Below are 71,783 nucleotides of genomic sequence, written 5' to 3'. Positions count from 1 at the left end.
CTGGTGGGAGAGCAAGGAAACTTTTGGGGGTGATGAATTGGTTCGCTACCTTGATTGTGATGACCATTTCACAGTTGTATATGTAGGTCAAAACTCATCAAATTGTACACTTTGAATATGTACAGTTATTGTATTTCAATATTTTAACAAGGCTATGAAAATCTTGAGTGTCAAAAAGTAAATATGAATGCTTTCTTCCTTTCTGCATTCCTTCTAGAACAATCTTCATCTCATCCATGTAAATGAATGCCTCAGGAAAATTAGAAAATATACATACTCAGAAAGGCAAAAGGGAAAAGCACATTAATATTTTTCCAAAATATCACCCCCAGTGAGTTACACGTTCAAATTGTGAGTATGCCCCCTACGCCACACCCTGCTCATCTCCCATCGCGCCCAAAAGGCCAGGTAAGCTGCACCACACTGAACCTTCGGCTCCCCAGATACACCAGCTGAGGTCACTGTGACTTGTCGAGGGGGCAAAGCTGAGACCAGCTGCGAAGTGTTCAGAGCAGGAGCTCACTGCCAGCCTTGAAGGCAGAAAGGAGGCCCAAGGGGCTGATGCCCCTCCTTGCTCTGAGCTGAGCTCTCCTTGCCTGGCTGCAAGCTGTAGGAGGAGAAAGATGAGTCAGTGCCCCATCGCAGCCTGGAAGAGACCAGCTGAACTGCTGGGGCACGCCTCATGCTTGGCAGCCTGTGCTGATGCCCTCCTGCCTGGCCCAGACAAGCCCTCAACAGCTGCCCCAGATATAGGGCGGGCTGCCGGCTGAGCAGTCGGAAGCTCCTGTTAGGAAGCAGCCAGTCCCTCCTGCGTGTCAGCACTGGCCAGAAGCAAGAAGAAAACGGATGCACCGAGTGAAGGAGGAAGAGCGGCATGCTCCGGGTTAGGGCTGAAAAGGTTCGACACTAGCTGTCCCTCCCTGCTTCAAGGCTGCACACCAGAGGGGGTCAGGAGCCTTTTCAAAGTCTTCTGCTCACTGTAGCTCAGCAACACTGAACCCCATGGCCTGGGATTGTCTGAGAGCAGAAGAAGATTCTGGGAAACTTGGCTTGTCTTCTATGTAATTTTCACTGACATCCACTGTTGTCGTAGGGACCCCGTCACTCCCCATCCCAGCCCACTCCTAGCCCCTCAGCCCCGAAAGAAGGATCTACTAGGTGCATTGTGTTTCTCTTGGACTTCAGAGGACAATATTCTCCATTTTATAAACTGTACAAAAAAAGGTCAACCTGTCCTGCTCACCCAACAGGGACAAACATTAATGGAATCTGCATTGTTTATTACTTTTAAAAATTATAGTTCAGGTATTTGGTAAGTTTGTATTTGTAGGATAAAGAGAGAGATGCTTAAAAGCTCAGATCTTGAAAACAAAAAGGCAAAGAACTCTGGGTTCTTTAGTTTCAATTGCCCAAGATCCCTTTCCAGCCCCTGATTCCATAGATTCTCCTAATTTGCAGGATTGTTTCAGCTCACAGACCCAGGATTCTTGTATTCCCTGGAGCCTCACATGCTTGGTTATGCTTGGCTGTTTGTCTTCATTTTAGATATTCAAGAATAGCTGTTAAATTGAGTAGTGAGGGTGGTAGAATATTCCATTCTCAGCAAGATATATTTAGAAGGTTCTACCATTAAAAGTAACAGCAGGGACTTCCCTTGTGGCGCAGTGGTTAAGAATCCGCCTGCCAATGCAGGGAACACGGATTCGATCCCTGCTCTGGGAAGATCCCACATACCGCGGAGCAGCTAAGCCCGTGCGCCACAACTACTGAGCCTGGACTCTAGAGCCCACGAGACACAACTACTGAGCCTGTGTGCCACAACTACTGAAGCCCGCGCACTCTGGGGCCTGCGTGCTGCAACTACTGAGCTCACATGCTGCAAGTACTGAAGCTCGCGCACCTAGAGCCCGTGCTCTGCAACAAGAGAAGCCACCGCTGGGCAAAACTGAAATCTATACAGAAGGTCATTAAGAAGGGCATGTGGAATTCAGGGGCATGGATGGAAGCTACTGTCTACAGGTAGAATTTCTTCTTCCCCAGGAAGCCTCAGCTCTGCATTTGAGGCTTTTCGAGCAATTGACTCAGGCCCACCCAGATTATCTAGGATAATCTATCGTACTTAAAGTCCACTGATTATGGACTTTAATCACATCTATAAAATGTCTTCACTGCAACACCTAGGTTAGTGTTTGATTGAATAAGTGGAGACTATAAATCAAGCTGACAGGTAAAAAGTAATCACAACAGAGTCTGCCTGTTGGCCTCAGTCTAAGACATGTCCATGGAGTCCTCCTGAGAAGTCTGGACCAGTAGGTAAGGTAGCAGCTGGGGCATCTGAGGGATGAGTCCTCCTGCGATGGGTGAATGGAGGGGCCCAGCACAGATTATCCAGCACCACCCCGGCTATGCACCAGATGGGACTTTACACCATGGGATCCCAGGATGACCAGAGCATCAGAGCTGGGTGCGCCTTTAGACACTCTTAGTCAAACTCTCATTGTCCACTGAGAAAACTGGGGCCCATATCAGTGAAACAGCCAAGACCAGCCAGAAAAAGAACCAAGATCTCCAGCAAGAATGGGGAAAGGAATTAGAAGACTGAGAGGATGGAGAAGCAAGGAAGAAAAAAGGCCTGATGGAGAAGGAAAGGCAAACAGATCCTCAAACCTCCGAGTCGAAAGAAACCCTGGGGCTCCCACAGTCCACCCCCTCATTGCACTGATGGGAAAACTGAGGCCCTAGGAGGGGAAGGAACTTCCTCAAGGTCACTCTGTGAGTTCAGGGTATAACTGGAACTCAAGCCAAGCCCATGTCTCCTGGGGTGGTGCTGGGTCCCCTGCTGCCCTCCCAGGCAGCTGGAGCCACTAAAGGCTGCCCTCTCACCCTGGGGCAATTGGAGACTGGCATTCTTAGAAAAGAAGAATCAATTTATTGGTCTTAATAATTAGTTTAGGAACCAGAGAGCTTGGGGACTGTGTCATGAGAACAATTCCAAACTCAGTCTCTGACCTGAAAAAACATAGCCACCTCTGTCCTGTGGCCAAAGGTGACATCCCCACCCCCAGTCATGCATGCCAAGGGCACCAGGGAAGGGCTAGGGGGCTTGGTGCTGGCCTGCCCCATCCCACCCTCCTACTTCTCACTCCCAGAGGGACACACGGCTCAGAACAGGTGTCCTGTGGATGGCAGGGGTGGGGCGCGCTCCTCTTGCTCCACCGTGCACATGGCAACACGGAGCACAGAGGAATCATCGGCTCAAGGCCAGGCAACAAGCTACTGACTAAAACACTGGCCCTCTCATTCTCAGTTCAGCATCTTTGCTTTTGTTTGTTTGTTTTTTTCCCATTGTTTTTCACCCACTTACAATTGATTCCAGCAGGGCAGCCCAGCATACAGGCAGTGCTGTGAAAGTGTCTGAAAGTGTTTTTACTGCGTGTTAGTTGCCCGATGGAAGGTGGGCAGGCTTGAAACGGCCCAATAAGGTACCATTTAGCTGCTCAAACTCTTACATTAGAGGACAAGTATTCAAGTATGGTTTTGAGGTCCCATACTTCAAAAAAATAAAGAAAAAAATCACAGAGAGAAATACCATGGGCCTCTGGGAGAAATGTGAGCCTGGGCCTGCTCCGAGGTTGCATAAACAGTGGTTATGACCATGACTAATCCAAACCCCACTCAGAGCTTTGCAGAGTACGTCAGCTCTCCCTGTGGCTCGTGAAATCCCTGCTCAAAACTGAACCCTTTTAGGGAAGAGGAAACTGACCTTAGCATGGGCAGAAAGCCGCTGTGCGTCAAGTCACACTCTTGCTCGGAGACACCCTGTGTCAGGAAAGGTCACATTGCTGAATGACTAATATCTGTACCAGATGCCAAAGCTGGGCCGAATCGGGTTTGCAGATTTATCAGGGTCAATGACCCCTTTTCTGGATTGCCCATCCATCAGCAAATATTTATCGGGCTGGGCTTAGCGCTAGGTGGTTTGGTGTATAAAAAGATTTACAAATCTGTCCTGGCCCACCAGGAGCTGTCTAGCCAAGGTGGTAAGACAAACTCGTACACAGATACTGAACAAAACCAGCCTGGGTCTGCAAGTGAGTGGCGCCCTCTGGAGTTGTGCATCATGGCAGCCCTGGCCACGGTGGTCAAGGCAAGGGAGCTCAGAGGAGGAGTAGATCCCAGTGGGCTGGGCCGGCCGGGGAGGATGGCTGTTCAATGCCCAAATCCCTCCTCTTCCTCTCTACTGCTGGCAGTCACTGGCTGGGCCTTTTGCCAGTGACAGAGGGTAGGAAGGCTGGTGACGGGCCTGGTGAAGCATCTGAAGAAGGAGGGCACCAGCATGACAGGAAAGCCACGTTCAGCATTCATGCGGATTTCCTTGGCATCTTCCGCTGCATCACTCCGTCATGGCCGGCTGGCCCCTTGGCAAGTGCCGTCCAGCAGGCTTACTGGAGCCAGCTCTCCACCATGCTTACCGGGGCCACTTGCCACTTCCCATTCCTCTAACCAATTATGTGATGTAAGGGACCAAAGTAGTGATAGCTTTTCCAAGTACCTCCCCTGATGCCTTTCCAGAGGGGAAGATTTATCTAAAAATTGTACTAAAATTTTACCATGGTAGCTCAATTCCAATGGAGTTAAGTAGCACCCACCCTGGCTCCCTTTTTTTGAAATGCCAACAAGGAGGCGGGGGTACTTAAGTTGCTATTACCTTGGTGTGAATTGTTTGTTCAGCTTTGCTGCATCAATAGAAACTGGGTCTCCAGGAAGGGCCGGTGGTCCCCTCCTTGGGTCTGCCTGCTCTGTGCTCTGCTGGAAAGTGTACCTCCTGAGAAGCCCACTGCCCTATGTCCAAAAGATCGCCAGCAATCACCAGCAACTAGGCAAGAGGCACGGAACGGATTCTCCCTCGTAGCCCTCGGAAGGAACCAGCCTTGCAGACACCTCGATTTCAGACTTCTGGCCACCAGACCCATGAGACAATAAATTTCTGTTGTTTAAGCCACTCGGTTTGTGGTACTTTGTTACGGCAGCCCTAGCAGACTAATGCCTATGGCTTCTCTGTTTAATTATTTGTGTAGACCCCTTCCTCTGCTACTCTGAAATAAATCAGGTGCCAGGAGGACTCCTACCTCCAGTCCTGCTACCCAAGTCCATGGATAAGAGGAGACACACACCTTCTCCTCAAGGTGACTCCCTCATCTTAGGAGGCTTATGTTTGCTGATGCTTTCTGGACTCTGCTGCTGCTGATTGGGCCTCCCACCGCATCACCACCTCCTTCTTTCTGGCTTCTGTCTGATTTCAGCTGCTGTTAGCAGCTCCGATTCATATTTTGAAGGCTGTGGATCTGCTCCCAACTTTGCTGAACAAAAAGTTCATTATTTGGCCATCGTTCTTGATGCTTTTGTATGACTTGAGGAAAACCAGACAGATGCTAAACCTATGTCACCGCGTTCATCCCAGAAGTCCTGAAAGTTCAGATTTAACTCCACAAGCCCAAGTAGTGATTTCAGCTAAGTGCATGGAAAGTCATTTTCCCACGGTGATAATTACATAGCATTTTTCATCTTCACGATACTTGGGCAACACTTAACAATTACTCCTTCTTATACCTGGAGAAATTACAAATAAAAATCACACATCTTTATTTGGCTAAAGGAGATAATTACCAATATTAGGAGACAAGGAATACCTTGAGGGACTGGAGGTGAATAATTAAATTGTGGTAGAAATATTTCAAGGCCTGATTGCCTTTTGTTTTCATGAGAGTAAAGAGATTGAAGCTTCATTAGGGGGACTTCCCTGGTGGCCCAGTGGTTGAGAATCCGCCTGCCAATGCAGGGGACAAGGGTTCAAGCCCTGGTACGGGAAGATCCCACATGCCACGGAGTAACAAAGCCCGGGCACCACAACTACTGAGCCTGCGCACCTAGAACCTGTGCTCCGCAACAAGAGAAGCCACTGCAGTGAGAAGCCAACTCAATGAGGAGCCCGTGCACCACAATGAAGAGTAGCTCCCGCTTGCCACAACTAGAGAAAGCCCGCGCGCAGCAACGAAAACCCAACGCAGCAAAAAATAAATAAATAAATTTATTTAAAAAATTAAAAAATAAAATATTTATAAATTGATTTAAAAATAACAATAATAAATCCATTAGATGTTAACATAGACAACATAATTTTATGAAAAATAACTATATTTTTCAAAATAAAAAATTATCAAGAAGATTGACATTGTTTTATATTTACTTATGAATTTCTGTTATTTTCCTTTTTTTGTGGGGGGTGGGGCATGCAGGGCATGCAGGGTCTTAGTTCCCCAACCAGAGATCGAACCAGTGTCCCCTGCAGTGGAAGCGCAGAGTCTTAACCACTGGACCGTCAGGGAAGTCCCTGAATTTCTGTGATATATTTTGATAGCAAAGATATCATTCAGTTTGTTATAGATTATTTCCCACTGTTGTTTGCCCTTAGTTCATTTTCTTTCATATTTTTCCTTATTCCAAAGCACAATTTTGGGGAGGAGGGAAAAGAAATTAATTTATAACATAGCTTAAATGTTCTACTGACTTTTACTAATAAACTACTCTATGAAGCAGAATTCAAATTTCCAGATTTCTGGGAATTCCCTGGCGGTCCAGTGGTTAGGACTTGGTGCTTTCACTGCCTGGGCCTGGGTTCAATCCCTGGTTGGGGAACTAAGATCCCACAAGCTGCACAGCATGACCAAAAAACAAAAACAAAAACAAATTTCCAGATTTCTTTATTTCTGTTAAACTTCTTTCAGGTATATAATAAATTCCTTAAGTACTATACATATTAACATAGAAGGGAATAACAATTCTATTGAACTGCAGGCTTTGGGCAGACCACTAATTATTTCTATAAAGTAGTTGTGTTGCTTTGAAGCCTCTATCCTGCGTGATTAAAAGGCAAACATTTCAACAAAACCACAAAATGTGCCAAGTGGGACTTTTTAAAGATTCACATGCCATCAAGAATTTATAAGAAAAAAAACATTTGAGGCGATGGTTATGGGAATGATTTGAGCAAATGAAATGAAGTTCTTTTTGAAATATTTCAATAGAATATTAAAGGAAAGCAGCTGGATTCTATTTTATTAAGGAGCATTTCCAGCCAAAACAATGTTTGCTTTATGAAGAGGATGTGTGGACAGACTATCTTGAATATTCCAGCTATATTTTCCAGATGTCTCAGAACTGATAAGATAGTCTAATGAGGAGTCTAGTAGGGATTTGAATTGATGTTTCACTAATCCTTTTATTTCTGGGAAGTAATGAATACATCATATTACAGGTTCATTCATCTGCTCTAAATGCTTTTATTGACAGTCAGATTTTCCTTGGTAGAAGTCTTTAAAAATTATTCCCTTCAAGAAGGCTATGGTTAAAGTTGATAAAGAAGTATAATATAGAAGAACACATTTTAACCATAAATTATGGTGTGAAAGGTCAAATTAAAATAACATGTAATGATTTTTAGGTTTATCTTAGTTCAGTTTTTAGCACTTGTTATCACTGGTGGATTTGTTTATTGGTTTGGTTGCTCCCTTCTTTTTTAATTTTATTTAATTTTTATTTTAATAATTTATTTTATTCTTTATATTTGATTAAAAATTTTTTTTCTTTCTTTTTTTCTCCTTTTTCTTCTGAGCTGTGTGGCTGACAGGGTCTTGGTGCTCCGGCCTGGTGTCAGGCATGAGCCTCAGAGGTGGGAGAGCCGAGTTCAGGACATCGGACCACCACAGACCTCCCAGCCCCATGTAATATCAATTAGCGAGAGCTCTCCCAGAGATCTCCATCTCAACACTGAGACCCAGCTCCACCCAACGGCCAGCAAGCTCCAGTGCTGGACACCCCATGCCAAACAACTAGCAAGACAGGAACACAACCCCACGCATTAGCAGAGAGGCTGCCTAAAATCATACTAAGTTCACAGACACCCCAAAACACACCACCAGATGTGGTCCTGCCCACCAGAAAGACAAGATCCAGCCCCACTTGCCAGAACACAGGCACCAGTCCCCTCCACCAGGAAGCCTACACAAGCCACTGAACCAACATCACCCACTGGGGGCAGACACCAAAAACAATGGGAACTATGAACCTGCAGCGGTCGAAAAGGAGACCCCAAACACAGTAAGTTAAACAAAATGAGAAGACAGAGAAATATGCAACAGATGAAGGAGCAAGGTAAAAATCCACCAGACCAAACAAATGAAGAGGAAATAGGCAGTCTACCTGAAAAAGAATTCAGAGTAATGATAGTAAAGATGATCCAAAATCTTGGAAATAGAATGGAGAAAATACAAGAAACTTTTAACAAGGACCTAGAAGAACTAAAGAGCAAACAAACAATGAGGAACAACACAATAAATGAAATTAAAAATCCTCTAGAAGGAATCAATAGCAGAATAACTGAGGCAGAAGAACGGATAAGTGACCTGAAAGATAAAATAGTGGAAATAAATGCTGCAGAGCAGAATAAAGAAAAAAGAATGAAAAAAATTGAGGACAGTCTCAGAGACCTCTGGGACAACATTAAACGTACCAACATTCGAATTATAGGGGTCCCAGAAGAAGAGAAAAAGAAAGGGTCTGAGAAAATATTTGAAGAGATTATAGTTGAAAACTTCCCTAACATGGGAAAGGAAATAGTCAAGTCCAGGAAGCGCAGAGAGTTCCATACAGGATAAATCCAAGGAGATACACGCCAAGACACATATTAATCAAACTGTCAAAAATTAAATACAAACAAAAAATATTAAAAGCAGCAAGGGAAAAGCAACAAAAAACATACAAGGGAATCCCCATAAGGTTAACAGCTGATCTTTCAGCAGAAACTCTGCAAGCCAGAAGGGAGTGGCAGGACATATTTAAAGGGATGAAAGGGAAAAACCTACAACCAAGATTACTCTACCCAGCAAGGATCTCATTCAGATTCGAGGGAGAAATTAAAACCATTACAGACAAGCAAGAGTTAAGAGAATTCAGCACCACCAAACCAGCTTTACAACAAATGCTAAAGGAACTCTCTAGGCAGGAAACACAGAGTAGGAAAAGACCTACAAAAACAAACCCAAAACAATTAAGAAAATGGTAATAGGAACTTACGTATCAATGATTACCTTAAATGTAAAAGGATTAAATGCTCCAACCAAAAGACATAGACTGGCTGAATGGATACAAAAACAAGACCCATATATATGCTGTCTACAAGAGACCCACGTCAGACCTAGGGACACATACAGACTAAAAGTGAGGGGATGGAAAAAGATATTCCACGCAAATGGAAATCAAAAGAAAGCTGAAGTAGCAATTCTCATACCAGACAAAATAGACTTTAAAATAAAGACTATTACAAGAGACAAAGAAGGACTCTACATAATGATCAAGGGATCAATCCAAGAAGAAGATATAACAATTGTAAATATTTATGCACCCAACATAGGAGCACCTCAATACATAAGGCAAATGCTAACAGCCATAAAAAGGGAACTCGACAGTAACACAATCATAGTAGGGGACTTTAACACCCCACTTTCACCAATGGACAGATCATCCAAAATGAAAATAAATAAGAAAACACAAGCTTTAAATGACACATTAGACAAGATGGACTTAATTGATATTTATAGGACATTCCACCCAAAACAACAGAATATACTTTCTTCTCAAGTGCTCATGGAATATTCTCCAGGATAGATCACATCTTGGGTCACAAATCAAGCCTTGGTAAATTTAAGAAAATTGAAATCATATCAAGTATCTTTTCCGACCACAATGCTAGGGGACTAGATATCAATTACAGGAAAAAACACTGTAAAAAATACAAACACATGGAGGTAAATAATACACTACTAAATAACCAAGAGATCACTGAAGAAAACAAAGAGGAAATCAAAAAATACCTAGAAACAATGAAAACATGATGACCCAAAACCTATGGGATGCAGCAAAAACAGTTCTAAGAGGGAAGTTTATAGCAATACAATTGTACCTCAAGAAACAAGAAAAATCTCAAATAAACAACCTAACCTTACACCTAAAGCAATTAGAGAAAGAAGAACAAAAATACCCCAAAGTTAGCATAAGGAAATAAATCATAAAGATCAGATCAGAAATGAAGGAAACAATAGCAAAGATCAATAAAACTAAAAGCTGGCTCTTTGAGAAGATAAACAAAATTGATAAACCATTAGCCAGACTTATCAAGAAAAAAAGGGAGAAGACTCAATCAACAGAACTAGAAATGAAAAAGGAGAAGTAATGACTGACACTGCAGAAATACAAAGGATTCTAAAAGACTACTACAAACAACTATATGCCAATAAAATGGACAACCTGGAAGACATGGACAAATTCTTAGAAAAGCACAACCTTCAAGACTGAACCAGGAAGAAATAGAAAATATAAACAGACCAATCACAAGCACTGAAATTGAAACTGTGATTAAAAATCTTCCAACAAACAAAAGCCCAGGACCAGATGGCTTCACAGGCAAATTCTATCAAACATTTAGAGAAGAGCTAAGACCTATCCTTCTCAAACTCTTCCAAAATATAGCAGAGGGAGCAGCACTCCCAAAATCATTCTACAAGGCCACCATCCCTCTGATACCAAAACCAGACAAAGATGTCACAAAAAAAGAAAACTACAGGCCAATATCACTGATGAACATAGATGAAAAAATCCTCAACAAAATACTAGCAAACAGAATCCAACAGCACATTAAAAGGATCATACACCATGATCAAGTGGGGTTTATCCCAGGAATGCAAGGATTCTTCGATATATGCAACTCAATCAATGTGATACACCATATTAACAAATAGAAGGATAAAAATCATATGATAATCTCAGTAGATGCAGAAAAAGCTTTCAACAATATTCAACACCCATTTATGATAAAAACTCTCCAGAAAGTGGGCATAGAACCTACCTCAACATAATAAAGACCATATATGACAAACCCACAGCCAACGCTGTTCTCAATGGTGAAAAACTGAAACCATTTCCTCTAAGATCAGGAACAAGACAAGGTTGCCCACTCTCATCACTATTATTCAACATAGTTTTGGAAGTTTTAGCCACAACAATCAGAGAAGAAAAAGAAATAAAAGGAATCCAAATTGGAAAAGAAGAAGTAAAACTGTCACTGTTTGCAGATGACATGATACTATACACAGAGAATCCTAAAGATGCTACCAGAAAACTACTAGAGCTAATCAGTGAATTTGGTAAAGTAGCAAGATACAAAATTAATGCACAGAAATCTTTGCATTTCTATATATTAAGGACAAAAAATCTGAAAGAGAAATTAAGGAAACACTCCCATTTACCACTGCAACAAAAGGAATAAAATACCTAGGAATAAACCTACCTAAGGAGACAAAAGACCTATATGCAGAAAACTAAGACACTGATGAAAGGAATTAAAGATGATACCAACAGATGGAGAGATATTCCATGTTCTTGGATTGGAAGAATCAACATTGTGAAAATGACTATACTACCCAAAGCAATCTACAGATTCAATGCAATCCCTATCAAACTACCAATGGCATTTTTCACAGAACTAGAACAAAAATTTTCACAATTTGTATGGAAACACAGAAGACCCCGAATAGCCAAAGCAATCTTGAGAAAGAAAAACAGAGCTGGAGGAATCAGGCTCCCTGACTTCAGACTATACTACAAAGCTACAGTAATCAAGATAGTATGGTACTGGCACAAAAACAGAAATATAGGTCAATGGAACATGATAGAAAGCCCAGAAGTAAACCCACACACATATGGTCACCTTATCTTTGATAAAGGAGGCAGGAATATACAATGGAGAAAAGACAGCCTCTTCAATAAGTTGTGCTGGGGAAACCGGACAGCTACATGTAAAAGAATGAAATTAGAACACTTCCTAACACCATACACAAAAATAAACTCAAAATCGATTAAAGACCTAAATGTAAGGCCAGACACTATAAAACTCTCAGAGGAAAACATAGGCAGAACACTCTGTGACGTAAATCACAGAAAGATCCTTTATGACCCACCTCCTAGAGAAATGGAAATAAAAACAAAAATAAACAAATGGGACCTAATGAAACTTAAAAGCCTTTGCACAGCAAAGGAAACTATAAACAAGACAAAAAGACAACCCTCAGAATGGGAGAAAATATTTGCAAACGAAGCAACTGACAAAGGATTAATCTCCAAAATATACAAGCAGCTCATGCAGCTCAACATCAAAACAACAAACAACCCAATCCAAAAATGGGCAGAAGACCTAAAAAGACATTTCTCCAAAGAAGATATACAGATGGCCAACAAACACATGAAAGGAGGCTCAACATCACTAATCATTAGAGAAATGCAAATCAAAACTACAACGAGGTATCACCTCACACTGGTCAGAATGGCCATCATCAAAATATCTACAAACAATAAATTCTGGAGAGGGTGTGTAGAAAGGGGAACCCTCTTGCACTGTTGATTGGAATGTAAATTGATACAGCCACTATGGAGAACAGTATGGAGGTCCATATGACCTAGCAATCCCACTACTGGGCATATATCCTGAGCAAGCCATAATTCAAAAACAGACATGTACCACAATGTTCATTGCAGCACTATTTACAATACTCAGGACATGGAAGCAACCTAAGTGTCCATTGACAGATGAATGGATAAAGAAGATGTGGCATATATATACAATGGAATATTACTCAGCCCTAAAAAGAAACGAAATTGAGTTATTTGTAGTGAGGTGGATGGACCTAGAGTCTGTCATACAGAGTGAAGTAAGTCAGAAAGAGAAAAACAAACACCGTATGCTAACACATATATACGGAATCTTAAAAAAGAAAAATGGTTCTGATGAACCTAGGGGCAGGACAGGAATAAAGACACAGACCTAGAGAATGGACTTGAGGACATGGGGAGGTGGAAGGGTAAGCTTGGACGAAGTGAGAGAGTAACATTGACATATATACACTGCCAAATGTAAAATAGATAGCTAGTGGGAAGCAGCTGCATAGCACAGGGAGATCAGCTCCGTGCTTTGTGACCACCTAGAGGGGTGGGATATGGAGGGTGGGAGGGAGATGCAAGAGGGAAGGGATGTGGGGATATATGTATGCATATAGCTGATTCACTTTGTTATACAGCAGAAACTAACACAACATTGTAAAGCAATTATACTCCAATAAAGATGTTAAAAAAAATAACATGTAATGAAATAATATCAGTTGGGTTGGGAGTAGGGATGAGGTAAAAATGGGATTATAAAAATCTGCAGGGAAATATTAAAACAAGAAAAAAAGATAAAAATCTGCAGGGAAGCTTAGAGCAGATGTAAGAAATCCTTTTCCGGGCACTAATATAATTTAAACAGTCTATATTAAAAATATCATTAGCTTTCTACCTCATACTACTTACACAAATAAATTTCAAATCAATTATAGCTAATATTTATTGAATGCTGACACTAGACCCTGTTGAAATCCTTAATGTGAATAAACTCATGAAATCCTCACAGTACCCACCAGAAAAGTATTATTATCATCTCCATTTTATAGTCCATTTTATAGGAATTGGAATCTGCTCCTATATCTTGTTAATCTGCCTTCCATGTCATCACTGCTTATTTTTTCCCTCTTTTGTGCTGGGCACTGCTTCAATTTATCATTGCAGTCTTCTAATTTGCCAATTTTCTCTTTAAAAGACTCAAGAGTTTATCAATTTTGATTTAATTTCTGTGTATGGTATGAGGCAGAAGTCCAAATTCATAGTTTTGCATGTAGATGTCCAGTTGTTCCTGTACTACTTGTTCAAAAAACTATTTTAACCCATTGAAATATCTTGGCTTCTTGGGAGTTCCCTGGCGGTCCAGTGGTTAGGACTCTGCGCTTCGCTTTCACAGCCGAGGGCGCAGGTTCAATCCCTGGTCGGGGTCCCCACAAGCTGCACGGCGTGGCCAAAAAAAACAAAAAAATAAAAAATCTTGGTTTATCAAAGATCAATTGACCATAAATATAAATATAAAGGTTTACTTCCGAACTCGCAATTCTATTCTATTGACCCACATGTCTAGCCTTATACCAGTGCCACACCCTCCTGACTATATAGCTTTGTAGTAAAATGTGAAAAGTGGAACTCCACTAACCCTGCTCTTTTGCAAGAATGTTTTGGCTATTCTGAGTCCCTTGCATTTTTTTTCTTTCTTTTTTTTTAAAATAATTTTTATTGGAGTATAGTTGATTTACAATATTGTGTTAGTTTCAGGTGTACAGCAAAGTGAATCAGTTATACATATACCTATATCCACTCTTTTTTAGATTCCTTTCCCATATAGGCCATTACAGAATACTGAGTAGATTTCCCTGTGCTATAGAGTAGGTCCTTATTGGTAATCTATTTTATATAGAGTAGTATGTATATGTCAATCCCAATCTCCCAATTTATCCTTCCCCCCTTGCATTTCTATATGCATTTTAGAATTAGCCTGCCAATTTCTCTAGAAAAACACAGGTGGGATTTAGATTGGAATGGCACTGAATCTGTACATCAATTTGGGGTGTATTTCCATTTCAACAATATCGTTTTCTAATCCACAAACAAGGATGTCTTCCCATTGATGTAGGTCTCCTTTAAACTCTTTCGACAGTATTCTCTCTCTTTTCTGTCTGTAATCTCTCCCTCTCTACTGGCACCTTCCCATCAGCATATACTGTAGTCAAGTTTCCATCATGTTAAAGGAAAAGAAAAATAAAACAAACTTTCTGGACTCGAATTCCCTCCAGCTCTCATCCTTTACCCCCTTCCTTGACAAAACGTCCTGAGAATGTGGTCTCTCCTCATTGTCTCCACTTTCTCTCTAACTTCTTACTCTTCAGTCAACTGCAGCTTGGCTTCAGTCCTTACCTCTCCACTAAAATTGCTCTTGACTAGATATCCAAGATCTTGTTCATTTCAACGAGCATTTTCAGTCTCCATCTCACCTCTTACAGCATTTTATACGTTAATTGTTCTTAGTGCTAGAAATTCTTTCCTGGCTTCCAATTAACAACCTCCTCTTGTTTTCTGTGTATTCTCTAGCAGCTCCGCCTCATTCTCCTCTGAAGTTCTCTCTGCCACTGTCCATCCCATAAATGTTGGTGTTTTTCAGGGTTCTGTGTCAGACCCTTTTCTTTTCTCATTTTACCTTCTCCCAATTGTGACATTTACAAAATGACTCTCCCATAAATATCACCAGCTCAGATCTCACTCTTGAGCTTTAAGCCCACTTATCCTGTTGCTAAGTTGACAAGTCTCTTGGAGAGCCTTTAACCATAACAAATTCAACATGCCCATTCCCTAGTCACACCTTGTCTTCCACTCCCAGACCCCAGCTAGTATGCATCTAATCAGTTGCTCAAGCCAGAACTCTAGAAGCCATTTTTGACTCCTCTCTCTGTTTCCCAGTCTCATCCCTTCTGTCACCAACTCTGTCAATCATATCTACTGAATAAAAATAACTAACAGTTATGTATAATTTATGAGTTTTAAATAGCTCCAAAGACAAAGAAAAGCACAGAGACTTTAGAATCAGATAATCCAGAAAGGTGAGTTAGACAGTGTACCCAGTTGGCTTTTGGGTCCATGCCAAAACCTTTCCCAACTTTCCCCTACACTTTTCAGGTCTTCTTGATCTGGTTCACACCTTCCTGTCTGATCTCAGCTCTTACCCTTCTCTTCCCATTCCTCTCCCAACCCCACATTTCTCTAATTGTACTAAATTTCTTTCAGATTGGGATATGCTAGCTGCTATAAAAAACAAACCCCCAAACAGTATTGATTTATCCCATTAACATTTATTTCTTATTTGTGTTACCATCCAGTGTCATCTTGTGGCTTCCCCTTATTTGGCGATTCAAGTGCGCAGGCTCTTATCTGGTGACTCTGCCGTGCCCCAGGGCCTCAGAGTTCTCTGAATTCAGCCAGCGGAGAAAGAGGGAAAAGGAGAGCAAAGGTATTATGGGGGGAACTATCCCACCCTTCTTAAAAGCCCTGGTCCTGTTTGACTCATGTCATTTCTGCTCATATTCCATTGGTAATAACTATTCAGACAGCCACCTTGATAGAAGGGATGCTGGAAAACGGACGCTTGGTAATGTAGCCCCTGGCAGGGCAGACACCATTTCTGCTACACAACCATCCCCTACTCTGTCCTCCCTCTCTCTCCACTACACTTTTTCCATAGTATTGCCTCTGACTTGGTTCAGGCTTTCTCTGTCCCCAGACTAGTTTCCTTCTACTATCAGCTTAGGTATCACTTCCCCTGGGAAACCTATCCTGATAGGTTAGATATTCCTGTTCCGTGCTCCCATAACACCCTTTATTACCCTGTGATAGCAGATAGCGTGTCTACCATAGTGACCATGATGGCCGACTATCTATCTTTTCCCCTCCAGACTGTAAAAAACTACGGGGGAAGGCACATTGTTTGTCTTGTTCATTCTCGTATCCCCATCACATGGTATATCAATAAAGATGTGCTAAAGTCACATCAGAGGAAAGAACTGTTGTTCTGAGGGGGAAAAATGGGCGGGGAGAGAAAATGGTTACCGGGGACCAGAGAGCTGCAGGAATCAGGCCGTGACAGGGTCGGAGACTAAGGAGCGCTCGCCGTCAGGATGCTGCGAGCCGGGACCAGATGGCTGACCACCCCCCACCCCCGCTCTCACCCTTCCCGGTACCACGCAAGGGGGACGAGATTTTTGGCGTTCATACAACATGGCAGACATCGACAACAAAGAACAGTCTGAACTTGGTCAAGATTTGGATGATTTTGAAGAAGTAGAAGAAGAAACTGGTGAAGAAACAAAAATCAAAGCGCCTCAGCTGACTGTTCAGATGATGCAAAATCCTCAGATTCTTGCAGCCCTTCCAGAAAGACCTGATGGTCTGGTAGAAACACCAACAGGATACATTGAAAGTTTGCCTAGGGTAGTCAAAAGACGCGTGAATGCTCTCAAAAACCTTCAAGTTAAATGGGCACAGATAGAAGCCAAGTTCTATGAGGAAGTTCATGATCTTTAAAGAAAGTATGCTGTTCTCATGGACATATATACACTGTCAAATGTAAAACAGATAGCTAGTGGGAAGCAGCCGCATAGCACAGGGAGATCAGCTCTGTGCTTTGTGTCCACCTAGAGGGGTGGGATAGGGGTGGGAGGGAGACGCAAGAGGGAGGAGATACGGGGATATATGTATATGCATAGCTGATTCACTTTGTTATAAAGCAGAAACTAACACACCATTGTAAAGCAATTATACTCCAATAAAGATGTTAAAAAAAAGTATGCTGTTCTCTATCAGCCTCTATTTGATAAGAGATTTGAGATCATTAATGCCATTTATGAACCTACAGAAGAAGAATGTGAATGGAAACCAGATGAGGAAGATGAAATTTCAGAGAAGCTTAAAGAAAAGGCCAAGATTGAAGATGAGAAAAAGGATAAAGAAGAAGAAGACCCCAAGGGAATTCCTGAATTTTGGTTGACCGTTTTTAAGAATGGTGACTTGCTCAGTGATATGGTTCAGGAACATGATGAACCTATTCTGAAGTACTTGAAAGATATTAAAGTGAAGTTCTCAGATGCTGGTCAGCCTATGAGTTTTGTCTTAGAATTTCACTTTGAACCCAATGAATATTTCACAAATGAAGTGTTGATAAAGACATATAGGATGAGGTCAGAATCAGATGATTCTGATCCTTTTTCTTTTGACGGACCAGAAATTATGGGTTGTACAGGGTGCCAGATAGATAGGAAAAAAGGGAAGAATGTCATTTTGAAAACCATTAAGAAGCAGCAGAAACACAAGGGACGTGCAACAGTTCGTACTGTGACCAAAACAGTTTCTAATGACTCTTCAATTTTTTTGCTCCTCCTGAAGTTCCTGAGAGTGGAGATCTGGATGCTGCTGCTGAAGCTATCCTTGCTGCAGAGTTTGAAATTGGTAACTTTTTACGTGAGTGTATAATCCTAAAATCAGTGTTATACTTTACTGGAGAAGCTATTGAAGATGTTGATGATGATGAAGAAGGTGAAGTGGATGAGGTAATGTTTACCAAATGAGCAAATAATTCTGTATAACACACTGAGAAGCAAATTGAGTGACTTATGTATTCCTTTGCTATAAATCATTACTCCGTGATATGGGATAAAAACGTTTTTGGAAAAAAATATGATTTTAGAATTCTACAGCCAAACAATGTATGTGTGAGGTTTCAATAAATAAATCGCAAAACTCAAAAAAAAAAATGTGCTAAAGGCATGTGAATAAGCTGAAGCCATTATTTAAAAGAGAAAAGTAGGTTAAACTTTGCTATTTGAAGAGCTCCAAATTTGCCCTAATTTCTTTTATTGTGGATGTTTCTACATGATTTTCTCCCAGAAATAACCTAAAAAAAAAAAAAAAGATAAGCTGCTAATAATACCTTAAAATTATTTTCTCCTCCAAAATGGTGTGCATATTAGATAAAAATTATTCAGACAAAACTTCCATAATCATATTTTTCCCCCTTAATCAACAGTATGTATGTTCTCTGGTGATTGACACTTAGCCACCATCTCATGGTCCAGAGTCCTAGCACAGGGAAAGCAGACCTTAAGAGCTGATGTGATGCCATGTTAAATATATTTAATTTGGAATATGGATTGATTTTGGCTCATCTAGACAAACCAGGTAACTTTCCCCCATCTTATCTTTCTATTCTATCTTATTATTTTTGTTTGATTGTACTGTATTTATTTTTGTCTGCCACATTTTATATCAAGACAGAATAACATAATGCTGGTCATTAGAATCACCTGGAGAGCTTTTGTGGTGACCTAAATGGGAAGGAAATCCAAAAAAGAGGGGATATATGTATACATATAACTGATTCACTTCACTGTACAGTAGAAACTAACACAACATTGTAAAACAACTATACCCCAATTTAAAAAAAAATTTAAAAAAAGAACTTTTAGCTGGTTCTGTCATCTTCTCTCTGAAAGGCAAGTCCATTCTTGTGCTGCCCCAAGGTAGGGCTGGTGACTGCAAACAAGGCACGGACAGGGAAGATGTTATTACCAATTGGCAGGTCCCAGAGGACACACAGACATACCTGGACAGACCCAGAGTTAGCCTCCAGAATGATTGGAGGCACACAGAGCTGTCTTCTGCCCCAAGGATAGCTGGTTGGGCAGAGAGAGCAGGGAGAGGCAACTGCACCTGGGCAGGGGGTCCACATCTGTCCAGTGTTGGTCATCACCCCCAGTCCTGTACATCCTGATGACTGTGTAGGAAAGCTCACGCTCAGTGAGCTAGGAAACCCCACATTGCTCTGTAAGCTCAGACTTCTCATATTCACAGGTCAAACAGCCCCAGTAAATTCTTCAGTGGAAAAAAGAAAAATCACCTGGAGAGTTTTAATGCCCAGGTCTGACCCCATAACAATTAAATCATAATGTCTGGGGGTAGTAGCTAGGTCGCAGTGGTTTCTAAAGATCCTTAGGTGATTCTAGTGTGCCACAAAGATTGGAAACCACCGGTGTGGTAGGTTTTAATCTAAGTTCTGACACATACTGGCCTTCTAACTTTGGACATGTAATTTAACTTCTTTGTGGAGTTAAATTATGTAAAAGTGGCTGCCTTATAGAGTTGTTTTAAGGATGAAATGATTCAAAATAAAGTGATGGGGTCCATGCATAGAACACAGTAAAGGCTATGGAAACTTTTTTTTTTTTTTGGTGTGTGTGTGGGTATTATTAGTCTTCTCCCTACCAAGTGCAGAAACATCATAATTCATTCTGAGTTAAACTTCTACCACCCCATTCCATTCTTCAGTGTAGCTTGGCTTAACTATGGCCTCCTAGATAGTCTGAGAGTATTATCCAAACCAGGATAATTGTCCACAGACAATTCCTTCAGTGTTGCAGAAGTAAACAAAGTCTCTGCTCGTCTAGAATTTATATTTTAGTGGGGGAGATAAATAATCAACAAATCAATATATAATTTCAGGCAGTGTTCATTGAAGCCATGCCAATGCAATAAACTTTACACTGAATTCACTGTGGTTTTCAGCTAAGAATGGCAGAGGGGAAGGCATTTCTGTTCCCTAAAAGGAAGAGTACTTTCCAAAGAGTGAAACGATATATTTTCTTAAAAAGGTAAAAGTCATGTCTCATACAAATACAAAATGAACATGTGCCAAAGATTTTGTTTACTCATTAATTAACGACGGGACCAGTAAAATCTTAGAACCGGTTTAAAACACATTGTAAAGTACCCACTTACATTGTTCAAATCAGGATTGGGAAATGAATTTACAGATAGCTGCAGAATGGCTTTTTCCAAGGAGGGGGATTCAATATGAAGTTCAATGGACACGAGTACTTCCTCTTGCTATCTGTTACCTACATTTAGAGTTGAACAGATGTTGACTGAAAAAAATACACACAAGCTGTAAGTTGAGAATTATGTTTTATTTGTCGTACTTACTGAGGATTTAAACCCAGGAGACATCCTCTCAGATAGCTCTGAAGGCCTGTTCCAAACAGGTAACAGAGGAGCCAGGAAATACAGGAGTTTTTGCAAAAAAAATTCCAGGTAGTCAGAACATCAAATGATTACTGTTAATTAAAGAAAACCAGATATCTCAGGTCAATGAATTTAGTGTTTTTCCATGTATGGGAAGACGCAAGAGTCTGGGCTTATTAAAATTATTCCTTTGATATGCACCATAACCATCTAGGGCCAGTAACCTATTTTTCTCCATCCTGAATCCCCTCAGGATGCACCACTTGTGGTGGCTGCAGAGGCTGATTGGCTCCACCGCCACACAGCCTTTGTTTACTGAAATAGCAGGTTACATTCTTTGTCCACACCTAGCTCCACAAAGAAAGATGGAGAGCTCCTATAGATTCAGAATACCCTGAAAGGTGAGCCAGACTATGGCTGGTTTTTCATTGAAAACACCCGGGAATCTTTTAGTACATTGCATCGTGTTTCACAATTTTTCCCTATAAAAATCACTCTACCTGTAAACACTCTGCAGCTAAGCAGTTCTTCCGCTTTACTTTGCTTTCATTTTCGTCAATCCTTTTGCTTCACACTTGCCTTTGGCAGGGCTGGATGGTACTTCTTTGCTCCCACCAAAGAGGCGTCAGAGTGAGTGAGAGTGAAAAGCTAACCCTTTCCCCCTCCAGTAAATCCCCAATTCCCTTAGCCTGGAAGGCCCCAGAGCAGGGATTAGCCCCGCCCCCTTTCCCTCGGGCGCCGCCCCTGGCCGGCCCCATAATTGAGCTACGCGCAAAACTCACGTGAGCAGTCGTGGTCCCGTGTCGCCTCCGAAGCAGTACGTGGCAGATGTCACTCAGGAAAGTCCTTCGTTCCCGGTTTCTGCCACCTACTCCATCTCGACCCTCTTTTTTTCCCATTAAATGCGTCTCTTCTTGACGCTCTCATCTCGGGGATGCTGACCACCCGACTCCCCTCAACCCGAACTACCCTAGGCCTACGAGCCACCCCTCGCCCTCAAGTAAGAGGCAGGGATCCATTAGCGCTAAGGCGAGTTGCGGTTCTGATTGGGCGTGAGATCTTGTCAATCTCCAAGTTTTTCCAATCAAGGGCCGGGTCCACCTAGCTTTCCGCTCTTCCATTGGCCTGTGTGCGGGGAAGGTGGAGGAAAAGGGTAAACCGAGCTCGCGCGAGAGCAGCGCTGGGCCTTCAGTGCGCAGGTGCGAAGGGTCTGGCTGGGGCCCGGGCCGGGGGCGGGCTAGAAAACGCGTCGTTTGATTTTGGACAGTGACGGAGTTATCTGGGTTCAACCGCTGGGCGGAAGGCGTTTGTCAGGGCACCGGCCAAGAACGAGGCCCGCCAGATTCCCAATGGTGTCCATGACTTTCAAGCGAAGCCGCAGCGACCGGTTCTACAGCACCCGGTGCTGCGGCTGTTGCCATGTCCGCACCGGGACAATCATCCTGGGGACCTGGTACATGGTAAGGGCTGGCGAGGCGGGAGGGTAGGGGCGCTGGGGGGAATGCGCCAGGAGCGGGAAGGGGGGGGGGTGGTCCGAAAGGGAGGATCCACTGGGAAGGGGTGGGGCGGGAAGGCGTGGGGGACCTTCTTTTTAGGGGCCTCTAACTTTGAGGGGGCAGACTTGTGTCCCGGAATCGGAGTGGTGGTGGGTGGGAATAGGGAGGTGGTTTTTGGGCGAGAGTAAGAGGAGGAAAGCGGGACTGGGAAAAGCAGAGGCGCTGCAGGGGGGCGTGGGGGGTGGGCGGCGGGATGAGGGTGCTAGGTTTTGGTTTGGGAAGTTCTGGAAATGACCAGGTTTCGGGATCTTTTTGTGTGCTTCCGTGATCTTTTTGTGTGCTTCCGTGATCTGAAAGAACTCTCCCTTCCCGCAGTGCTTTCTGGATTTTTTTTTTTTTTTTCCCCAGCGAAACGATTAGGAATGCACCTTGATAGATGCAGCCTAGTTTTAACATTACTTCTTGCTTGAAGGGAAGGCGCCATATCCATTTTTAATGCAGTTGTCTGTGGTTCCTGGACCTTATTTGTTACAGTGTGTTTGTGATGTAGGCAGAAAGGCCTCTGTTGTGAGTCTGGAAGTACGCTTGGAGGTAATACCATTTGCCAGGATTTACATACACTCGATTTGCCTTTTCCTAATGCAGTAGATCCCCTCACTCCCCCATCCCATGCTCATGAGACGCTTTTCATAACAGACCTATTCCGCTTTTTGAGACCTTTGTTGAGGGCTTACTCCATTTTGGTCACATATGCTAGCATTCCCTGGGGGCCAAAATCTATGTAATTCTATGTCATAACCAAGTTGACAGTGTTATTGATTGGTGGTTCACTAGTAATACCTTTGTGATTTCTTATCACCATCTCCAGTATCCATATACATTGAATCTAATTTGTGACTTGTAAATATGTGCTTCTGTTTAAGAAGTTTTAGGTTATGATGACTTTACAGAAGTTTTGACAAAGTTCTCATATTGTCGACTTGGTCATGTTCGCTAATGACTTCATGATTTTTAAAATTTTTGTTTTTGGTTTGGGAGGTTGTGGCATTAGTGATACTGCAGTTTCTGATAACGTCTGTGAACTGCGAAAAAGGAAAAGCTTTATCACAGACGTATCTTTTTGCCTTTCTCTGTTCTCATTTCTTCCCACCCCAGAGGTTTGATCGAAATCATCACCATTTGGCAAACACCAGATGAGAGTCATCTTCAGTTAGGCAGATACAGTTTCATGCCCCACCCCCAGAGGACTACTGGAACTCCACTTTATTCCTAATTGCCGTGTTGTTACTTACAGTCTTGCTTCATTAATGTACATTAAAAACAACAAAACTGGAATGTGTAGGCTTATTGGGTTGTTTCTAAGCTTATTTTAATATTTCCATTGTTTTTATATTCAGAAACATCATCTTATTGCTATAATTATATCACATTTCCCCACGAAGACCACCCCCCCCTCTGTATTTTAACTGATTTGTAAAACTGGACGTTGATCAGTTCAGGGCAACAGCAGCATTGTATTTCTAACTTTTTATTTCTTCATTCTGCTGAGGGTCTGGGTCTTCAGTTTCTTTGTTTGTCCTTAGCTCTGCCTTCCCTAAATGAATAATTCAAATGTTCAGGGTCCTCAGGCCTCTTAGTCAACCCTGCTTCCCTCATCCCTAGAAGATGACCTTCCCTCCTACTTAATTGAGAAAGAGCTCAGCAGCCTGGGACTCAACCTGCAAACTTACTCTTCCTGTTTCTTCTCATATCCTTCCCTCCATTCACAGAACAAAGGAGTTCTAACTCCTCAAGAAGAAAATAAGCACCATCTCTGTTTCAACCATCTGAATGTAATTGGCTGTATTTCTTTCCAAGGCAGATTTTTTTTTGATGCTATGGGCTCAGCTCATAAAAATTAAGGGAATAGCAAGGAAAAGTAGGAGTTCTAAACCATGAAACTCAAAATGCAGAGAGAAGAACTTTAGTAAGGGCATTTATTCTCCCAAAATAGGGAACAGGGAGTTGTAAATCTGTTTGCCACTGGAAGGACTTGATGTGAAAACATTTTGCATAGCATCCTTTTTGCGTGCTTTAGTTTTACAAAAAGATGCCGTAGCTGTTCTTTCTTTGCATGGATTTCTCTGATTAGTAGAATATTATAAGCTGCTTACATCAGTTAATCTGTTTTAAGAGATATATTGATTATCTACAATGTAAATGGCTGTGGTGCACATACAAAAAGAATAAATCACAGAGACGTGTTATTCGTCTTTTGTGTTCCTATTAGCTGCCACACAGAGGCTCTCAAGTGTTTTCTTGTCTTGGCCATGGCATCTGCCATTAAGATACTGATGGTATTGCAAAGAACTTTGGAGCAAAGATACAGAAGTGAAACTTAATGGTACAGTGTCAAGGGAGAAGGAGAAGGTGATCAGTAATATCAGATTCAAATTACGTTAAGAACTGGAAAAGGCCGTTGGTTTTGTGGATTACAGTATTGTAATTGTATTGGTGACTTTAAAAAAGTGTGGGGGCTTCCCTGGTGGCGCAGTGGTTAGGAGTCCGCCTGCCAGTGTAGGGGACACAAGTTCGTGCCCCTTTCCGGGAGGATCCCACATGCCGCGGAGCGGCTGGGCCCGTGAGCCACAACTGCTGAGCCTGCGCGTCTGGAGCCTGTGCTCCGCAACGGGAGACGCCGCGACGGTGAGAGGACCGCGCACCGCGATGAAGAGTGGCCCCCGCTCGCCGCAACTGGAGAAAGCCCTTGCACAGAAACGAAGACCCAGCATAGCCAAAAATAAATAAATAAATTTATTTTTTTAAAAAAAAGTGTGGCTTCAGGATCCTGGCACTATAAAGACACAATATCTGTCTAGTTGGGGAGACATGTAATATTCAGAAAACAAGATCACCAAGACACAAGCAAAGAGGAGTTGTCTGAACAGTGCATTTTTTTGCCAGAAGCTTCTTTACTAAGAGAAATAATATGGGAGTGGGTGAACTGGAATGTCACTTCCCTCTCCAAGTACCTTGTCAGGATACTCTTCCTCCTCTGTTCCAGGTGGGAGAATATGATTCTCTTTAGATTGCCCTGTGCTGTTTGGAACCTAGGGGTGCAGTCCTCCCTCCTGCTGGGTGCAGACACTGTAGCAACGACTTTGTATCTGATACAGTGTCAGTGCCTTCTAGAACTGCCTCTACTGGTCTCATGTTAGGCGATTGCACACTGTGGCGTAAAGGATTAATTGTATGATATTAAATAGTGCAGTAGGACACAGAGAAGCCAGAGCCAGTTGAAAGAAGCATGCCTGGCTTAATACCTGGTTTAAGTAATATGAAATTTCAGAATGAGCTCCAGTTTAAACTCTGACGTTCATAAGTTGTTTTTTCTATCATTTATTGAAAAATTTGAAGGCACGTGATTTTAAACAACAGTTTCTTATGTGGTATAAATTCAGATGCTTATTGAACGATTGAAAACGAGCTTAAAAGTCTGCTGCAGGGGTGTCCTCTCTCATGGTTAATGGTGTACTACAAGAAGACATTTTGAGCATTTGTTATAATTTTAGGTCTTGGAAAGATTTAATATATGGCTAATTTTTCATGAGTGTCTTCACCATAAACAGTCTAAAAGTTAGGTAGCTGGGGTAGAAGTGAAGACAGGCTCCCTCAAGCTGTGTTCCTTTCCAGTCCTCACCCCCGACTCCTTTAAATAAGTATAGCTTGTGTATATTTCAAAGTTAGTATCTTTCCTCAAGTACCTTTTTTCTTTTTTTGCCTCAGTGCCTTTGAATATGCTATTCCTGCTCTCCAAAATGCTCTCCCCCAAGTCACTTTTTAAAAACTTTATTGAGAAAAATCTCAAATACACAAAAATAATGAAATAGTATAAAAACCTTTCATTTACTTATCATACAGCTTCAACCATTAACAACCATTTTGCCAATTCCAGTTATTTATTATTTTTTTTATTGGGGTATAGTTGTTTTACAATGTTGTGTTAGTTTCTACTGTACAGTGGAGTTCCCTGTGCTATACAGCAGGTTCTTATTACTTATCTGTTTTATACATATTAGTGTATACATGTCAATCCCAATCTCCCGATTCATCCCACCCCCAGCCAGTGTCCATATATTTGTTTCCCCCCTTGGTGTCCATATATTTGTTTTCTACACCTGTGTCTCCATTTCTGCCTTGTAGACGGGTTCATCTGTGCCATTTTTCTAGATTCCACATATATGCGTTAATATATGATATTTGTTTTTCTCTTTCTGACTTACTTCACTCTGTATGACAGTCTCTAGGTCCATCCCTGTCTCCACAAATGACCCAATTTCAGTCCTTTTTATGGCTGAGTAGTATTCCACTGTGTATATGTACCACATCTTCTTTACCCATTTGTCTGTCGATGGGCATTTAGGTTGCTTCCATGACCTGGCTATTGTAAATAGTACTGCAGTGAACATTGGGGTGCATGTGTCTTTTTGAATTATGGTTTTCTCAGGGTATATGCCCAGTAGTGGGATTGCTGGGTCATATGATAATTATAGTTTTAGTTTTTTGAGGAACCTCCATACTGTTCTCCATAGTGGCTGTATCAATTTACATTCCCACCAACAGTGCAAGAGGGTTCCCTTTTCTCCACACCCTCTCCAGCATTTATTGTTTGTAGATTTTCTGATGATGCCCATTCTAACCAGTGTGAGGTGATACCTCATTGTAGTTTTGATTGCATTTCTCTAATAATTAGTGATGTTGAGCATCTTTTCATGTGTCTCTTGGCCATCTGTATGTCTTCTTTGGAGAAATATCTGTTTAGGTCTTCTCATTTTTGGATTGGGTTGTTTGTGTTTTTTTGATATTTAGCTGCCTGAGCTGTTTATATATTTTGGAGATTAATCCTTTGTTGATTCGTTTGCAAATATTTTCTCCCATTCTGAGGGTTGTCTTTTCGTTTTGTTTTTAGTTTCCTTTGCTCTGCAAAACCTTTTAAGTTTCATTAGGTCCCATTTGTTTGTTTTTATTTCCATTACTCTAGGAGGTGGGTCAGAAAAGATCTTGCTGTGATTTATGTCAAAGAGTGTTCTCCCTACATTTTCCTCTATGCAGTTAGTTTTTTAATAGTTCAGTTGTTTTCTTGATGAAGCTTCCTCGACTCCCAGCCAGAGGGATCTGGTTTCCTCACTGTGTACCTGGAAAAGTTACTGCATACCTCTTGTATGTACTTATTAAATAGTACTAATTACACATTAGTATGATTATCTTTTTAAAAATTTTTACCCCCTACAACAAGATGTCCTCCTTGAGGGAGGAAAATGATATGCATTTCTCTATAAACTGTGTGTTTAATAGTAACTTATTAGAGCATTAGACATTTATTAAATGAATTATCTCCTCCAAAAATAGTAGGAATAACTCATTTGTAACTGCGCGTAATGGTAAACAATAACTGTATACATACATTTAACTATATATACATTTAACAACATTTTTAAAGATAGTCCATTTTGGTCTCTATCTGATGACGGCTCTCTGGCTTGCTTGAGACCCTTATCAGGTTGCCCTAAAACACTGTTCTAATTATAGTCTTAGCAGATATTGGGTTGTGGCAAAATACGCTGTGGGAAAACTAAAGAATAATGATTAAAAAATAGAAACAAAACTGGTCCTCAAGGGTCTTCTGGGTTGGGTGTGGCCATGAAATGAGAAGCAAAGAGGAATTACTCTCCCCAGGCTGAGTGCGTCCAAGGATCGGATACTATTCCTTTGAAACAAGTGAAATCTAACATATCTGGTCTTCATTGCTGTTTACTTATATAAAGTGTGCACTAGGTTTATAACACAAACCACATTGTTATCTCACTAAATACAATACCGCTCCTACATTGGTGTGTCCATTGCCCATGCTGTTGACATATTTGCTGCATTCTATACCTCTCCATATTACTAGGTTTAGAAGTTGATCATTATTTTGATTACATTTTTACTAATTTTCTTTCGTGAATGCAGTAAAAGGGAAAAATGAATCAGGAATAAATATTCTGGAATTGTTTGTATATAGTTGCTCTCTTCATAGAAATTTTATATTACAAAACTATGAAGTTTTATGTGTGCTTTGAAAAATGCTACATGGAACTTAGTAGAAATATCAACTGTAATCAAAAGTAAATAGGATAGGGCCTACATATGAGCGCAGGATAGGTGCTCAGTGATGTATCTTTTAAGATCACAAGGATGGGTTTTCCAGATTAGTACTTTAAAATGTTAAGTTGGGGTGCTAGTGAAATACAATTAATTCAATGAAGATTTGAAAAATTGTTTGAGCGTTTAATGAAATAGTGCTGAATTTATTTTACCATTTCTTGGTCCTTTTGATTAGACCTATATTTATTTTGTTTAATATTCGGGGGTATGACTCACAGAGAAAAGAAATTTGAAGTGTCACTAATACTAGAAGATAATAATGGGTGAGTCTGTGACTTACCCATGGAAGAGAAGAAAAGAGATTTTTATAAATCCTACATGTGACACAAATACTTAAGAAGGGAAAATTAAACTCCTAAATATTTTTGTTGTGTCATTTCCTTCACTTAGTAATAGAGTTTGCATGTTTTTCTTGACATGAAAGTGTTTTTCTGTACAGTGCAGAGCTTTTAAACTATGACCGTATTGTGCTTAGCAAAGAAGAGTTTGGTGAATTGATTTCGAACTCATTTCCATACACAGAATATACAGTGTTTTAGTAGATATATCTGATTGTTCAATAATTAATTCACGTGATTGTATTAACTCATACTCATACACCACATATACTGTCCAAAACCCATTGCAATACAAATGGGCAATAAAAAAAAATCAGCCTTCAACTGGGGAGTCACCTTGCAAATATGATTGTCCCTTGTAAGACCTTTCAAGCATTGAAGGATAAAATACCTTGCTTTTGAGCAGTGCAAGGAAAAAGGCATGTTACTGAACCTATTTATTTAGAGGGTGAAGTATAAACATTTTATAGCCTTAAATAATGGTTTATTTTGGAAAGATCTCAAAACAAGGGTTGCTTAGGAATGGTTATAAGTAATCCTATAGTGGTAAGCAGAAGGATGCCTTAAAAAGAACCAGATTTGTATCCTAGCTCTTCAGCTCAGTGAACTTAACACAAGTTATTTCACTTTGCTGAACCTTAGTTTACCCATCTGCAAATGGGCGTAAGTAATATTTACTTCACAAGATTGTTGTGAGGAATAAGTGAAGTAATATATGTGAATTTACTTATAGTATATAGGCAGAAATATCAATTGATTCTGAATTAGGTATTGTGACGTTGTTTATCTTATTTAAAGATAAAACTTGGGCTGCATGTCTTATAGAATGTGAAATGCCTTCGGCTGATAAGCTGTGTTATCATTCAGGGTGGACAGGAGAGAGCTACATAATAGAGATTGTTTAAAACACTGTTGGTAAAGCTCCGATATCCCTTGAGAGTGTCAAATGTTCACAAAGGGAAGGAAGACAGATTCTTTGAACTTTAGATAGGGAAGCCTACTCCAATCCTCAGATCATGAGGGTTGTTTTGATCACTTAAAGGAAGTGGTGCCTCTTGGGATAACTGTGCAATTCACTAACAACTAGAGGCCTAGAGAATTTCCTTTCTGAATTGGAGTTACACCCTGGTAGACTAAGAAAATTCACCAGATACCAGTGATGGGATTTCAGCAAGATGTTTGACAAAGTCTCAAGATGTTTCTGTGGACTAGATAAAGACTTTTATTCAAAGGTTGCTGGCTAATGGGAAGAGAACAGCCTCTGTCTGGCGGCTTTGTCATCAGCCCTGTTCTTTTGCTTATGACTTAGATGGAGATTCTCATTACATGATGATCATATTTTCAAATGCAGGAAGCTGAGAGAGAGTAAGTCTATCCGCAGGGTGTCAGAATCTAGATGGAGAAAATCTTGATAGGCAAGAATGTTAATAAGATGAAATTTGATTGCAAATATATATAAGGGCTTATGCTTGGGCCTCTGACCAACTCTACAGGTAGATATAGGTGGTAGCTTAGCAGGATCAAATGTGAAAAAGAACTGGGAGTTTTAGGGAGTCACTCATGTGACATTCAAAAGATTTATGCAGCCAGTGCCCTTTCAGGCTGCGTTAACTGAAATTTGTTAGTCTAGGATATGGGAACTGAGATCCCGATGTGTTGTGATCAGGTTGATCTTCTCTCATTTTAATAGTATGTTGAACAAACTGGAACGTGTGTATGGAGGGGAGCAAAGAGGAACTAGTGAGCTAGCTGGAAAATATGCTGGTTAGAAAACTGGTTTAAGTACCTGAGTGTTTATTCTAGAAAAGACAATATTTGGAGGCATATGTTGGCTGCCCTTAGGTGTCAGAGGAGCGCTTATTCAGAAGGGGTAGCAAATTATCTCAAACTGTAGAATTAAGACCAATAGGTGAAAGTTAAGTGGCACAGTCAAAAATCTTTTAAAGCATTTGAGTGTAGCTCAAGAGTTTATAGTTCCCTTTCGCTGGACAGGAGATAACTGTGGAGGGGCTTTAGGCTTATCTGATGGATCACTACATACTTAGCCCATGGAAATTATATTTATCTGATCGATTAGCTTCTTCAAGTCTGGAAATTCTGAGACTGGGATATGAATAAATATGTGATTCAAATGAACAATTTGTGATGATCTCTCATTTTTCATTATTGTGCCTTCTTATTCTGTTATATTGACACAGGATCAGTCAAACATCTTTTCTCTGAAATGATTAAGTTTGTACTTTCACTTTATGAAATATCTACTTTAAAGTATTCTTAAAATGGTATTGTGTATTTTGTCTCACAGGTAGTCCCCTTTTTGTGTCTCTGTTACTTCAGGGAAAGCAATGTTAAATAGGGGGAGACATCTAAAGATTGTGCTGAGGACTGCTCACTCCCTGGTTAGTAGTGTAATTGATAAACTGTTATCTTTCACAGGTGGTCAACCTGTTGATGGCAATTTTGCTGACTGTGGAAGTAACACATCCAAACTCAATGCCAGCTGTCAACATTCAGTATGAAGTCATTGGCAATTACTATTCGTCCGAGAGAATGGCTGGTATGTTTTTAGTTGAAAATATCTCCTGCTAATTACACACATACAGTTAGTTACTTAGAGGAGGATTAATTAAATTATGTTTGTTATACTTGCCGAGGCACAAAATGTTTTTGTAGGTTTTTCAAAAATTATAATTGAGCATTATAATTGAGAATTATAATTGAGCACTTGTAGCCAGAAAATGTAATAGACTGCTGGAAGATTTTTGAGAAATGTGTATTGTATACATTGGGGTACTGTAGAGAGAGGAGGGGAGAAGGAATTACAAAAAAGACTGAGCCTTTGAGGGTCAGCTGACAACTTGTAGTAGAGGATGGATTTGCTCATGGAGCAAAAATCTTACAGTAAAATATAAAATGTGAATTATTGGAATATTTGGTGGTATCTTTTGCCCAGGGTCTCAATTCTTAATATATTTTTATTGTTTAGGTGAAGATTTGACATTGGCGTTAAAAATAGAGTACTCCTAGAACATTCATGGAATGAATGTTCATGGAAATTACCTTTTTAAACCTATTTATTCCCTGGTAGCAGTATTTTTCATTATTTATCTTTCTCTAAAATACAGATTTAATTTTATATTAAAATTATGTTAAACATTTAATATTTGAACAGAAAATTATGCTTCAGACTTTTTAGTGTGAACAATTTCTTCTTCAGAAAAATTTCATTTCAGAAAAATGTTCCCAGTTCACATGTGTGTTGTATTTATATTGTAGGATCTTTTTAGAGTAGCTTTTATCATAAAGTTCTGTACTTCTGTACATTATGATCTTCTCTGATCCATTAATGAAGTTTTTTTAAAAAAAATTTGGTCATTAATTCAAATGATTCATTGTCCTCAGGGCTAACCTATTTTAGGAGCCAAGTAGAGTTTTCTGGCCATCTGTTATACATTGTAGTGTGATAACACTAACAATTGTTCATGCTGTGTTTTTAAAGTGTTTTTTTTTTTTAAATGAGTTTCCTGGTTGTATTTCCAAATACAGTATAATCCTTTAATTTTGTTGTCAAATTGATAGCAGAAATACCAAGAACATACAGAAACATTCTGGCATTTGATTTTTTTTCTTCTGAGTAATCTGTTTTTATTTAAAAGCCAGAATAGAACAATAAATAAAACTTTAGCTTCCCGTGACGATTTTTTGGCATTTATAAAATTTTACTTTAGGCTGTAAAATTTTACTGAACCTGCTAATGTCAGCGTTTTCCCTTGTCATGTGTGTTTCTCTTAAAATTGAGGTGTAGAAAAAGATTCATGGTTATTGACATTCTCGTAGGTCTGTACAACTGACTCTTTTGTTAGAGCTGCAGGGAAGAAGTCACAGATTCATTGCATGTTGCGTGAGTGTTGTCGCTGCTATAGAGAAAATCAGGTCTATTCATTGTCATATTTTTGTTGATTATATTCTACTGAAGCCCTGTTATTGAGCGAATATAAAAAAAAATACATAGTTCTTGGTCATACAGTAGTTGGTGTTTCTGTGGAAGGTAAAATTTTACTTTCCCACAGACCCAGTATTGCAAAGGTAAGTTAATTTCTAATCATTGGCCTGAAAACTGATTTTTTTAAATGAGGTTTGTGATTAGTTATTTTTAATCAGCCAAATAGGATGTGACACTCAGTTTATAGGAAATACTTCTGCAGCATATGCAAGCTGTTTTTCAAATATGAATTTGTCCTTATTTATACTCACTTTGGAGATGGGTGAACACTTGGGGCCTCCCAAAGGAGGTGCTGAATGTACTGGTGGGTGGGAACCTGAGGTTCTTCTCTGGCATCTAGCCTCTCATATTTTGTTTGCCTTATTGATTCACACATGCTGGAGTGTCCCTTGTTCCAGGCATGAAATATGTTTCCCACCCACCACCCCATCTCTCCTCTGTTTTGCTATTTGTTGCTCCAGCGGAAGACCTTGAACTTCACTTTAATTATTCCAATACTTTAAGAAGTCAAAATCAACTCCTAGTCTCCCAGTAACAGATTTTTTTTTTTATACTGCCTATTTTATGCTGACGAAACCAGTTAGTCTTAGTTTGTTTTTTTTTTTTTTTAATTTTATTTATTTATTTATTTATTTTTAATTTTTATTTTATGGCTGTGTTGGGTCTTCGTTTCTGTGCGAGGGCTTTCTCTAGTTGTGGCAAGTGGGGGCCACTCTTAATCGCGGTGCGCGGGCCTCTCACTATGGTGGCCTCTCTTGTTGCGGAGCACAGGCTCCAGACGCGCAGGCTCAGCAATTGTGGCTCACGGGCCTAGTCGCTCTGCGGCATGTGGGATTTTCCCAGACCAGGGCTCGAACCCGTGTCCCTTGCATTGGCAGGCAGATTCTCAACCACTGCGCCACCAGGGAAGCCCCCCTGTAACAGATTTTTGAAAGCTGATTGTTTGAATGATAAATTTTGCTTTCAAGTTTGTTTATATTTGAACTCTTCCCTTTGAGTGCCATTTTGCGTGCTGCAGCAGGGAAGTTATTTATTCGTGCTGCAGCAGGGAAGTTCTTTAAGTCCTTAACATTTAGCTATCCTATATCCTCTAGGAAAATTTAAAGAGGGCTATTCTTACTTAGTTTAGTGCCAGATATTGATGCTGTTTGCATTGCCAAGTGACAAGATGATACATAACATTTATCCAGTAGTGTGAACGTTCAGCAGTTAGTCTAATCAGTCATCATTGTTAGTGCCTGTCAGGTTGTTCACTAGCCAGAGTCAGAGAATCAGCTTTAGATTTGTGCTGAGAAACTCATCAAGTCGAGTGTGGGTGCTTTTTTGGTTTGTTTTTGTTTTGTTTGAGATTACATGAGTGCTTTGTGAGAAAATTTAGTGAACATGGATTAATGTAGAGAAAGGCAGCAATCTGAGGAAGGGTTGAGGAACAAAGAAGAAAATAGACCAGGATGTAGCAGAGAAGCCATGGTTGAAGGGATGCGGAGCGGGGATTTTAGGTGTTGAAATGGGGGTGGGGGATTAAGGGAGAACCTTGGAATTTCAGGCTGTGTATTTTATCTAAGGCAGTTGGGGGCATCTGTATAACTCTATGTTTAATACATCTGTCTCTTAAGCAAATACCAGCCTTTTGCTCCAGTCGAACCCTGCTTATCTCACAAGACCCAAATTGTACCATTTCTTTCATATTTTTCCCCTGATTCTATAGGCAAAACTAATCGTTTCTGCTTCTGTTGTAGCACTTGCCACACTGAATTATAATTATCTATTTCATATTTTCAGAAGTTAGACTCTGGGCAGAGATCTATCGCTGGCAGAGTACCTGCTTCATGTGCCATCCTAAATAAGTGGCAGTGAGTTGTGGCCATTTAACAAACAAGAAAAAGGCATGGATTTCTCAAACTTCATTACTTAATAACATTATTTTGTCATAAAGAGTTTTATTCTTTTTGTTATGTAAGGAGCTTAATTAGATTCTTGTTTTTGTTTTCTTAGATAATGCCTGTGTTCTTTTTGCCGTCTCTGTTCTTATGTTTATCATCAGTTCAATGCTGGTATACGGAGCAATTTCTGTAAGTATTCTATGATTGTAACTTCTGGAGTTCTGAGTTTTACTGAATGGTACCCAGTCGTTGCATATACGTGATGTGATGTTGTGGTTGCTGTTTCTTTCCTTCAGTATCAAGTGGGTTGGCTGATTCCGTTCTTCTGCTACCGGCTTTTTGACTTCGTTCTCAGCTGCCTGGTTGCTATCAGTTCTCTCACTTACTTGCCAAGAATCAAAGAGTATCTGGATCAGTTAGTAAGTGTGTATGCTAATTAAACTTCTTTTTCATTCATTGAAATTCAGAGTCAGCTTTTGGGCACTATTTTTATTTTAACCTCCCCTGTTTATTTTTTAAAATGTTTTAAAGCAATTATCATTACTACTCTTGATGACCATGTTGAAACCAAAAAGATGAAAATAGAATATCTTCTTGCCGTACCACGTGGATAATCCAATATTAAAAGTCCCTAAAGATGGATATCATAGCACTTCAGGAGTAGTTCAGCTTTTGTTTGGGGTATATGAAAAATATAATAATTCTACTGTATTTGGCACTCATTGGAGTTGTAGCTTTCTGTCTTTGCAAGCATCTGTAGCAAATATTTGAGTGCCTTCTATAGCCTTCACTCTGTTGTAGGCAAACTGTTAGTGAATGGTATAAATAGAAACATAACTTCCTTCTCTTCAAGGAGCAAACCATGTATTTGGGGAGTCAAGACATGAAGATCTCATTTGTGATAATAAGCTAGGGCTGTCCCATGACAGCAGTAAATGAGCATAAGTTAATGCCATGGGATGGAGGGGCAGGGAACACTGTGGGCTGAAGTAAGGTCTGGATGGAGGTGTAGGATCCAGATAAATGGAAGTTTATTTCAAAAATGCTGTCTTTTGGGAATTTTCTCGAAACCCACTTCAGATAGTCCATTTTGCATACCACAAATTTATTATTCATTCATTCAAAAAAACATTTGTTGATGGCTTCCTATGTGCAAGGCACTCTGCTCAGTCCTAGGGCTACATCAGTTAAAACTTACTTTCTAGTGAAAGAATTGGGAAGTTGATGATTATTGAATTAAAATTGTGATTAAAAACGGTGAAGTAAAAGTGTTGGTTGCTTTGTGAGTGGGTATCGCACAGATACCACACCTGGGCTGGGAAGTGAGCTTTGAATTGCACTCAAGAGTCTGAGTAGGACTTCAGATAGGAAAAGTACAGAAGAAAGTTCCAGGTAAAAGAGACACCTTGATGCAGGAAGGAACGTGGCATAGTCAGGGAACTCAAAGGTGACCGCGGTGGCCCGGCAGACGTGGTGGGAGCAGCATGTGATGGGGCTGGAGAGAGGTGGCCCGGGGCAGGGCCTGCTGGCCTGGTCAGCCGTGGTCAGCAGCTTCCGGAGCATAGTCCTCTCTGATCATGTAGTCCTTGGCTGAGAATATGCAAGCCTTCTGAATAAAATGTATAGCATTCCCCCGGGAGCTGGTCCCATTCAGTTTTTGTCCTTTTCTTATTTATAGATGAAGGCTTAAAGAACAGTTTTGTTCCAAGGAGACACTTCGTAGCTAGGGTTTGGGGTTGGTATGTGGATACGATTTTCTTCTGGTCCTTGGGATTTCTGTGTGCTTTTTTTATGAAAATGTATAATTATTTGGGCCTTTGTGTTGATGTTTCCATTAAAAACAGTTACAAGTTTTAAAAGATTAAATGAACTTTATAGAAGAACATCAAAAGGAATTTACTATTCCTTTGGCAGAACCCCAGTGGTTTCTCTGTTCTGTTATTCACTTGGTGTCCCAGACTGGAAGATGCTTTCTCTGTTGGCCAGCTTGTAAATCCTAAATTAGTTTGTAATGCCCTTCTCCCTGAACCTAGCTCATTGCCTTGCACACAGTAAATGCTAAAGAAATATTTGAGTAAATACAGCTGATCTTTCTCAGCAGAACATTTTATGTGTCCAGTAAATAGTATAAGCTTGCCTGGCTTCATAACCAGGGACGTGCCTTCTTTTGGCCCCTTTCTGATGAGCGTTGAGACTGACAATTGGCTTTTTTTTTTTTTTTGGGCCACACCGTGAGGCTTGTGGGATCTTAGTTCCCCGACCAGGGATGGAACCCCGGCCACCGCAGTGGAAGCACAGAGTTCTAACCACTGGACCACCAGGGAATTCCTGACACTTGGCTTTTAAAAAATCATTTTCCCCATGTAGGACTGAATGGCCCATGAAACTTAGGTAAATCTCAGCACCTCCTGACTTAGTGACCCAGGGACAAATCTGGGGTCATGTACAGGAGACTGTGTGTTCCCAAAGGCCAGGAAGATGTAAAATAGTGAAGAGTAAAGAGAAAATGAGCTCAGTTTAGACTCTTAGGAGTATTCTAGGTATTCAAACATATATTTTAAGTGATCAGTAGCATGCATTAATGATGATGAGGCTTAGAAAGCACTTTGAGTTAAATTCTGTGTATAAGTTTTTATTAGAATATCAGTTCTGACTTGGGTGCCTTTTGTTTGTATTCTTAAGATGCTTTCTAGTTCATCACAAAGTACAGGTGCCATGGCTGAATTATAAGTGTGTGTGTATATGTTTAATTAATAAACTTTATTTTTTAGAGCAGTTTTAGGTTCATAGCAAAATTGAACAGAAAGTACAGAGTTCCCATATACCCCCTCCTGCCCACCCAACCTCCCTCACAATCCATATTCTGAACCACAGTGGATATTTGTTCCAATTGATGAACCTGCACTGATACATCATTATCACTCAAAGCCCGTGGTTTACATTAGAGGTCACTTTTGGTGTTGTGCATTGTGGGGATTTGGACAAGTGTATAATGACATGTACTCATCATTGTGATATCATAACAGAATAGTTTCCCTTCTCTAAAAATCCTTTCTGCTCTGCCTATTCATCCCCCACCCCCCTTTTTTTTTATAGCCTGATTTTCCCTATAAAGATGACCTCCTGGCTTTGGACTCCAGCTGCCTCCTGTTCATTGTTCTTGTATTCTTTGCCTTGTTCATCATTTTTAAGGTGAGTTGCTCACTGAATATTTGGGGGGCCATTTGGACTGTGACACGGTTCGTCTAAAACCTTCTTGTTGCTGTGTCTCCTTACAGTTCTCCTTATTCTGATGTAGTAGTAGAGACAGCTTCCAGGGAATGTCCTCCCTCTTGTTTCCAGGCAGTGGTTGGAAATGCCAGGATTCTTCCTAAGGAACATCATTGTGTTTTTGGATGTGGTTCATGATTTGGATTGAAAACCTGTTAAAATTCCCAAGGTTCAGAAATAGAATTTCTTCTGCAGCACAATGGTTGTCACACTTGAATTGGAACCCAAAACTCTGGTTCCTCTGTAAAGCAGTGGTAATAAAACCTGTGACATTTAAGTGAGGGCAGGTAGGGAAAGCGCCTTGCCTGTGCTAGGTCCAAGTGGATGCCAGTTTCCTTCTCTGTGGAGAAAATGTGGGGAGAGCATTGTAAGTCACCTTAATTTTAGAGCAGGTGGTCTGTTGAGTTTCGAGCATATGTAAATTTTGTTTGTATTCTTTTAGGCTTATCTAATCAACTGTGTTTGGAACTGTTATAAATACATCAACAACAGAAACATGCCAGAGATTGCTGTGTACCCTGCCTTTGAAGCACCTCCACAGGTGAATGATCCTTTACAGTATTAAATCTTCACTAGCCTTTATCAATTATTCCAAAGAGAAGAACCTGGATCTTGACTTTCTCTTCAGTGCCATAACTGTGGTTTAGGGATAATCCTAAACTTGTGGATAGCTTGTATCCACAAGTTTCAGCCTTTCCCACTTGGAATCCTGGGTACATGGGCTAGAGGCACCCTGCACTGCTCATCTCATTCTGTTTGGCCGATAGGTTTGATTCGTAATCGGTCTCCAAGTGTTACATTTTGAGGGGGAGATCAGACAGGGACCAGCAGTGTGAGCGATGCCAGGCTCTTGGCTTCTGGAACTTCTAAGGATAGGGTACCATCAGCTGAAGCTTGTGTTGCTTTCCAAAAACATCCATATGATCCAAAGGGGAAGCTGATTTTCCTGTGGGGAGATGAATGCAGTGGATTCCATGAGTCTGTTGGGAGGCCTACCCCTCAGGCCCTCTAGTTGCTGCTGTACTGTTTTCCCAGGTTTCCAGCATGTAGAGTATATGTGACCCATGTAGGGCCAACCTGTCACATTGGAGTCACTTCGATTAAAAATGCCACTCTTCTACATAGATGTGCCCTTTACCTTAGAGCAGAGGACACAAGTACTTGATCCTTTGCCTACAGATTCTGATGAAATACAGCCTCATAATGGAGCGTTCCTTTAGCATGGTTCAGCGGTACCCTTCACCAAGATCCTAAGTTCCTGAGCTGTACTTGGCACTGCTGCTTTATCAGTCACAGTGGAGCGAGGGGAGGGTGGCGGCACATACCGCCTGTCAAGGCGTCCTGATGGCCTCAGGGTCAGTTCAGAAGCAAAATTTTGTCTGCCCTCCCTCCTTCCATCATCCATCTCTAGTGATCTTGGATCAGACATCTCACCTGCGTGTAAAAGCTCCAGGTTATTTGTCATCTCTACTCTCAGGAGCTATAGTTGACCCTCGGACAACATGGGTTTGAACTGCGAGGGTCCACTAACATGTAGATGTTTTTCAGTAGTAAATACTACAGTACTATACAGTCTGCATTGAATCCGCAGATGTGGAACTGCAGATACGGAGGGCCAACTATAAGTTATATGTGGATTTTCAACTGCGCAGAGTGTCGGCACCCCTAATGCCCACATTGCTCAAGGGTCAGGTGTACTCAAGGGTGAAGTGTTCTTAGCTAATGGTTTCTTCAGCTCTTCCGTAGGTTTATATACCCCTATTAAAGATATTAATTCTGAAAGCTGAATTATTCAGATAGAATTTTAAAGGAGAATTAAGTCTAATATAATTTTTTGTCTCTCTTCAGTATGTTTTGCCAACCTATGAAATGGCAGTGAAGATGCCCGAGAAGGAACCACCACCTCCTTACATACCTGCCTGAAGAAATTCTGCCTTTGTCAATAAACCCTATACCAGCTTTTTGTCTTGTTTATTTTACAAAATGCTGCAACACAGGGCTCTTCAAACTTGTTGGATATAAAGTACATTTTCCTTTGTTTAAACACTAACAAGCTTTTTGGATAGCTATTAAAAGTCAGATTTTGTTGTTGTTAAGTGTATTACATTTTAATAGTTTTTGAAGACAATCTAGGTTAAGCAAGAGCAAAGTGCCATTGTTTGCCTTTGATTGGGGGGTGGGTGGCAAGTGGGCATTCTCTACACATATTCTTTTTTAACTGCACTTTCTTTATATAATAGTTTGCATTTTGGTTATTTGCTGCCCTGGATACTTCCAGGAAGAATGAATTAAATATTCAGGGTGAGCGAGTTCGGTATAAGATCTGAAGTTTTCAGCTCTGAAAACAGGAAAAATATATAACATTTTAACTTGACTGTGGAAGATGATGGTTGCATGTTTCTAATTTTGTATGTGTTTCCATCTTTGTGATAAGATGCTTTAATAAATCTCTTAAATATTTATTGTTTTTTTTTTTAAATCTGTTATCCTTTTTTGGTAGGTGAAACCCAACATTTTCTATTACAATAAACTCAGACTGCCAGGGTTTTTCAGTACTTTGGGAATAGCCACAGCCAAACTCGGTGGACCCAGCTGGGCACTGTTCCTGTCCCTGGGGTGGATGTGTGGACCATCACAGCTTCTGATCACTACTTCATTCGAAGCAGGTTTGTCTTCTGGGAGAGGACGCAGGCCTTAGACTTTTAACTGGAGAACAGTCATAATATATTAATCCACCAAGGAAGGGGAAAATGTTGTTATTGTTAAGGGATCATTTTCCATCAGAGGGAAATCTGTTGTCACATAACAGTTAAATATCCTAGTAAATATACCCAAACTGTTTGCCTTTAAAAGTTAATTCTTTTCCTTCTGCTAGTGCTAGAGAAAAACTAGTTTACTTAGTATATTTGATTCTGAAATTCAGATAGAGGTAACACTGAAAGATAAACGTTTAGCCCTGTGTTTTAAAATAAGAAGCAACTTCACCGTGAGTAGCTCATACATTTCACCATTCTGACTCCTAAGTTTGATACTCTCTTCGCATTCCCACAAAAATGTCTCATGAGATGCTGATGCCCTCCTAAATCACAAAGTTCTGTTATCCTTTCTAACTTCATTTTTTTTTTAAATCATTCAATGTTACCAACTGCCTAACCTTCGAAGTCACTCTTCTCTTGGCCTTCAAAATATTGTATTGAGGTTTGCCTATCTTTTTAATTATTCAGTTTCCTTCTCTAGCTTTCTTCACCCACGTCTACACTTGTCCATGCCACTCTGTATTGTGGTTTTGGCCATCTTGCTTCACTTTCTCAACTTTTACTTACACTGTGTAGCTGCAAAAGCTCTGTAAAGTTCCAAGTGTTTCCGAGATCTGTCAACTCGAGGGTTCCGTGAGGCCCTTGTTCCCAAAATTGAGCTCACCAGGATATACGTTCTCTTTGGAGTCCTCTATTGGGTTCAATACCCAATTTTCACTTCTATTTAATCTTGAGCAAAAGTTTAATGCAATTCAGTAAGTTTTGAGCATGTACTTTGTTCCAGGTGCAAGAAATGTAGGGATGGGCAAAATGTAAAAAAAAAAAATTCCCTGGTCGTATTTTAGTGGGGAGAGGCAGATGATTTAAAATAAGCTGTATAGTAAGTTAGTGATAGAGCTATGGAGAAAAAAAACAAGGAAGGTGGGGGGAGGGTGCAGTTTTAAACGGTGTCAGGAAAGGCCACACTTTGAAGGTGACATGTGAGTAAGACCTGGAGAATGAGGAAGGAAGAATATCCCCCGCCAAGGGACCTGCAGGAGCACGCCAGGTATGTTCAAAAAATAGCTTGGTGAGTGGAGAGAGAGGAGAGTGGGGAATGATGGGAGACAGTTCAGAGAGGTTTTGAATTGGCCATTGTGGGTCATTGTGATGACTGTCTTTTTATTTATTTATTTTTGGCCGTGTTGGGTCTTTGTTGCTGTGCGCGGGCTTTCTCTAGTTGCCGCGAGGGGGGGCTACCCTTCGTTGCGGTGCGCGGGCTTCTCATTGCAGTGGCTTGTCTTGTTGCAGAGCATGGGCTCTAGGTGCGCGGGCTTCGGTAGTTGTGCGCAGGCTCAGTAGTTGTGGCTCGCGGGCTCTAGAGCGCAGGCTCAGGAGCTGTGATGCACGGGTTTAGTTGCTCCGCGGCATGTGGGAACTTCCCGGACCAGGGATGGAACCCGTGTCCCCTGCGTTGGCAGGTGGATTTTTAACCACTGCACCACCAGGGAAGTCCCTGATGACTGTCTTTTAGTGGACAGGAAGCTACGGGTTTCAAACAGATCAGAGTCCTGAAATGAATTACACAGCTTCTTGGAGTCTTTCTCTCATCTGGAAAAGGACTCATAGCTCACAGAGTTGTAAATAAATGCTGTAATTCATGCACCTACCCTAGTACAGTGCCTAGTACATAACCGAAAATCAGTAGCTGCTGTAAGACAGACTGTATAGGGAGTTGCTGAGAAATCAGACGATGGATTCAGACAAACTTGGTTTTAAACCCCCGTTTTGCCACTGATTTACCATGTAAGTGTGGCCAAGTTACTTAACTTCTGTGAGCTTTAATTTGTACAATATCTTCCTAAGATGAAGCCAGTGTGTACGGTGTTTAGCACAAGGGCAGCCTTGTAGTAAGTACTCAGAAGAATACATTTTTATATACTGAAATATTTTAAAAATACTACTTAAAAGAAGATTTTACTAAATGGTAAATTCTGTAAATTGGTCATTATCTCCTCTGATCATTTGACAAATGGACTTCCAATGAATTGGCTTTGGAGAATGATTTGTTGAATTGGGCTGCTTCCTTTCCTCTCCTCCAGCACCTACCTCCATTATAGCTCATGTTATATTGTATCTGTGTCCCTGTTAGTGGACAGCTTGGAAATAAGGGCCTCTTTTTTTTTTCCATCCACAGCATTTAGTTCAATGACCTATGCAAACCGGGGGCGTGGGGTCGGGGGTAGTAAATGTTTACTGAATGAAACAATCGCCACAAAATTTTCACTGCTAATAGATTATTTTCAGTATAAGTTGGGTATCATCTAAATGTGGGGTACAGCACACCTACATTTAAAGGGTCTTACAATATGAAACCAAGAGACTTTCCATTGTTAAACTGTACATTTTGTTCCTTCTGTTTGATGGTGTACTAATCGCTCTGTTTTCCAGGCTAATTTGTTCAGTCATTGTGGAACTTAGTTTGTTCTAAGTCCGTTTGTTCCAATGTTCCTTGTAGGCAAATGCTATGTGTGCCATTTTCAGGTCTCCTTTTGCTTTCAGAGAAGGCATATGTTATAAATAAGCCCAAGAGTTGACTGAAAGAAAAAGTTGTGCCTTTGCTTTTCTGAGGTTGCTTTGTTTTTCTAGAAAAGTCATGACCTCAAGTATGAGAAAATAAGAGCAAGTTGAATATTGCCAAATAACATGAAATTCAGGCACATGAGAGAGGCAGAATGGCGCTGGTGGAATGAGCACAAGATCTGGAGACAGAAGATTGAAATTCAATTCCTAATTTCACCAAGATATTATTCCCTCATCTTGGGAAATTTCACTGGGGTCTGAGCTTCAGTTTCTTCATCTGTAAAATCAAGAAGATGCAAATTCCTGGCCTACAGACTTCTTGGAGTTGTTCTTAGGATCAAGTGAGGGAACAGACGTGGGAGGGTTGGCAGCTATAAAGCCCTGTGCAAATATTATCATGAGGGGGTGTGTGAGCAAGAACGGCTAGAGAAAGGTCTGAAAAGGAAGAAGAAAAGTATTTGAACTGGAAACCAGAAAAAGAGTAACTGTTTTCTGGTCTGTTGGAAAGGAGCTTTGTATCTGTCATCATTCAGTTAGGTAGCTGAAAATCTGGACAAGGCATCAGGAAACCTGATTTATATTCCTGGCCCTCCCATCAGTTGAATGACATTAGTAAATAACTCTGCAAACAAGTGGCTGCCAAGATTCCTTCTTCCTCTGACCTTCTGTGACTCTTACTTTTGGTTAAACAGTTAATTATCTTTTAAAGAGAAAAATAATTTAAAAACCTAGGGCTTCCCTGGTGGTGCAGTGGTTAAGAATCCACCTGCCAATGCAAGGGACACGGGCTCGAGCCCTGGTCTGGGAAGATCCCACATGCCGTGGAGCAACTAAGCCCGTGAGCCACAACTACTGAGCCTGCGCTCTAGAGCCCACGAGCCACAACTACTGAAGCCCGCGCACCTAGAGCCCGAGCTCCGCAGCGGGAGAGGCCGCTGCAATGAGAGGCCCACGCACCGCAATGAGGAGTGGCTCCTGCTCACCGCAACTGGAGAGAGCCACACGCATCAGCGAAGACCCAATGCAGCCAATAATAAATAAATAAATAAATAAATTTATAAAAACCTACATGTATACCCATTTAGCTACCATTTCTGGTGCTTTCATTCCTTTTGTAGATTCACATTTCCATCTGTTAACATTCTTCAGCCAGAGGACGGTTTTGTTTTTTTTTTGAATTTTTGAATTTTATTTTATTTATTTTTTGTACAGCAGGTTCTTATTAGTCATCCATTTTATACACATCAGTGTATACATGTCAATCCCAATCTCCCAATTCATCACATCACCACCACCACTGCCACTTTCCCCCCTTGGTGTCCATATGTTTGTTCTCTACATCTGTGTCTCTATTTCTGCCCTGCACACCGGTTCATCTGTACCATTTTTCTAGGTTCCACATACATGCGTTAATATACGATATTTGTTTTTCTCTTTCTGACTTACTTCACTCTGTATGACAGTCTCTAGATCCATCCACGTCTCTGCAAATGACCCAATTCCGTTCCTTTTTATGGCTGAGTAATATTCCATTGTATATATGTGCCACATCTTCTTTATCCATTCATCTGTCGATGGGCATTTAGGTTGCTTCCTTGACCTGGCTATTGTAAATAGTGCTGCAATGAACATTGGGGTGCATGTGTCTTTTTGAATTATGGTTTTCTCTGGGTACATGCCCAGTAGTGGGATTGCTGGGTCATATGGTAATTCTATTTTTAGTTTTTTAAGGCAGAGGACGTGTTTAAACATTTTTTTGCAGTGTGGTTCTGCTGCTACTGGATTCTTTTGGCTTTTGCATGTCTGAAAATGTCTTTAATTTACCTTTGTTTTCAAAAGATATTTTCCCAGGATATGGAATTCTAGGTTGTCAGGTTTTTTTTCATTCAGTACTTTAAAGATGTTGCTGCACTGTTTTTCTGCACACATTGTTTCCATTGAGAAATTTGCTGTCTTCCTTAATTTTGTTCTTCTGTATGGAAATTCTTTTTGTTTTTTTTCTTCCAGGTGATTAAAAGTTTTTCTCTATCACTGGTTTCGAGCAGTTTTTTTTATGATGTTCCTTGATTGTACATTTTGATTTGTACAGTTTTTACATTATGTACATTTTTTATGTTCTGTGTTTGTGTGTTTCTTGTGGCTGGGGTTCATTGACCTTGGATCTGTGGATTTATGTGTTTCATCAGGTTTGGAAATTTTTTCAGCCATTATTTCTTCAAATATTTCTTCTTGTCTTCCCCTTCCTCTCCTTTGGGGTTCATGTCTGACTGGAAAGATAAGAATATACTTCCTACAATTAGTTGATTAGAGATAAGCCTTGAGAATCGGACAGATCTGAACAGGTGAAGATGTGGGTAGAAGACTTGGTAACTTTATTTATTTATTAAAATTTTTTGGCCGCACTAAACAGCTTGTGGGATCTTAGCTCCCTGACCAGGGATTGAACCCAGGCCTTCGGCAGTGAAAGCATGGAGTCCTAACCACTGGACCGCCAGGGAATTCCCATTGGTAAGTTATTTAATATAAAGGGCTCAAGAGAGGAAAGAAGACAGCGACTTCACGCCTGTGTGGCTGGGAGAATACCGGTACCACTGGCAGAAATGAGAATAAAGGAGAGGGAGTTCATTAAAGAGGAAGAGGTTGAGTTCACTCTTGTAAATGCTTGAGCTTGGAGTGCTTTTGTGACCTGTGAATAGAGAGTACAACAGGCAGGGTTATTAATGGAGGTCTACTGTCCAGGAGCAGGATTGGGACAAGAGACCCAGATTTTGTAATTACCAGCAGAGGAGTGGTAGCTGAAACCACATCAGATGAAATTCCTGACATAGATGGTACACAAAGAACCAAAGAAGCCCTGGTCATTCAGACTTTCCACTTCCAGCAACTTATTCTAGGGAAAGAACAATAATTCACAACAATTCATAAAAGGAGATACATTGAAGCACCGTTTATAATTTAAAAACAAGTAGAAACTAAATGTCCCACAGTGGAGAATTGGTTAAATAAATGGAATATACAATGGAATACAGTATAGCCGTAAAAATGATGTCTTAGAAGAATAATTATAATGGAAAATTGTTCACAATACATTAAGTACAGAAAGCAAATTATAAGACCACAATATACAGTAAGATCTCATTTTAAATGAAATAGATGAATATATAAGCAGAGAAAAAGAATACCCTGTAGTGTATCTTTGGGGTGGTAGTGTCATGGATATTTTTTTTTCTTATTTTTGCTTACCTACATTTCCTAGATTCTATACAGTGTTATATTACTTTTACAACAAGGAAAAACACCTATTATAATTTTTTTAAAGTACCTAGAAAAAAGCCTGTGGATTTCCAGACTGTACAGAGTGTGGAGGCAGAAAAGGAAGTGGCGAAGGAAACAGACACTTGGTACAGAATCGGCGTCATACCCCAGCCCGGCAGGAAGGGGCTGAAACTGGAGCATCGGCCAAAGTGGAGCTGTTGGAACTCTCCCAAGAGGCCTTTGCATTTGGTGATCCAAGTCATCAGTGACTGCTCTTGAGAAGTGCGGAGAGAAGGAGGAGAGAGGGCAGTCACTCCCTGGTCCAAGATGTCTCATGACCACAGAGCTGGTCCCTCGGCAAGGCCCATTTGGTGCGGGAACGCGGTCCCACCATGCACCCTCCATGCTGGGTGGCTATTTTCTTGCCCCTGCCCCTACAGTGGGTCTCCGTCCAGGCTTGTTGCCGAGATCTTTAGAACCACCATGTTGCAGACTCCCTCAGTGTGACAGTTGCCTCCAGAGGTTGTTAAATGCAGATTCCTGGCTGATTCCCAAACCATCTGAATCAGAATATCTGGGGTGGGGACCCAGGACTCTGCCTTTAAAAGTCTCCCGAGTGATTCTTATGCACGGGTTAGGTTGTGTGTTCAACAGGCCTACTTCTCTAGGTTTTCAGCAGAGTCGGAGAGGACTGAACCTGAGAATTTCTCTAAATAGCACAACTGGGCATTTTTGTCATAAATCAGTAAGTCCAGAACACGGAGAAAATATCTCTCGGAGTCCAACTGACACCACAGCCTTGTATGTGTCCTGGAAGCCTTTGAAGCTGGGCAGCAGCACACGACCAGAAGGAAAGGGCTTGGCTCCTGGGAGTGACGACAAGGCTTTCAGTTACTTTCCCAACCGGCCTGGGCGGGAGAGCTGGTGCGGCTCCCTTACTGACCAGTCACCAAGCGGCAAGAACATGGAGACCAATCCATGGAGGCTCTCTCGCTCTGGAACCGAAAAGCTGTTAGAAAGTGGTTAGATCAGCCCAAGCCAGGGGCCTCTTGATGAGAGACTGATCTGGATTCAGAACCCAAAAGTTCTTACTGAACCATGAGAGGAAACCCCAGGGGGTACCCATCCATCGCATTATAAAAGATGTATAAATACATTGTGCTAGATCGCATTATGGCTTTTAGCAATTTGGTATACCTCTTGTAAAAGGCTTATATTCCCCACCCACTGACATCAGGCTTGCCCATGTGATGGGGTTTTGGTTTGGGGTTCATTAACTTGGGGTAACGTGAGTGGAATTAACAGAAGCCACTTCCTTGCAAAAACGTTAAGATCTGTCATCTGGTTCTGCCATCTCTCATTTCTTCCCTTTGTCACAAGACCAGCATATTCCAGATTGAGGCTGCCCCTTAAGCCTGTGTGCCAGAATGAAGATGTAGCCATATAAAAGACACATAACAGAGCAAGAAGTAAATCTTTGTTGCTATAAGACCCCGAGATTTTGGAGTCATTAGTTAACAGAGCATAACCTAGCTAGAGCTGAATGATAAACAGTCTGTTAGAATTGTACAAACAAAATAGCAGTATTGACGAATTTTTAAAGAAAGTTACCCATAATTTATTCACTAGCCGAACCAGTTTAGACCTCTTTATCAAAACCGAAATGGTTTTAATTTCTACATATGCCTACATGCGAATGTGCTGAAACAGACCGTTATGCTTCATGTTGCTTCTCCCCGTGCATTTCTTCAGAGAAGGAGCCTGTGGTGGAGGAGCACCAACTCCCTGGCTAGAGGAGGCCAGAGGAAGGGCCTGTCTGCGGGGCCCATGCCCAGCACAGAGCCGGCTCTTGTCAGGCAGTGGAGTGAATCTGAGAAAAGCCATTTCCTCAGCAACATTTGACTCTTGGAAAAGTAATGCCAATTAATTTCTTCTACAAACAATCTGTCATGCCTGTTTACTGTCCTGCCAAGGCACGGCTAAATATCAGCCCTGTTCTATGTGCTTTCATTTCCTGAAGTCCTGGTCCCACCATAGACTGTGAACCTGCACGCAGTGAGGGAGAATTTACAGGAATTCAGCAGCGGACAACACAGGCGTCAGCTCTGCGCTCCCAGAGCCTGCAGTCTCGTGGGGTATAGAAATAAATACACTTAATATTTTAAAAAAATATATAAAAGAAACACACAGGATACTGTAATAGATTGGAAAGGAAGAGACACTAGGAAAGAATCTATTTAAAACAGTTTTCAAACTGCTGACTGGGAAACATTAGTGAATCATGAACTCTGTTTAGATGTTGATGACCATATTTTTTTAAAAAAATGAAATAGAACCGAATGGACATGAATAAAACAGAAGACATTAGAGTGTGTGTCACATTTGGTAAGGGTAACTTGTTTCAGGAAATTACTATTTCTGTTGTATATATCCCTATCGTATATTTATGTAGCTCCTGAGTCATGATATAAAATGTAGTTGTTATAGTAGATAGTGGTAAATATAAGCTTGAAAAAACTAATTAAGATATGGCCTCAGGGGCTTCCCTGGTGGCGCAGTGGTTGAGAATCTGCCTGCTAATGCAGGGGACACGGGTTCGAGCCCTGGTCTGGGAAGATCCCACATGCCGCGGAGCAACTGGGCCCGTAAGCCACAATTACTGAGCCTGCGCGTCTGGAGCCTGTGCTCCGCAACAAGAGAGGCCGTGATAGTGAGAGGCCAGCGCACCGCAATGAAGAGTGGCCCCCGCTTGCCGCAACTAGAGAAAGCCCTCGCACAGAAACGAAGACCCAACACAGACAAAAATAAATAAATAAATAAATAAAATTAAAAAAAAAAAAAAAAGATATGGCCTCAGGAAAGACTGCTCTGAAGAGGAAGACATTACATTGATGACTAATGAATTGGTTGACATTTTTTTAAATTAAGTAATGAAACTTAACACTCATGCTTATACCTATAAAATGAAACAATAAAAATCAATGCCAATCTTTTATTAAAGGAAGCGAAATTGCTGTGAGTTGCTCTTTTCAAATATTAATTCAATTGTTTTGAATAGAAGTACATCTTGAGTTCTAAATGTTAATAGCAGTAGGTCATTAAAAGACCTCTTCAGAACTTATTGGCAATGATACAAATGTGCTACCTAAGTTTCAAAAGTAGTCCTCTTCTTTTCCAGAGCAGCCAACATGGCCTTCAACCAACTCTCATGTAGCAAGAAAGCTGGCATTAAAAACTGCACAGACATTAGAACATGAAGTTTAAACTTAATTCCCACATTTTCTGCTTATTCTCAAAGACTTAATAGAATCATGACCACACAGTCATGAAACACTCCCAGATGATATTGCAGGTCAGTTCTAGGGGACATCTACAGCTACTGCTGCTGGGCACAGACAACAGAGCTCACCCTACTTTCCCCAGGCACTGTATCCAGCTCTACCCTCTCCATGGCTGCTTTGAAAGCTAGCTGTCTCCCCACCCTTGTCAGAATGAAGTCTACAAAGTGCTTGCTTCTTTTCACCACTAGCTGCTGAAACAGAATGGCCGAGCTCATCTGGTCAATGAAGTCTGGGTTCCTTGCATATATAGCTGCAAGAGATGCTGGGAAGCAAGTTGCTGGATTCTACTTGGGGAGGTGCTGACTCATAAAGTTGGAATCCTCAAGTTTAGTAAGAGTGTTCAAAGGCTCTGAGAATCATCCAAAGAGTATGACGACTGACAAATGACATATGTCCATAGAGCTGGCAGACATTGTGTTTGGCAGGCCCTTCTCACCTTGGCATAACTTCTTTCAATCTTCTTAGTGTCCCTTTCCCATTATAACATTCTAGCTTCTTCTAAGATTCTTTGAAATTGGTGAATTCTCACTGGGAGTTGAGAGACATTTTCCCTCCTTGTGACTCTCAATGTCCTAATAAGCTGCTCCCATGGATACTGATGGAGTGTGTAGATTCTGTGAGGTTTGATGAGATGAGAAATTGTTTGAGAACCACTGCTCTGAGGTGATGAGAGGGAGACGGGTGTGTTAGGGTGGGGGGAGAAGATGGCAGACGGGAAGTGGGACAACCAGGTGCCAAGGCCACAAGGTGGGAACAAGCTTGGTGTCCTCCAGGACAGGGGGAAGGCTAGTGTGGTTGACGCATGTAGGGCAGAGTACAGTTCCAGATGTGGTCAATTCAGTAGACGAGGTGGCCATGAAAAGGAGTTTGGATTTTACTGGAAATGAAGTTGCAAGGTTTAAGAAGAGAAGTGATTTTAAGGTTACTGTGTGGAGTGTAGCTTTTAAAAGGCAGTAGTCTGAAAGCAGGAAGACCAGACAGGATCTGTTGGAACTCATGTTCATTGTCATGTTTGACGATCCAGCTCAGAGGCGACCTGCTTTTAGAAGCCTTACTGTTTTCCACAGGCAGAGCCAGTCTCTCCTTGAATTCAGTGTGTTCCCTTAGACAGGTACATCATTTATGCTTCTTTCTCTGCCAGTAGACTGTGAGTTCCTGGAGGGTCCCCTGGGCAGCTTCCAGTCCTGTGCTGCCACCATCACTCTTCTGGGGAGGAAGTGGGATAGAGGGAGAGCCTTCGAAGCCTGGGGTACAGGCTGTCCTTCCAGCTCACAGGGGGCTCTCTGGGGAATGTATGTTTGGCTTTCTGGTCCCGGTAATATAAGTTCAAATGTTTATGGATTTTTGAAGCTGGGATGAAAGCATGTCTATTCATGCTGGTAGAATCTGTGAGCCTTTTTTTTTTTTTTTAACAGAGAGCCCACAGAAAAACCTGGGTTACTTGGCTGGGGAAAGGAATGTAGTGTGAGGATGGAGGTGAAACCTTGAGGCAGGCAAACCTGAACGGAGCTGGACGGCAGAGCTCGGGCCTCCTGAACCGGGAGCCTGGGGCCCTGGCCAGACGAGTGGGGGTCGACCAGGCCCCGGGTGTACAGCGAGGCAGAAGTTTCGAGAGAGGCAGAGCCCGGCCGGGAAGCACCGGGCCGAGCCCACCCAGACGAGCCCGGGCCGGCGCAGGGCAGGGGCGGGCGGGGCGGCGGCGGCGGCGGGCCGGAGTCGGGCACCGCGCCGCTGGCTGAGGGGCCCCAGACATTCCACGTCGGCCGCGGGAATGCACCGGCTAGGCGGCGCGCGGCCACGGACGGGTTCGCTGGGCGGGGCCTACGGCCGAGGGGCGGGACCCAAGGCTGTGGGGCGGGGCCCACGGCCGCGGGACCTTTAAATTGGCCGCCCGGGAACGGCGCACGGGCGCACGACTGACCCAGCCAGCGAGGGAGCGACGAGCCACCGACGGACACGGGCAGCAGCGCCAAGCCCACAATGCTGCGCTATCTGCCGGGACTGCTCCTGCTGCTCTGGCAGCTGCTGCTGCTGCCACCCCCCGCCGTCCCCGGCCCCCTGGACCGCCCCGGCTTCCTGAGGCTGGGGACCCGCGGCCCAGGGGGCAGCCCCGGACGCCGTCCCGCTCCGGCCGCCCCCACCGGCACGCCCTATTCTGGGGTCGGCCAGCACGGCGGGGCCCGCGGCGCAGGTACACGGCCTGGGCGGGGACGGGAGAGGGACCCCAGGCAGAGAGGGACCTGAGAGGGACACCTCTCAGGAAGGGAGGGACACCCTCCAGGAAGAAGGGAGATCCCGGGCCGGGGTCGGGCAGGATGGATGGGTGGGCAGGGGCATCAGGCGTTGAATGAGGAGGAAGAGCCTCCGTCATCCACCAGGTATTCCCTCCATCCCAGCCCGAGCCGGACTGTGGTGCAGGAGAAAGATCCCCTCCCCGATGAATCTTGTGGGGATACTGAGGTCCAGAGAAGGGAAGGGAGATGCCCAAGGTCACTCATAGTCAGGGCTAGATTTTGGGTCTCCTGAAGGTCAAACTCCAGCAACTGCCCCCTGAGATTTGGGCAGGGAGGATGGGGCAGCTGTGGGAACACCAGGCGCCTCTCACCTCTCTGTCCTAGACTCACCTCTGGTTCAGCTCAGTAAACCTTTCCTGAGGTTCTGCTTTTAGTTCTCTGGTTGAGCAAAGCTCTTAGAGCAACAGAGCTGGAAGATCATCTGACACAGCCCCTGACAGCACATATAGGGAAACCGAGGCTTATGAAGGGGAGGAGACCCAGCAAATCAGTGTCAGAGCCCAGAATAAAACTCAGGGCTCAGATATCCCAAGCATGGATCTTTCCACTGCTTCAAGCTACCAAGCTCTCAATATGGTTTACATAAGATTTTATCTTCATTACCAAAAAGTCCAGCATCAGACTTGTTAAAGTCCTGCTTTAAAGAGAGGCTGCATGAAACCATTTTCTGGATGTCCAGTCTCATCTGGCCAGTGATGTTTCATGGCCCAGGTTGATTTGTGTTGTCTCCCCCTCCTGCACCTTTCTGGATAATGTTGAGGAAGAGCACAAAGGATTCTTTCCTGCATCAGCTCCAGTGGGCTGGATTTGATATGGCGAGAGCATTGTCATTGAGACAGGGAGTGCCAGGGTTCACAACGGTTAAATTCAGTTAATAGCCAGTTGGTTGCTCCAGGCCAGGAATGGGGATAGGGGAGAAGCCTTTCTCCCAGAAGTTAATTTTACCTCTGGTCCTGATCCACCTCCCTTGGGGAAGCATCTGGGAGGGAGAGGAGGGATTCTGTGCGGGGAGGTCAATGTTCCTCCTAAGCAGTACTGGTCCTTTATTACCTGGAACCCAAACCAATATTGAATGATAATTCTTTAATAAACACAGCATTCCACCCTTTTTCAAATTCACTTCTTTTTGCACCCAGAAACTGCTAAGCTTTGCTATGGGCTTTTATTTCTAGCAGAGCTATCAGAAATTGACAATTATTGTAAGGGAACATTTTAGGAAATTCAGATTCTCATTTTCTTGGTTTCTGAGAATCAAAGTGCTGTTATCTAGTAAAGGCGAGTGAGATTCAAAAACAATTAATGATGAGCGGATCTGAATCAGGAAGTAAGCAGATGCTCACAGAATGTCCTGCCATCTGAGTCAAGCCCCCTGTATTTTCTATTCCTGCTGTAATAAATTACCATGAACTTAGTGGCTTAAAACAACACACATTTATTATCTAAGAGTTCTGTGGCTCAGAAGTCTGACACTAGTCTCACTGGACTAAAATTGAGGTGTCAGCAGGGACATGTTCCTTTTGGAAAGATCTTAGAGGAGAATCCGTTTCTTTGCCTTTTTCAGCTTGTAGAGGCGGCCCTCATTCCTTGGCTCATGGCCTTTTCCCTCCATTTTCAAAGCCGCCAAAGGCAGGATGAGTCCTCACATGTCATCTCTCAGATCTCCTCTTCTGCCTCTCTCTTCCACTCTGGGGGCTGTTGTAATTACATTGGACCCACCAGAATAATCCAGGACAACATCCTCAATCTCAAGTCTTTAACTTAATCACACATGCAAAGTCTCCTTTACCATGTAAATTAACATAATTACAGGTCCTGGGGATTAGGACATGGACATCTTTGGGGGGCATTATCCTGCCCACCACACCCCTGTGACCTCCCATAGATGATTCCACGTGAAAAATCAAGCGAAGAAGGAAGGAATCCTGCATGTTTACTTACAAGAGCATAGCCTCGATATTAGTAAGGACACCACTTGGGTGTTAGTGACAGCATTGTCAGATATGGGTTCGTATCACATGTAGTTTTCCCTTTACTCAAATTATGCAAAAACATCCAGATCCAACTCCTGGAAGGATTTTCTTCTTGTTTGCTCTCGATGCATGGTAATCAGGGATGAAATGAAATTTTGGAGGGTTTTTTTTTTTTTTTTAAAGAATTAATTCCTTTTGACCTAGCTAAATACATGATGCACAGCATATTTCAGGCTGGTGGCTCAAAGTCACCAAGCAGGATGTTTACTAGGTACATGAGGTAATGTTAATTTTGGTAGTAGAAAATATTCCTTCAGAGAGAGGCAACCATGAAATGAAAAGTCCCTTTGGGCTGGGAGTCAGGAAACCTGGAGTCCAATCTACCGCTATTTTCTACCACTTTCTAGCTCTTACAGCTTCCTGAGACTCAGTTTTCTCGCCTGTAAAATGGGTATAAAAACAACCTCTGCATCTCTAACTTCACAGGGTTGTTGTATTGGAATCCTGTGATCTCTAAAGTGTTATTGAAAGTAGGATATTATTTATTGTTTTAGTTAATACCTCTAGGAATCAGGCTAAAACCAAGAGGATACATTTCAGTTTTTAAAAGAAAACTATACAGAGGCATAATTCCTGTTCCAGACTGGGCTTTTTCTGTCATCAACTGCTTAGCCTAGGAATTTATTTTGAATGAATAAATACCTACACCTTTTCCCCCTACACACTGAGTAAATTGCCTTCTTAGAGTTGCATCAATTTCCAGCCCCCTATTAGGAAAGAAAAGAACCCTGAATGACACTTCATGCCCAAGGATCTCATTTCCATTCAGGGCTTGGGGGTGTGTGTATGTGTGTGTGTGTGTGTGTGTGTGTTGAAAGAAGAGGAATGGCTTCTTTCTTAGCTAGTCCTGACTTTTGGATTTGATTTGGGTGGCTAGGAGAGGGAGGAGTATAGAACGAGATTAGAGGAAAAAAGGATAAGAAGGATGTGCTGAAAACAAAAATGTATTGTGTTGCTGCAATGTGCCCAGGTCCTTTTGTGTGGGAACGACACAAGTTTCTTGAGGGCAGGGAATCTGGTTTATTTGCTTTTGTAGCCCCATGGCTTAATACATGGTAGGCTCTCAAAAAAAATATATTTGGTGAATGAAAAAATGAAAGAGAGGTGACTAAGACACTTTGGTGGGGGCAGTAGGACAGATACTAAGTCAAAATCTCTGCTTCTTGAAACAAGACATGCTGACAAAGATGGAAATCAACATGGACCAGATTAAGTTGTTATCCTTCTTTCCACTTTCAAACTGTAACTCAGGGGTAGTTGGACCTCAAAGTTCACTAAACATGAGTGAATGACCAGATGGAGGGAGAATTTAGGGCTACTCTGGAGCAGTTTTCACCGCCTTGGAAGTGGAGTAAAAGAAGGAGGCCAGCACGAGAGCACCAATGTGCCTTACCTCATGCTCTGCCATTGCCCGAGGGGCTCTGAGGCCTGGGCAGGCAGGGGAGGGTGCAGTGAGGGTGCCCTGAGTTCACCTTTCACACGATACAGGGTCACTGTCCTATTGCCTCAGATGGCCAAGATGCCCAAGAGAGGTCTGGAATCCATTCATTCCTGGGAGTCTAGAGGAACCTTTGAACAAAACTTTAAGCAGAAAGATACGGTTCCCAGTGAAATTTCGGGACTCAGCCAGCCTGTAGGGGATATATTTGGGGAAATGTCACACCTCTATGTGAATTCTCATTAGGGAATCCTGAAGGCCTCAGTGCTTTCAACATCCAAAGGGAGGGTGGTCTTGGGGAAGACAGCAGACAGTGGGGTATTTGGGATCAAGGGATGCTGGCCAGAGCTCTCTGGGTGGGAGAACTGCCCCCATTTCTTTCTTGTTTTTTTTTGTTTTTGTTTTGGCCCGGCAGCGCGGGCATGCGGGATCTTAGTTCCCGGACCAGGGATCAACCCTCGCCCCCTGCAGTGGAAGTGTGGAGTCCTAACCACTGGACTGTCAAGGAAGTCCCAGAACTGCCCCATTTCTGACTGTGGTCTGCTCATCGCTTAGTCATGTCTGTTTCCCACACCCTTCTTTGCAGGTGTTTGCAAGAGCATGCCCTTGGACTTGGTGTTTATCATTGATAGTTCTCGTAGTGTACGGCCTCTGGAGTTCACCAAAGTAAAAACCTTTGTCTCACGGGTAATTGACACTCTGGACATCGGGCCGGCGGACACGCGGGTGGCAGTGGTGAACTACGCCAGCACCGTGAAGATCGAGTTCCATCTCCAGACCCACTCGGATAAGCAGTCCCTGAAACAGGCCGTGGCGCGGATCACACCCTTGTCCACAGGCACCATGTCGGGCCTGGCCATCCAGACAGCGATGGACGAAGCCTTCACAGTGGAGGCAGGAGCTCGGGGACCCGCTTCCAACATCCCTAAGGTGGCCATCATCGTGACAGATGGGCGGCCCCAGGATCAGGTGAACGAGGTGGCGGCTCGGGCCCAGGCATCCGGTATTGAGCTGTACGCCGTGGGCGTGGACCGGGCAGACATGGAGTCCCTCAAGATGATGGCCAGTGAGCCCCTGGACGAGCACGTTTTCTATGTGGAGACCTATGGGGTCATTGAGAAACTTTCCTCTAGATTCCAGAAAACCTTTTGTGGTAAGTCTTTGCTTCCAGCTAGGAAAGATATTATACAGTCAGACATTGTGTATCCAAAGAAAAAGAGATTTATTCTTTTTTTTTTTTTTTGGTGGAAATTTATGGAAAACTTAAATATAAGCAATGCTTTTTCGTATGTGTGTATTTCTTTTTTTTTTTAACCAACTTAAACATACTTTGTTGGTTTAGAAATATAGAGCTGCCTTATATATAACTTGGTTTGCTCATAAAAATCTTCGTGTTTGCATTTGAAATGTGAAGTTCTGGAAATATCCAGGGTACATGATCCTGCTATTCCCTGATGGGGTCAGAAAAAAATACAAATAAAAAATCTCCAGACACCTCTCTTCTCCCCTCTGCCCACCACATTTTTTCCAGATATTTTCTTTAGTTTTTCCATCTCTAGATTTAACAGAACTCTACTTGTTTTCGGGCAGAAGACGGGGACTGTGTCTGTCTGTGGAAAGATCAGCTGGCTTATATTCCAGTGTAACTGTCAGTCAGTGTACACTTAGTGAATACTCCAGTTTTCAGATTCAGCTCGGTGTCTGATTATTCCTTGTGGAGGGAGAGGATTAGGGACCAGGAAGGTTAGGATTTCAGCTCACTTGTGAGATAGCAAGAAGCAGGGTATTTTTTGTTTTTTTATTTTAATTTTTTAATTATTCTGTTACTGTTCTTCTCCTTTCTTCCTTTAGGATGGAGTTTAAATCCGAACATGCTGATTTAATTAGAATTTTTAGCATGAATCAGCCAAACCCATGAATATGAATCCATTCAAGGCTCGGGTTTATCTGTAGTCACTGACCAGAATTATGAATTTGTGGGACTCAAACTTTTTAATTTTTACTTTTAAAGTTATTTTTGTTTTCTTTCAAAAATTTCTATCTTCCTTTGTTTCTTTCTTTCTATAGTCATGCTTTATTTTTTATCATTTGGAGATAATCTTTCAAAGCCCTCTGTGGAATTATCTAACCAGGTGTGGACAAATTTCTAGTTCAGGTGAATCTTAAAATGTAGATACCTTTTGCTATATAATCTATTTCACATTTGTTTTTTCAACATGTGTTTATTGATCACTGATGATACAAAGATAAAGTAGTCCCTCCCTACCATCAAGCAACAGTCTGCGGCTGGGGATGAGACAAACAAGTGAACCAATAATTACAATTGTAAATTTCAAGGAGACTTTATATATAAATGAATGTGAAACTAAGCAATCAACAATTTGTTAGGAAATGAGAGATGAAGTCTCGGTCCGGAGCGAAGTCTGGCCTCATCTCAACCAGACCTGGCCAGGGACCCCTTATCTTTCCTGCCCTAGGACTCTGGGTCTTCACAAGCTGTCCTTGGCTTTGGTGGCATTGACTCAGCATTCATTGGTTTCCCAAAAGAAAATAGCTTTCTTTCAGCTTTCTTTCTTCCAGGAAACCCCCCTGTGTTTGTGGGTGAGAACTTTTCCATAAAGATGCTGGTCTATGGCAAGGCTGGGTCTCAAAGATAGCACCTGGGGTTGGGCTTGAAGGACGTAAAGTAGCAAGTGGTGAGTGGCCATCTTTTCATTCTGGTACGAAAGATCTGCTTGTTCTGGGGGGAAAATATCCTCTCTATGGAAAAAAGACTGAGGGGCAGCTGTTGTAGTCAATGAGCTGGAAAGATTATTCCATGAGAAGGCCCTTCTTGGGGCCTTCCTGTTGGGACCTCAACCTGTCCTGTTGGCAAAACAGTGGAGGCTGGATGACCTGCCACAGGGGTGCCAGCCTCCTGCAACAGGCCCCCTTGGTTTCGCAGAAATGACTAAATTCATTGATTCTTTTATCAAAACCTGTCACTGGGGAAAAAAAATCTGAGATTAAAAATGGCTCCAGGAGCAAAAAGATGAGGATGCAGTTTAGCTAATGTAATCTAATTTGTTGTATTCTTCCTTTTCTTTTTACTGGTTTGTATATAGCATGTAAGTTTATTCTCCTGGCAGATATGAGAGTCGCATGTGTATACATTTAGGCTCAGGAACCCATGCTAAATATTCAGAAGGCAGTTACCTACGTTGCCCTCCACCATTTGCAATTTCAAACATGTATTGCTGCCCAAGAGTGAGTGGGTTCCAGGCCTAGAGGAAAGCCTGGGTGTGAATTCTGTTTAGACACAAACTATAGAACCCTTGGAAACTGGGTTCTGGTGGCAGTGGGACCACTAGCTCATAGAACTTCAGGAAGTACATTACTGTTCCCTTCTTTCTGTTGGGAAGCAGAAGTCTTTTTTTCTGGCTAGGTGGATACATTGAATAAAATATCGAATTGCCTGATTCATGTAAAGAGTTTGGCTTCAGCTCCAAATTCAAAATTCCCTTTCTTTTTTGAGAAAGTCAACCACAAGATCTATGATTTTAAATTAGTTACTAATTTAAACATTACTAAGAGTGGTATTTATAATAAGCCAGGGGCAGGAAACAAGTAGCCAATTTTTAGAGTGAACTAAAGATAGAATCAGAGAGGAACCTGGAGAGTGATGTTGTTTTGACACAGGAGGAAGTATCTGAAATGCTTCTTACGTGTCCACGCTGACTGTGGTAAATTTCCTTTGCACAGCTCTGGACCCATGCGCGCTGGGCACACACCAGTGCCAGCATGTGTGTGTCAGTGACGGGGAAGGCAAGCACCACTGTGAGTGCAGCCAAGGATATTCCTTGAATGCCGATAAGAAGACGTGTTCAGGTGAGGCTGCTTAAGGGGTGGTGGCTGACGGAAACTTATTTGGGGACTCACCCCAGGCTTTGGACTGGCCTTATGCTTTTCTCCTAACTGCCCTGTGGTGGATTTACTGTTATCAACGACTTTCCTTGAAAAGGAACATGAAGAGAAAAGTGAGGTAATACCTAAAACAGCCTATTACAGTACTTATTACTAGGTTTAGAGAGAAGGGTTAGTAGGGAAAAGGGCTAGTGAGGAAGGGGGCCAAAACTCTTCGTCCTTCTGAGGTTTTGGATTTTTTTTCCCTGGGTTTTATTTAGTTAAATACAAGCTCCTCTTACCTCTCTGTGACCGTAGAAGATTCATGGAATCTAGAAGTGGAAGAAAATCTAGGGAGGTTCTCACTCATCTGCTCTATGAATACTCATGTACAATCAATGAAGAGTGGGAATTAGGTCCAATCTGTTAAATCCTAGAAAAAAGTTTTTGAGAGGAAGAAAACTTAGAGATCATTTCATTCAACCTGCTCATTTTATAGAAAATGAAATTGAGACCTCCACAAGAAGGGAGAAGACTTACCTACCCATGTCGTGGGGTCTGTTAGTGAAAGAGCCAAACCAGGAAGTGGGTTCCCACACAGTCCAGCAGGCTTCCTCTCGTGCCAAGCTGTCCCATTTCATTAGCACTGTGTGTGTGTGTGTGTGTGTGTGTGTGTGTGGCGTGGCCCGTAGTTATGTATTTACCATGTTTTCCATGTGTTGACATTTGTCCTGATCATCTTTTGATAGTTATTGATAAGTGTGCTCTTAACACTCACGGCTGTGAACACATCTGTGTGAACGACAGAACTGGCTCTTATCATTGTGAGTGCTATGAAGGTTATACCTTAAATGAAGACAGGAAAACATGTTCGGGTAAGTGGGGGCAGAGGCTTTACTGTCGCCTCCCTGTTTACCTATCTCCCTAGTCAGTGTTTGGCGGGGGTCACACTGACGGGGAGCTCGGTCTCTTTTCCTCTCTTGCCATCTTGGGCTTTTCCCCTTTCTTATTAGAAAAGTTATAAATGGCAGCATGTGTGTCTCATGACCCACATGTGTGAGTGTGTTGTTTATTTCCTTCTCTGTACCCAGCCCTAAGAGTCCTTTCCAGAATCTAAAGACAATTTAGTATGTGAAAATCAAATAACAGCCCACAAGGTACTTACTATTTACAGAAAGAAAAGCAGTCATTCCATAGTGGAGAAACCTGGCAGACACCCCTTCAACCAAGACATCAGAGTTAACATCACCAGCAATAACACACAGTGACGTCATGCATCTCCTGACATGATGTTCTGAGGGCACAATAGCACTTCTGTGGTATTCTTGCTAAAAATTCAGAATCATGAGGAAACCTCAGACAAACTCAAATTGAGAGACATTCTACAAACTAATTTTTCAGTAATTTTCAAAAGTGTCACAGTCATGAAAGGCAAAGACAGACTAAAGAAATGTCCCAGATTGGCGGAAACTAAGGAGATGTGACAACTTAATGCAATGTGTGATCCTGGATTGGATCCTGGACCAGAAAAAGGACATTAGTGGTGGAACCATTGGCAAAATTTGAATAAGGTCTGTAGGTTAGTTAATGGCATTGTATCAGTATTAGTTTCCTGGTTTTGGTAATTACACTATGCTTATATAGGATGTTAACATTTGGGGAAATGGGGTGAAGTACTGGATTTTTTGCACTATTTTTGAAACTTTTTCATAAGCCTGAAGTGATTTCAAAACAAAAAGCTCAAAGATAAAAAAAAAATAGTTAAAAAATATCATGTCAGTACAGAGAAAAATACATTGAGTAGCAATTTGGGTCTTGAGTTCTGGTGCTGCTCTGAGCCATTTGGTCTCCTTTGGACTCAGTTTCCTCATTTATTACGGGAGAGGGTCGAGCTACAGTTTCTTCAAACTCTAATTCTATGTCTTTCTGAATCTAGTGTAATTCGTCCCACAGCTGTTAGAATCCCTCTGATTCAGCATAAATACAACAAATCTAAAAGGAACGCTTTAGAAAGTATTCATGAGATACTTCGATTATAAAAGCTCAGTATAGATGATTCTGAAAAAGGGTGGGGAAAAATAGAAGCATAAGTATTGTGTGTGTAGGAGTTTGTTTTACTCAGCTAATTCCTAGTGAGAATAGATATTACTGATGGCTTTGAGTGGTTTCTAATAAGTTTTCCTCTTCTGCATTGCTAGCTGCAAATAAGAAGATTTCTATATATGGCTGATAAAAGACTTTTCCACGTTTAATATCTTTTCTTCTGGACTTTTGTTGGGCAGCTCAAGATCAGTGTGCTTTGGGCACACACGGCTGTCAGCACATTTGTGTGAATGACAGAGCTGGGTCTCATCACTGTGAATGCTACGAGGGCTATACTCTGAATGAAGATAAAAAAACGTGTTCAGGTAAGGTCCACTCAGTAAATTCTTTCATCCGGGGCTCTTTCTACTGCAGTGAAACCAACTTGCATCTCACCAAGAGAGAGATTCTTAAAGGTAATGTAAGGAATTGGGCTTCAGACATTCTACCATGCTTTTCAGACCAACGTAAACATTGCTCAGGAGGCAGTGAGCTCACTAGGTTTTGCAAACATAGCTCACTTCAGAAAATTACCGGGTAATGGGTAGGGAGTGGGGGATATAAGGAAAGCTAATTGAATGTACGGTCCTAATCCAGGAAAATTTTATAGCTCTGTAAAGCAAATAGGAAACTTTAGAGGAAGTCAGCTGGGCAGTAACTATTTGGTGTGATAGGCTGAACTGATCTTTTTCCAATTAAAACTTGTCCTGGAACTTTTCTGTAGCGTTAATCTTAAAGCCAGATCGTTTTAGTAAAGGAGGCTTTGTAAATGACTGAATTAGACCCACACAGATCTTCCAGTAAGTTTGAAGCAAGTCCTTCCCTGACAGTTTCTAGATGATCAGCCTTGGGTGAATCTGAGACTTATAACTTGGCGAGGAAGCCCGTGCCAGAACTGCTAATCCTCATTAATTTGATTTAAACTCACTGGCAGAACAGAGTGGCATTTGTAATGTAAAAACAGTCCTAAGAGAAATTCCTAGCTCTCAAGGTGGTGTTTAGTTTTAGCATATTCAATATTTTTTTAGATTTTATGTATGCTTTCCTCTTCCTTGAGATGTAATGTGTGACCTTTTCAAGAGAGATTAAAGGAAGTGGCATATCACTAATTCCCCTTTTTTTAAAAAAATGAGATCAGTAAAAGAGTACTGAGCACCTATTTTGTTCCCAGGACTCTGCTAAGCTGTGGGGATGTAAGGAAGCGTCAGCTTCTGCCTCTGAGCTACGTACAGGCTGGGTGCAAAGAGAACCAGCACCTGAAGAAAGCAGGGACTCTTAGCCAGGGAGAGGGACCGACAGTAACTAAGGGCGGGAGGGGCTGGGAGGCAGGAGGTCTGGGATGGACACAGAGGGCTGGGACTGGAGATGGGCCTCGGAGGGTGGATAAGGCTTAGATGGAGGAGTGGAGAGGGCAAGGGCAAGGGGAGTGGCTTGCATTGGTTTGTTCGGGGGTGAGACTAAGTCAGTTGGATGGAAAGGACTCAAGGCTGCACTGCTCAAACCGTTACAAGTATCCCTCTTGGTACTTTAAGCAGGACCTTTAATCTGAAGACCTGGGAAAAGGAAACAAAAACACATTTACATGTAAACTAACAGATATTATGGCATAAAATGGACCATTTTATTAAAAAAAGAAATCAAAGGAGATTTTCAGTTAAGGCAGACTACTCCAGGCAACACTTCCAGATAACGGTTCGCCAACATTCTTCAGTGCCTACTGGGTACCATGCACGGTTCTAGGCATTTTAGGCACAGTCACACATTTACTGCTCACAGCAACTTTACTCACAGCAACCTTAGAAGGAAACTGAGGCACAGACAAAGTAACTTGCCTATGGTCACTTGCCTAGTGAGTAGGAGAGCCAGGATTTGAACCTAGGCACTTGCTCTTGTGGTTACATATGCTCTCAAACACTAAGCTACACTGTCTCATGGTGCAAAGCACAGGACGGCAAAAGGAGATAGAAGGAAAAGACGAGATGGTGGGAAGTTGGTATTTATATATTTTACAGCAATAATGGATGCCATTCTAAAACTGGGGTACACGACATGGGTCAGATCCCCTCTAATGGCCTGCCTTCCCCTTGCTGGGCAGTGGGAAGGCCTGTAAATTAAATGTGGAGCCCCAGATCACGGGCCAGGGGCTGGAGGCACATCTACTTGTTATCGCTAGAGTCGCTGCTAAGCTGGGCTGAGGGGAAAACAAAATGTTCTGCTAGTAGGCATTTTGCTGGAAACAACTGAATTGTAGTAGTGAAGGGGAATATCGGTGTGAAAGTTGGAAAGACACTATGGATAGATTACCTAGGGCCTTATGCTTCACGAACAGCTGTTTTATAGGCAATAGTGAGCCATGGAAGGTTTGTGAGCATAAAATGACACTTAAGAGGAGAGTTAGAGGAGAACAAATAAAGTAGTTTGGCTTCTGCAATGGCCGAGGAAGAAGCTATGTATCCCAGGAAGCCCTTGTTCCTTGTAATGTATTTACTTGTGACAGACACAAACACTTCCCTATCCAGTCATACACACCATCACCATCATCATCATCATCATCATTGTTATTATTTTTCCTCTATCTGTGTGTGTGTGTGTGTGTGTGTGTGTGCAGGCCAGTGTTTTCTGTCCCACTTTAAGCATCAAGGGCAGGCCCTTGGTCAACATAGTTTTTGTGCAGCATCAAATGTAACTCCATGTGCAGGTAGGTCCCTAATAATTTATTTTTGGTGATGGTGAAGATGATCTGTGTATAGCTGGAGAGGTTGGAGGCATTCATGGTCATCAGGAAAGGCTGGAGATAAGTTCTGGAATAGAATCAAGACTCAGTGCAGCCCCAGGACTGCGGATAGCAAAAAAGAGAAGGCACCGAGATAGCTGCAAGAGATAACAAGGAAAGGGGTGTGGTATAGGGAACGGGAAAAGAGGCTCTCTCCTTTTGAAACATGGGAGACGCGTTGCTGACGACTGTAGGATTCATTTGCTGCACTTGTTGGCACCGAACCAAAGCTTCTTTCTCCAGGAAGTCTGTGTTTAGTTTCCAGTTGTAATTTGTGAATATTCTCTTTCCTGCCCCACTCCTGGTCAGTTCGCAACCAGTGTGCACTGGGCTCTCATGGGTGCCAGCACATCTGTGTGAATGACAGGGCTGCGTCTTACCACTGCGATTGTTATACTGGCTACACCTTGAATGAAGACAAGAAGACATGTTCAGGTGAAGACTGTCCCTTTAAGCCTAATTCATGTGCTAGGACAGTCTTAGGAGTGAGCTTTCCTGTCTCCAAGTCTGAAGCATGCTTCTGAGTCTTGCTCCTTGTTCAGAATTCTCCAGTGGTTCCCAAATGTCTTCAGAATGAAATAATTCTACCTTTCCACCAGGCATCCTTCCCTCCATGGTCTGATTCCATTTTTTTTTCCTAATTAAAGTCTCTCCCTAAGTCCAGGTTTTTTTTAAATTACAGTAAAATATACATGACATAAAATTTAGCATGTTAACCATTTTAAGTGTAGTCCAGTGGTGTTAAGTACATTCACATTGTTGTGCAACTATCCCACTGTCCATCTCCAGAACTTTTTTTATCATCCCAAGCTAAAGCTCTGTACCCATTAAACAAAAAGTCCCCATTCCACTCTCCCTACCCCTGGTAACCACTCTTTTTCATCTGGTCACTACATTTGGCCCCAGATTCACTCCTTCTCTCCAAGACCTGTGATCCAGCCACATGGACTGTTTGATATTCCTGGAGCATGCCCTGTACTCACCTGTCTCCATCCTTTACTGTGATCTGCTTCCCTTGCCTCTTCTGCTTGTCAAAATCCAAGAACCACATCCTTGCCAACGTTTGGTTTTGTTGGATTAAACTCTTGTCAGTCTGGTAGATGTAAAGAAGTATCTCCCTGTAGTCTTTTTCTTCCCCATTTCCTGGTTACTAAAGAGGCTAAGCGTCCCTTCTTATACTTATTTGTCACTTCAGTCTCTTATCTGGAAAAGCTATTTATGCCTTTATTTTTCTATTGGGTTATTTATATTTTTCTTACTTATCATAACAACTCTTCACATGTCTGGATATAAATTCGTTGTTGTTTTTATGTGTTGCAAATATCTTCTCCTAGATTGTATTTATATTTCCACTTCTTAAATGATGTCTCTGCAACAACATTCGTTATGTTTTAATTCTTAAGTTGTGCAGTGGGTTTATCATGCATTCGTTTTTATGCATTATGAGGCATTTGTCTTTATTATGCATCATAACTTACATCAGTGTCCTATAAATTACTTTTTGTGAATCAAATGTTACAAAATAATGTTTGTTTGTTTAATTTCCAGGGCTAGTTCAGTTTTTACCCCCTCTACCAGAATTCCCCTTATTCTTCCATTGAACTGTGTCCTCTTTTTCAGCACTGGATGCCTTGTGTTGTGGTTACTTGTGTGTTCCTTCAACCATTCCTTCATCCAATCAATAAATATAGCATCTGCTATGTTCTAGGCACTAGGTATACAATCATGAACAAAACAGGTATGGTCTTTGGTAACAGTCTAGGGGGAAAAGACAAGTACATAACACATTTATAAATTAAATAAGAACAGTGATGGAAGAGAACAGAATGGGGGTTGGGGAACCTATTTCAGGTTGGCAGGGTCTCTCTGAGGAAGTGACATTTGAATGCTGAGGATCAGTGGCAGGTAGGTTGAGACTGGAGTGCTGGCGGAAGGAGGGAGAGCAATGCCAGGTCCTGAGTGGTGGCTTTAGTGGGGAGAGGAAGTGAAAGGCCACCCGTGTGACGGAAGCATGACCAGCCAGGGATAAGTGTGGGGTAAGGCAGTTTGGAGAGTTAGGCGGGGTCAAATCATGCTGCTCCTCTGGGGCATGGGAAATTCTATGAGAAATGGGAAGTCATGGAGGGCTTTTAGCAGTGGAGCGGCACGATGCTGTTTATATTTTTAAAAGTCACTCTAGCTGCTGTGTGGACAGCGGATTGAAGAGGATGAAGAGCAAAAGAAGACCAGTTTGGGGGCTATTGCAGTTGGGCTAGGATGGTGACAATGTGATAGAAGTAAACTGATTCCAGACATGTTTTGAAGGAAGGATGAACAGGGCTTGGTGATAAACTGGATGTGGGGATAGGATGGGGGAGGAGTAGGATGGCTTTCCTATTCCACTTGAGCAGCTGGAAGGATGGGGTATCTTTACTGAGGGGACTGAGAGTGAAGCAGATTTGGGGAAGAAAATGCAAGTTTTGGACTTGTGGTTTTTTAAATAAATTTATTTATTTTTATTTTATTATTTATTTTTGGCTGTGTTGGGTCTTCGTTTCTGTGCAAGGGCTTTCTCCAGTTGCGGCGAGCGGGGGCCACTCCTCATCAGGGTGCGCGGGCCTCTCACTGTCGCGGCCTCTCCCGTTGCGGAGCACAGGCTCCAGACGCGCAGGCTCAGTAGTTGTGGTGCACGGGCTTCGTGGCTCCGTGGCTCCGTGGCATGTGGGATCTTCCCGGACCGGGGCACGAACCCGTGTCCCCTGCATTGGCAGGCGGATTCCTAACCACTGCGCCGCCAGGGAAGCCCCTGGACTTGTGTTTTTATGCTCCTGTAGACCCCAACCGCCACGGGTAGTAGATTTTGTCTGTACTCTTAGCATCTACCATAACACCTGACAGTTACTCAGCAGGTACTTCTTCATTTGAAGTAAAGTGTGGATCAGTTTCTTGGGGAGGCTGAGGATAATAAGGAGCAGCTTGCTTTTAGAATTTGAGTGTTTCTGGGTACTGTCTTCCTATCTTAAGTGTTTAGTCTTCAGAAAAATCAGTCTTGGGCATTTTTTCTTCTCCTGGAAGGTGAGGATTCCAGAATGGTTTATAATAGCTTAGGCGCTGACCTCATTTGTTTAGCCATTCACTTATTTATTTGTTCGGCAAGTATTCATGGAACTTCTGTTCTATATCTAGGACTCTGTTAGGTCCCGAGGAAGGAACTGGAGACAGATAATGTTTTGTGGTTTGCCCTGTACAAGTCTTGCACTATTTTTGTTAAATTTATTCCTAAATATTTTATTCTTTTTGCTGCCGGTGTGAATGGATCCATCTCTCAACTTTCAATTGTGCAACATCCCAGTTTTCTATGGGGCATTTTAATGAGAATATTACACTGAGCCCCTACCCTCACAGAGCTTATAGGCTATCAGGCAAGATATACTGGAAAAGTATCATAGGTACAAATTTTATACTCTGTACAGGGATGATGGGCATGTACTTGATATTCAGTAGATACTTTTTGGCTTACTAATTAATTTACTGATTGAGATGGGGATTTGAGCTGGCTGTCCCTAAAAGTTTCAATAGGATTTAGACAGCTAGATAATCAAGTGAATTTACGGTCCTCCAGCCCTGTATCTTATCTTTGTACTGGGTTGACCAAAAAGTTCGTTCGGGTTTTTCTGTAACATTTTACGGATAGACTGTGGGAGAAAATGCAAGAGCAAAGGACTACTCTTTGTCCCCAAGCAGTACTACTACTCAGTTGGAACATTATTCATCAGTCTTCAGACCTGGAAGTTACTCTTATTTCTGTTAGGCAACTTTAGGGGCTATGATATTGAGTAGGAATAGCTGCCTCACTGAATTACAGAAAGAAATTGGAGTTAGAATTATCATTCTCCCACGTTCTTTGCTTAAGTGTCAATACAAACCTGAATTTTTAGTTCCAAAGTATTTATGGGTAAGAACTAGAATTCTCAGTTCAAACCATTCAGTAGAATAACAGTCTGTATAGGAAATCAGGAATTATCTAGTTTTAAACCTTGAAATGTTTTGGCCACACAAATAGAGGACTGTTTTCCTCATTTTCATTTTTTAAAATTGAAGTATAGTTAATTTACAATGTTGTGTTAGTGTCAAGTATACAGCAAAGTGATTCAGTAATATATATATATATATATATATATATATATAACTTTTCAGACTCTCTTACATTATAGGTTATTACAAGATACTGAGTATAGTTCCCTGTACTATACAGTAGGTCCTTGTTGTTTAACTATTTTATATATAGTAGGGATTTGTCTTAATCCCAAACTCCTAATTTATCTTCCGCCTTCCCCCAATCCCCTTTGGTAACCGTAAGTCTGTTTTCTATGTCTGTGAGTCTATTTCTGTTTTGTAAATAAGTTCATTTGTATCACTTTTTTAGATTCTACATGTAAGTGATATATGATATTTGTCTTTCTCTGTCTGACTTACTTTACTTAGTATGACAATCTCTAGGTCCATCCATGTTGCTGCAAATGGCATTATTTCATTCTTTTTATGGCTGAATAGTATTCCATTGTATATATGTACCACATCTTCTTTATCCATTCATCTGTTGATGGACATTTAGGTTGTTTCTATGTCTTGGCTATTGTGAATTGTGCTGCTATGAACATTGGGGTGCATGTATCTTTTCAAATTAGGGTTTTCTCCAGATATTTGCCCAGGAGTGGGATTGCAGGATCATATGGTAGGTCTATTTTTGGTTTTTAAAGGAACCTCACACTGTTCTCCATAGTGAACATTTTCATTTCGTAATGAGTACACAGTATCACAAGGGATTGTCTTATCTCTGCATTCTTGGCTTCTCCCTGCATCAACTTAAATATTTACTTTATATCATGGAAAATTTCAGACAATTACAAAAGTATAGAGAACAATAGAATGAACTCTCATATAACTGTCACCCAGCTTTGACAATTGTAAACTTTTCCTCAACATCTCTCAGTTTCTTTGGTGACAAAGTCCACAGTACTTTCTCCTCTTTCCATGTGCTCTTATATTCTTTTATCTCCTAGAAAATGCATTTAGGTAAGAATTAAAAATGGAAGTATTGAATCACAGATTTCCTGATTTGCTATGATTTCTAATTAGCTATAACATTTTGTGTATCGTCATTGTCTTCAGCCATTGCAGAAGCACGAAGACTCATCTCCACAGAAGATGCTTGTGCATGTGAAGCCACACTGGCATTCCAGGATAAGGTCAGCTCGTATCTGCAGAGACTGAACACCAAGCATATCCTTTCTGGAAGTTTTTCTGCTTCTGCTTGAAGCCAGCCTAGGTACTACAATTGAGCTGGCATTTTAGGACATTCCACAGGATAAGTGCCTTATTCATTAAGTTTTAAGATGAGCCATAGTAATACACAGCTTTAATTTTTTAAATTTAGAGTTCTTTTAAAATGTTTTAAGACCGTTACACCCATTCTTATTTACATGTAAGACCTGTGTAATTATTTATGTTTCTAGTGCTTTTTCGTAACAGTATAAGCTCCTAATTGAGCTCTATTTGACAGTGCTATTATCCTGATTCCTTAATATGACTTTCTTATTCAGAATCTGTACATGTACAAAACGAGTCAGCTGATTAATGGAGTGTGATAGTTCAGACGACACATAGCTGTGTGCTTTGTCTAGCCAAGTGGTCAAAAAGCAGATTTCAAATAACATGGTACTACCTCAGAAACTTTCAAAATCAGTTTTTTAGCCAAAGGAGTAATTCAGGAAAAGTACTTTTTCTTAGCATAGTTCAAGTTAACAACACCTTTCCTAGGGATCTTAGGGGCATGGTATTCAGACTGTGATAGGGATACCCTAGGGGTATGCAGAGACTTTCCAGGGGTATGTGGGGACACAGAAAAATTTAAAGGAATCTATTTCCAAATCCTTCACTTCCTTAAATCGATCTGCCTACAATGCAACTTGGGGTCAGTTGGCATTCTCTTTTCCCATCTCTCACTTCAGTGTCACCATTCTCCTAAATTTTTTTTTTTTTAATAAATTTATTTATTTATTTAATATTTATTTTTGTCTGTGTTGGGTCTTCGTTTCTGTGCGAGGGCTTTCTCCAGTTGCAGTGAGTGGGGGCCACTCTTCATCGCGGTGCGCGGGCCTCTCACCGTCTCGGCCTCTCCCGTTGCGGAGCACAGGCTCCAGACGCGCAGGCTCAGTAGTTGTGGCTCACGGGCTTAGTCGCTCCGCGGCATGTGGGATCTTCTCAGACCAGGCCTCGAACCCGTGTCCCCTGCATTGGCAGGCAGACTCTTAACCACTGCGCCACCAGGGAAGCCCTCTCCTAAGTTTATACAAGAAAGGCATACCTCTTACTTACCCTGAACTTTACTAAGGTGAATTTCTTGGAAAGGTAAAATCTCCAGAGAGCCAAATAAAGGGCCAGTTCAACAGTTTTTTAAATTAAGCCTTCATAAATACACCTCCCCCAATTCATCCCATTAGGAGATACCTTTCTAATTAAAATTTACCTTTTATTTTTAATGATTTTATGTCAAAACTTGTGACTTATTCGTTGTTTGGATCAATTGTGTCCCCGTAATAGTTGTAATGGTAACTCAACTGAGACGTTTAAAAAAATTTAGCACCTCATGGTCAAAGAAAATTAATTCAAAGGTAATTTCAATATAAATGTGTATGTGCTTGTTGTTTGTATAAAGTTTACATCAGAGAAGTATAATAGAGTGATAAAGAACAGATTTCCAAGATTCAAAGTAGAATAAAATTGTGGAGGAAGTAGAAAGGAAATACAAATTCAAGGAAATATTTTATTTTAGAAGAACAACAGCAGTAACAATTCAGTATGGTATTAATATTACATGGGATACATTTAAAAGACAGATTTAAATTTTGTTTTAAAGCATCAATATTTATAATATAGCAGAAATTGCATATTTGCAACTAAAACTTATGATGAAAATTTTCATGTAATCTAAATATGCACAAGGTATCACTCATTTGTCAAAATTATTTTAGGGGACATATGAACGAAAAATGTTTGAAGACCACTGCTTTATATCATGCTCGCTAAAGAACAGAATATCTGAGTTTTAGATAGATTAGATTTTTGGTGAGAAAACAATTTCACTCTTTTTGTTCAAAATAGAACTTAAATATATATATATATATTTTATCTTGTATTGAAGTGTTTGAAAGTGTGTTTGCATTTTCTAATGTCTAAAAATATATGGTGTTAGCCTTAACAACTAGCCACTTGATGACATTTTGGAGAAGTTGCAAGCAAATGAATATGGACAAATACATCGTTAAATTCCTCAAATTTTTTACCTGGAAATATGAAGCATTTGGTGTATTTAATACTTTGGCATACTCCAGTGTTCCTGCTAGTAATCTGCCATTACCAATGCTTTCATGTTACTGGATAAGTAGTATGAGGATCTTCTGGAGAATCTGTATCATTTTTCTAAGGAAATAAATGTCCTTTATTAAGAGCAAATTTTAGTGTCTCTAAGCTATGACTGTGAAATAGTTGGTAGGAAACAGAATGAAAAGTTTCATAATTTCTTTCTTTCTTTACTAATTGAGCCATTTAATTTTTAAATGTTTATAT

The 71,783-nt window shown here is 41.6% G+C and overlaps 2 protein-coding genes and 1 pseudogene across 2 annotated transcripts; all 3 read left to right on the top strand.

Moving 5' to 3' along the window:
- The first annotated feature begins 16,788 nt into the window (after positions 1 to 16,788).
- LOC133105195 (nucleosome assembly protein 1-like 1) lies at positions 16,789 to 18,137 on the top strand (annotated as a pseudogene).
- Positions 18,138 to 21,762: 3,625 nt separating this feature from the next.
- Positions 21,763 to 40,222, top strand: LAPTM4A (lysosomal protein transmembrane 4 alpha). The gene is made up of 7 exons (XM_061210576.1): positions 21,763 to 22,046; positions 31,043 to 31,163; positions 34,605 to 34,681; positions 34,789 to 34,911; positions 37,589 to 37,684; positions 38,205 to 38,303; positions 39,611 to 40,222. Exons 1-7 carry the CDS (start codon positions 21,936 to 21,938, stop codon positions 39,683 to 39,685), a joined length of 702 nt encoding a protein of 233 aa, XP_061066559.1. The 5' UTR covers positions 21,763 to 21,935; the 3' UTR covers positions 39,686 to 40,222.
- Positions 40,223 to 51,656: 11,434 nt separating this feature from the next.
- Positions 51,657 to 71,500, top strand: MATN3 (matrilin 3). Its single transcript, XM_061210858.1, has 7 exons — positions 51,657 to 51,867; positions 56,025 to 56,591; positions 59,180 to 59,305; positions 60,070 to 60,195; positions 61,603 to 61,728; positions 69,327 to 69,437; positions 71,427 to 71,500. Exons 1-7 carry the CDS (start codon positions 51,657 to 51,659, stop codon positions 71,480 to 71,482), a joined length of 1,323 nt encoding a protein of 440 aa, XP_061066841.1. The 3' UTR covers positions 71,483 to 71,500.
- Positions 71,501 to 71,783: the final 283 nt, after the last annotated feature.

The sequence above is a fragment of the Eubalaena glacialis genome, chromosome 14 (genome assembly GCF_028564815.1).
Source record: "Eubalaena glacialis isolate mEubGla1 chromosome 14, mEubGla1.1.hap2.+ XY, whole genome shotgun sequence".
Classification (NCBI taxonomy): Eukaryota; Metazoa; Chordata; class Mammalia; order Artiodactyla; family Balaenidae; genus Eubalaena; species Eubalaena glacialis.
This window is presented reverse-complemented; position numbering and strand designations above follow the sequence as displayed.

What these genes read in the sequence shown, in the direction of transcription:
- LAPTM4A (XM_061210576.1), top strand. Translation starts at nt 21,936, where the DNA reads ATGGTGTCCATGACTTTCAAGCGAAGCCGCAGCGACCGGTTCTACAGC. An exon ending in TTCGTCCGAGAGAATGGCTG is followed by an intron (nt 31,164 to 34,604) that starts GTATGTTTTTAG and finishes TTGTTTTCTTAG; the next exon opens with ATAATGCCTGTGTTCTTTTT. An exon ending in CCTTGTTCATCATTTTTAAG is followed by an intron (nt 37,685 to 38,204) that starts GTGAGTTGCTCA and finishes GTATTCTTTTAG; the next exon opens with GCTTATCTAATCAACTGTGT.
- MATN3 (XM_061210858.1), top strand. Translation starts at nt 51,657, where the DNA reads ATGCTGCGCTATCTGCCGGGACTGCTCCTGCTGCTCTGGCAGCTGCTG. An exon ending in CGGCGGGGCCCGCGGCGCAG is followed by an intron (nt 51,868 to 56,024) that starts GTACACGGCCTG and finishes CCTTCTTTGCAG; the next exon opens with GTGTTTGCAAGAGCATGCCC. An exon ending in CGATAAGAAGACGTGTTCAG is followed by an intron (nt 59,306 to 60,069) that starts GTGAGGCTGCTT and finishes ATCTTTTGATAG; the next exon opens with TTATTGATAAGTGTGCTCTT.